This window comes from Muntiacus reevesi, chromosome 1, assembly GCF_963930625.1.
Source record: "Muntiacus reevesi chromosome 1, mMunRee1.1, whole genome shotgun sequence".
Classification (NCBI taxonomy): domain Eukaryota; kingdom Metazoa; phylum Chordata; class Mammalia; order Artiodactyla; family Cervidae; genus Muntiacus; species Muntiacus reevesi.
The window spans coordinates 89,450,355-89,519,808 of NC_089249.1; the positions used below are offsets into that span (position 1 = coordinate 89,450,355).

General features: G+C 43.6%; 1 protein-coding gene across 2 annotated transcripts; it reads right to left on the reverse strand.

Moving 5' to 3' along the window:
* Positions 1 to 25,088: 25,088 nt before the first annotated feature.
* MAB21L3 (mab-21 like 3) lies at positions 25,089 to 50,676 on the reverse strand. Of its 2 annotated transcripts, XM_065906281.1 has the most exons (7): positions 50,653 to 50,676; positions 49,880 to 50,126; positions 40,034 to 40,174; positions 35,495 to 35,786; positions 30,448 to 30,626; positions 29,784 to 29,978; positions 25,089 to 25,340 (listed from the first exon to the last, which is right to left on the reverse strand). In XM_065906281.1, the coding sequence occupies exons 2-7, from the start codon at positions 49,913 to 49,915 to the stop codon at positions 25,107 to 25,109; spliced, it is 1,077 nt and encodes a 358-aa protein (XP_065762353.1). In that variant the 5' UTR covers positions 49,916 to 50,126; positions 50,653 to 50,676; the 3' UTR covers positions 25,089 to 25,106. The 2 variants fall into 2 exon arrangements, with proteins under 2 accessions (XP_065762353.1, XP_065762348.1); XM_065906276.1 differs by lacking the exon at positions 50,653 to 50,676 and having other exon boundaries at positions 49,880 to 50,410.
* Between the last annotated feature and the right edge of the window lie 18,778 nt (positions 50,677 to 69,454).

Here is a 69,454-nt window from a genome sequence, read left to right on the forward strand (position 1 = left end):
ACCTGGAGAGTTCCATGAACAGAAGAGTGTGGTGTGCTACAGTCCATGGGGTCACAAAGAATTGGACATGACTGAGTGAGTTACACTTTCAGTTTTCAGGGTATATGCCCAGTAGTAAGATCGTACGACATGTTCTTTATCCATTCCCCAACTTGAGGGGTTCTTTTTGCCCTACTTTTGGCCGTCCTGCCTCCCTGGGCTCTCAGATATACACGCTTTTGCTTGCAGCTCATCCTAAGCACCTTCATCAAAGGATGGATGGACCATCACCATTTCCTGAACACTCTGGTACTTGGTACCAGGGAACCCCATGGTCACAACACTTTTTGCCTAGATTTCTGTGATGTCCAGGTCTCATACAGATGTCATAAGACAAGGAAGACCACTGTATTTCTGGTGCTTCATGTAGAGGCAGACACATAGTAGGTGCTGACAGCTTTTAAAAATGCCTTCCTATCATTGATAGCACAGTAAGAGTGGTGACCCTGACAGCAACAACCATCACCGCTGTAAGGGCTCATTATGGGCTGGCCCTGTTCTGCATGGTTTGTATGTACTGTCTCATCTAATGCCCTTGGTAGCCCTATGGGACAGGTACTCTTCCCAGCTACATGTTACAGATGAGGAACTGGGGCACAAAAAGTCAAGTACGTTGCTTAAAGTCACGTAGGTCCTATGGGATGGGGCCAGCATCTGTATCTGGAAGGAGTCCAAGCACCTAGCTGTGAGGTCAGACTTCAGCGCCCCTATTTTTCTACTGCAACCCGCTCCCCTCAATTTCTCCAGGCTATTACCTTCCTCTTTCCAGATTCATTTTACCTGCCACATCCTCTTGCAAGGCTCCCCCATCTGTCAGCCCACAGTCCCCAAGGCTGAGCTGGGTGACTCTTGCTTTGTTTCCCTAGCATCATGTAGATGAGTCCATGGCAGTTGCTGTGAAGGCACATTTATTTTTCTCCCACACAGTTCAACAATAATATCCTACCCATCACTCTATCACCACCGCCTGGCAGCATGCTGGATACTTGGTCATTGCTTGTTGAGTGGTGAACATTACCTATAAAGGATCAGAGAGTAAATTAGACTTTGCAGACTACATGCAGACTCTGTTGCTGCCTCTCCTCTTCCTCCTCCCAGTTCTTGAAAAATATGAAAACCATTCTTCTCTTGAGGGCCACACAAAAACAGGCCATGGGGTCAGTTGTACCAATGGTTCACAGCTGGCCAAGTCCCCTGTCATTGGGGAAGATATTTCTAAACAAACAAACAAAAATTACTAGTCAAACTAATTCAATGATTTTTCACGTGAGGGCCATATGGGTATATCAAAATGGCAGGCAGAGGTTGGGTGGATGTGTTTGATTGTCACAACGAGTGGGGAGAGGGGTTAGCCACACTTGGTGTTAACAGGTGCACCCAGGATGCTAAGCATCTGGCAATGCTCAGGGCAGTCCTGGATAACATGTCAGAGACCCACTGAGGCACACAGGTTGGTTGGTTGATGCTTCTTTCTTACTGCTTTCAGTAACATGCAATCATGTTGGGAATTCACTGAAATAAAAGGCATTAGAGAATCACCAGTTCCTTCTCAGATCCAGTTGTTTAGGTGGTACAAATAGGAGAACTGAGACTGTATGCCTTGAGGCAAGGAAGGACCCTCTTGGGTTTTTCTTGGGATCCCTGGCACAACCTTAAGACCTGCTTGTAGCTTCTTGTGGCTTCTAAGGTCTGCCCCAGAGCAGGGTTGGCCCTGGAAGATCACCTGGGGAGTATGAACAGAAGCAGGGATTCATCAAACTGTGTCATAATCAGTCCTGAGCAGGCCAGATCCATCCTTGAGGCCTGTCCCTTGTTGAATTGGGGGCGACGCAAAGCTGTGTGCGGGTGGTTTCATTGAAAGTGGACAACCAAGCCACAAGAAACATGGAGTGGAGAGGCTTGGTTAGGGGTTGATCCAGGAAGCCCAGAGCAGCTTGCAGAACAGCCACCTGACCCCTCTTTATCCCCCACTTCATCTCATCATGGCTTCCCTGGTGGCTCAGATGGTAAGGAATCAGCCTGCAATGCAGGAAACCTGAGTTTGATTCCTGGGTCGGGGAGATCTGGAGAAGGGAACGGCAACCCACTCCAGTATTCTTGCCTGGAGAATCCCAGGCACAGAGGAGCCTGGCAGGCTACAGTCCATGGGGTCAAAAAGAGTTGGACATGACTGATCGAGGAACACTTTCAGTTTCATCACATTATGCATCTGGAGTTTAAGCACATGTTTCGATTTAAGTAACACAGGTAAAATCTCTCATGCTGTCATCATGAAAACTAACCAAATATTAGTCTAAACTTTTACTTAGATGCTAGCAGGCACTTTAGAAAAATGTACCAATAAGTACAAAAGTGTCCAATCTTCTTTTGAAGAGCTTTAATGGTAGTTCTCTAGACCATAGAGACTTAGAATTGGGCATAAGGGTCTAGATTTGGAGACTACTTCTAGCTCTTATTAGCTATGGGTGAGTTCTGTTTTCTTATTTATTTTTGGTTGCTCTGGGTCTTCTTTGGTGTGCCTGGGCTTTCTCTAGTTGTGGTGAGCGAGGGCTACTCTTCCATGCAATGCAGAGGCTTCTCATTGCAGTGGCTTCTCTTGCTGTGAAGCACAGGCTCTAGTCATGCAGTCTTCAGTAGCTGCAGTCCAGGGGTTCAGTATTTGTGATGCACGGGCTTAGATTCATGTGGAGTCTTTCCAGATCAGGGATGAACCCATGTCCCCTACATTGGCAAGCAGATTCTTATCCACTGTACCACCAGGGAAGTCCAACCACGGGTGAGTTCTCCACTCTCTCTCGGAGTCTTCATTTCCCCATTTGTAAAGCCAGAATGATTGACCCCTTCCCATCCTGTTCTCCGGGGGTGATTTTGGTAATGCAAAAGAGATGAGGCGTGTTAAAGCCTTTTATGAACTATAAAGCATCATAAAAAACAGAAAATCCCTCAGGACATCTTGTTTTTGCATAAATCAGAAACTAATTTTCTATAAAAATTCCTTTTACCTTAGAATCACCTCTCTTTAGAACAAACTAGTTTGCTCAAGAAAACAGGTCATACTGACCTTTCATTTGGGGGCCAGACACCAAGGTATCAAGATTAGTTCCAACTTTATAGCATTATACGGAAGTTCCAAGATAGGAATTCATGAAGCATTGGGGTGATTTACTCTGTCACTGATCTATTCATGAAGTTCATATCCATACCTTGCTTCTACACTTGCTCAGCTGTGTAAGATGATTTTTAGATTGCTGTCTTATTGACCTCGTGTCACGGCAACCCCATGAGGTAGGTTTATTACTTCTGTTTTACAGATAAGGAGATTGAGACTAACAGAGTTTAAGTAACTTGCCTACAAAAATTCAGTGAGAAATTATCTATTTTCTTTAAAAAGCTTTTTTTGTAAAATTAAATCTTGTTGTTTTGGGGGGCTGTGCTGTGCAGTATGCGGGATCTTAGTTCCCCTACCAGGCATCAGATCTGTGCCCCTCTGCACTGGAAGCATGGAGTCTTAACCACTGAACTTCCAGGGAAGTCTGTATCTAGTTATTTTCATCTGTGCTAGAAGATATGAAACAAGTGTCCCGTCCTTATTAAATCATCAACACATGTACAATCATTCTTCAGTTAAAAAAAAAAACATGCAAGTGAAAAATAAATTGACGGAAAATATGCAAAGATCAAAATTTCAGAAATTCTGTTTTGGTTTTGTTTTTATGGGCTGAAAGCAGAAACTTCAAATCAGTTTTTCAAGGAAAAATAGGAAAGGAAGTGAAAATAAGCCTGGAAATTTCAGGAAGAATGAAAAAGACTGGTTTATGAAGACTTTAGGCTGTCAGCTCTCACTTTCGCCAGACATCTCTCTTGTTGGTTGACCACTCAGATGTCTTGAAGGAATGGGAGCTGTTTTCACCTCACATTTTCCCCTCTGCTCCTTCAGACAATGAACTGGAGCCCTCGGGCCTGAAGCAGATGTTTTCCTCCCCACTCCTTGTCATTTTGCTCTTCTGTGGCTTCTATGAATCCAGTATTTCCTGGCTTCTGTGGGCTAAGCTAATTTGATTCTCAGTTATAACACGGCAGCATCACTTTATTGTCCTCATTCCCTTACCTCCACGTTCTTGGCTCAATTTCTGACGAAGCTCAAGGACCAACTCTATCTGTGAGGTTGCCGGATGTGAGGGAAGTAGAATACTCTCTTCATCTTCATTTTATTTCTATAATCCCACCTTCACCCCTGCTGGCCAGAAGCATCAATACCCATTTCTCTAAAAGCATTAGGAGCTGTCTCCAACCTTCAGAAGAGCCTCCGTCTAGTGAGTCTAATGAGTCCCCTCCCCACAGGTATGTGAATTAAGCAGGTCAACTGTGAGAACTGGCAGCAGGCTTGGCTGGGCACCGGGAGGAGAGGTGTCCAGAGGGAAGGAGCTACTGCCACTACCAAGCAAAGTTCTGTCCAGCTAGAAATGGCCTACACTAAGACCATCACTTGGAGAAGGAAATGGCAACCTGCTCCAGTATCCTTGCCTGGGAAGTCCCATGGACAAGAGGAGCCTGGTGGGCTACAGTCCATGGGGTTGCAAGAGTTGGACATGACTAAGTGACTAAACCACCACCCACCAGGACCATCACTATAGAAATCCTACCCATTTTCAAGGTCCATCTCACACTCTTTATATACATGGCTTCTCTGAGTCTTCATTGCTGTGCACAGGTTTCCTCTAATTGCGAGGAGCAAGCTTCTCATTTAAGTGACTTCTCTTGTTGTGAAGCATGGACTCTAGGGTGCGCAGGCTCATGAGTTGTGGCACACGGGCTAAGTTGTCCCGAGGCATGTGGAATCTTCCCAGACTAGGAATCGAACCTGTGTCCTCTGTATTGACAGGCAGATTCTTAACCACTGGGCCATCAAGGAAGTCGCCACCTCACACTCTTGACCTTGACCATCTCAGCTGGAAGAGACGTCCATTGCAGTGCTGCTCTGTAAAACATAGAAGAAGCATGTATCACTGACGACCAGTGGTGTATCACTGACTACCACTTATTTGTCAGAGTGATTTGGTTTCCCTCCTAGACAGTCAATTCCCTAAAGGCTAGAATTAAACCTCATGCAGCCTTGGACCCAAAACAGCACCCAGCCTAGTGCCGTGCACACAGGAGGTGCTCAATAAGTTATTGAGTTTTAAAACTAATGGCTTTTTTAGATTTCTGCAATATTCTAGGTGCAATGGTCGTAAAAAGCATATGTGAGAAAATCTCTACACCCTTGGAAATTAAATGAAACACTTAAAAATAATCCTTTATTCAGAGAGGATGTCTCTAGGAAAATTAGAAAATATTTTGAACCAAATGAAAATGAATATCTAACATATCAGAATTTATGGAACTTATAATAGTGCTTAGAGGGAAACTTATGGGATTAAATACTTAGAGTAGAAAAGAAGAAAGGTATGAAATCAATTATCTAAGCTTATACCTTGAGAAACTAAAACAAGAAGAGCAAATCAATCTAAAGCAAGCAGAAGGAAGGAAATAACAAAATAAGACTAGATATCAACAAAGTTGAAAAAAAATAGAGAAAAACAGTGAAACCAAATGATCATTCTCTGAAAAGATCAATAAAATTGATAAACATCTAACTTAAAAAAGAGAGAAGACGCATAATTACAAGCATCAGGAATGTAAGAGAGATATCACTACAGACCCCATAGACATTAAGGAATAAAGCAATTACTATGAACAACTCTACACACACACAAATCTGACAATTTACCTGAAATGGGCCAATTTCTCAGAAACCACAACTATCAATTCAGTCATGATAAAACAGATAGTCTGAACAGTCATATAATGATTAAAGACATTGAATTTATAGTTTTAAAACCAGTTGAAAAAGAAATCTCGGGACTTCCCTGTCAGCCCAGTGGTCAGGACTCTGTGCTTCCATTGCAGAAGGCACTGGTTCCATCCCTGGTTGGGGAGGAAGATCCCACATTCTGCATGGCAAGGTCAAAAAGAAAAAGAGAAAAGAAATTTCCAGACCCAGATGGCTTCCTGGCAAAGTCTAAGGGCAAAAAGAAGAGGAAGAAACACTTCCCTACTTAAATTTGATGAGGACACCATTATTCTGATACTGAAACCAGACAAGGACTTTACAAGAAAAGAAAACTTGAGATCCATATCCCTCATGACCATATATGTAAAAGTCTCAACAAAATATTAGCAACTTGAATCCAGAGATACAAAACAATAAGAGCATGACCAAATGTCCTTCAGTGAGTGGATGAGGCAATGATAGTCTTCTATATTCTCACTGTGGTGATGGGTGCACAAATCTATATATGTATTACAAGTCACAGAAATGTATACACACACACACACACACACACACAAACTAGTCACTTTTACCATATGTTAATTTCTACAATAAAGTTTAAAAACGTGTGTGACGTGTGTATGCTTTGTGATGATAATAACTAGCATTTGTATTATACTTTATTTTATTTAATTTTTTATTGAACATTGTTGAAAATCATGCTGATGGTTCTTTGAAAAGATCAATAAAATTGATAAATGTTGTGCCAATCTCCACTGTACAATAAAGTGGCTCAGTTATACACATATAGACAATCTTTTTTTAACATTCTTTTCCACTTATCTTTTGACAAAAAGTGCTTTCAAACACGTTTCACAAAATCCCCTCAGCTACAATCATATGAGGCATGAATTACTGATCTCATTTTTACAGACAGGGCACCTGAGTCTCAGGTGAAATGTTCTCCTGTGTATTAAGGAGGAGAGTCAAGCTACAGGTCCAGACCCTCAGTGGAAGGTCCCATCAGCCCAGATTCCCACTAGCACCTCCTGGCTCTGTGCTTGTAGCCTTGGATGGGGACGGTGTGAATTCCTTGTCCTCTGATAGAAAGTGAATCCAGGAGCAATGGCTGTGCTCAAGGGCAGTGGCTGCAGGGATTTCCCTGGAGAAGGAGTTGGGAGCTCACAGTGCAGAGAAGCTCTAGTCGCGCTCCCGGTGACAGCAGGTAACTCCACACAGCTGAGAGTTCAGTTCACTGGCAACAGAGGAGCTTTCCACTCTGAATGCCTGCTCTCCATGTGGTTTCTTTTCATCTCATGATTTTCTATTCCACAGTGAGGGAAAGGTATTCTACCATGTCCCAAGGAAGTAGTGGGAGGTGCGAGTGGAGGAGTGAGAATGAAGATTGCCAGAGTATTCCATCCTATTTTTTGTAATCCCCTGCAACTTTGTTAAACTCCTTCTCTGAGAGACCCTCTACTCTCCACCCCCACCCTCCTCCAAGAAGCACATGAGTTAAAGGCAGAGGAGAGAGCAGGACCTGGGGAAGCACACCCACTGGTGTCCTGTTGATGGAGGTGGTCAAGAAGAGTGGGAGATGCGCCGGGAACACACCTATGAGAAACTACTAATGAGCAACTTGTATATATATATATACATATATATATATATATGTATATATATATAGTGTGGGCTATATATAACTATATATATATATATATATATCTCCCCTTGTTCAATTCAATTAGTGTATTAGTATGTATCAAAAGCTTCCCAGGTGGCTCAGTGGTAAAGAATCCTCCTGCCAAGTAGGAGACATGGGTTCAATCTGTGGGTCAGGAAGATCCCCTAGAGAAGGAAATGGCAGCCCACTCCAGTATTCTTCCCTGGAGAATTTCATGGACAGAGGAGTCTAACAGGCTACAGTCCATGGGGTCTCAAAGAGTCAGACACAACTTAGTCAGTAGGTTCCTCCAGAGAATCTTCCCAAACTAGGGATCAAACCCCAGTCTCCTGCGTCTCCTGCATTGCAGGCAGATTCTTTACCCGCTGAGCCATCTAGGGAAGCCCAAACAACAATAATTTATCAAATATCTAGAGAAGTATTTGATACCAAGCAATTGCTTATTTTCCTTCTTCATCAGAGAAGTGGATCTTACTGGCCATTTTTAAAGGACTTAATTTTAAAATGGAATCACAGCTCAAGGTGCTGCAGGAACTTGTGCTAAAATGCGAGAACTGCTCAGGAAACTTTGGACAAGCAAGGGGCCAGTTTATTTCCTAGCGGTTGCCCTACTGGAATTATATTTTGCTGGAGTGATGTTGTGCTTCAGGCTTGATTCTGGCTGCAGCGTCCTGAGGCTGACTCATTCCCTACCAGTCCAACCTCACGGGAATAAGTCTGGCATAGGGGCTGCAGGGATGAGACATTTCTGCAAGGCACAGATGATGTAAAACTGAATCTGAGACCGTGTCGGGAGGGAGCAGGGGGCTAAAGGAGAAGTTTGCAGGGTCCCCATACCCTGTGCTCGGTGAGCAGGGAGCATGGGCAAGCCACTTTTCACATACCAGCACGAGCAATCATAGCAAAGGGGAAAGGATGACTTCAGCTTGTTTCTTCCTGGGAGCGTGAGGCACGGGGACATGCTTTTTAGGAAGCCAGTTGTGTAGCTCCTGTGCTTGAAACACAAATCCTAATGGTGGGAAGAAGCACAACCCTAGGAGGACATATTTTGAGGATGAGTAAGAAAGAATGTGGGCTTCCCTGGTGGCGCAGTGGTAAAGAACTCACCTGCCAATGTGGGAGACACAGGAGATGTGAGTTCAGTCCTGGGGTGGGGAAGATCCCCTGGAAAAGGAAATGACAACCCACTCCAGTATTCTTGTGGGGAAAATTCCATGGACAGAGGAACCTGGCAGACTACAGTCCATGGGGGTCACAAGAGTCAGACATGACTCAGCAACTAAACAACAACAAGAAAGAACCTAATTGCTCCCCAAGCAGCCCGAGATTGTCCTGTGAACCCAGGACCCTTTCTTTCTCAAGAATCAAGAATAGTAGACGTGGAAATACTATTTTAAAAATCCCTATATCCAGAAGCTTTCTTCTTCGGGAGGCAGATAGCCTGCCTTAGTGTTCCCCAAACCAAGCCAGTACAAGGACCTAGAATAATTCTGAATTGATTTCAAGATCATGGGGTGCTTTATTTTAGTTTAGGAAGCAATTTCTCACATACTGTCTTCCGTGTGAGAAGACACATTATTTGGTTTTACAATTCTGTGAGGCAGGTTTTATGATCCCCTTTTGAGGAAACCAAGACTCAGAGAGATTAAGGAACTTGCTCAAAATCTCTCAACAGTCCCGCGGTGAGGCAGGGATGATATCCCGGGTTTACTCAGCGCGTGGAGGAGGAAATGGCAGCCCACTCCAGGATTCTTGCCTGGGAAAATCCAAGGACAGAGGAGCCTGGTGGGCTATAGTCCACGGGGTCGCAAAGTCATGGCGCAAAGCTGAACATGACTGAACAAATAATCAGAGCACAGTATGGGAATTGTTCATGTCCCAGACAACAGAAAGAGTGTGGGGCCAAAGAACAACTGGTTGGGGAAGGGACACTGATTTCGGCTGAAGCACAGGGGGGCACGTGGAGGGGGAATTAGGTTGGGCCGACATGAAGGGACGGACTTCCCTGGTAGCTCAGATGATAAAGACGCTGCCTGTAGGAGACCCAGGTTCAATCCCTGGGTCAGGAAGATCCCCTGGAGAAAGGAATAGCAAACCACTCCAGTATTCTTGCCTGGAGAATTCTATGGACAGAGGAGCCTGGTGGACTACAGTCCATGGGGTCGCAAAGAGTTGGACACAACTAAGAGAGTAACACTCAACCTACATGAAGGGAACCCCAGGTGGCCGTGCTTGTTCACCTGGCCACAGGAAACCATTCAAGTGTCTGTAGTGGGGAGAGTGTTTGCTCAGGGCCAGGGGCTTAGGGCAGTGACCCAGTAGTGACACTTCCTATAGGTGGAGTGGAGAGTGACAGCAGAGGGGCTGTTGAGGGCGTGAGGGGAAGGGGTGAGAGCCCCCGTGATAGATGATAAGGGCTCGAACTGGGCAGAAGTCGTGAGACTATGCAGAAATGGAGCACTTCACATAAGACCAGCCTGTTCAGGTCTCAGCAACCAAAGGAATATGGCGGCTGAAGGACAGCAAGCCTGCAAAGATGGCTTGAGGCCCCCAACTCCCAGGCCAGGAAGAGAAGAGGGGAAGTCAGAGGAGTTGGGCTGTGAAGAAAGGCAGAGGGGAGGGGTGATGTGTCTGCCTGGGGCATCTGAAGGTTGAGAGCCCAGTGGGATGTCTAGTGAAAATGTGCAGCTAACTGTCAGAATGTTAGAGATATGGGTGTGGCCGACAAGCCCTCTAATCACTGAGCCAAAAATAGAGCTGGGACAGAACAGAGCTGGGGGAGCCTTTGACAGCAGCCTGCAGGATTATGGACTACAGAGCGCTGGCCTTGATGGGGATCTTGGAGCCCACTCTTCCTAGGTTCAGAAGGGGCATCTGAAGCCTAGAAGGATTGGGTGACTTGCCCAAGGCCACACAGCCTATTTGCCCTCCCTAATTCTTCCAGGAGGTCAGCGAACTTTTAGGTGACTGAAGTGTTCAAATTCAGCAGCCCCTAGCCTGCATCTCTCTAAGTGTTAAGCTGATTAGGATACTGTGTGTCTGTGCGTGCTTAGCTGCTCAGTCATGTCCAACTCTTTGTGACCCCACAGACTGTGGCCTGCCAGGCTCCTCTGTCCATGGAATTTTCCAGGCAAGAATACAGGAATAGGTTGCCATTTCCTACTCCTGGGGGATCTTCTGGATCTAGGGATCGAACTGGGGGCTCCCGCATTGCAGGCGGATTCTTGACCATCTGAGCCACCAGGGAAGCCCACCTAGAGAATGAACTCTATTGGTAAACTTAGTTGCCACCCAGGTAAGAGCAAGCTCCTAAAAGAATCAGGTGCAGAATGGGTGGTGGCTTGGATTTTATTGGGCTTTTGTTTGTGGCCTGCTTTGTCTCCTAAAGTCTTCTACAGCCAGCACCCCTTCCCCTCTGAGCCACAGCTATAGATGATCCACTTAGTATTCTGAGTCCTGGGTTCATAACCTCTCACTGAGCAAATGTTTTTGGGAGATGGAGGGCAAGGAAGAAAACCACAATTTGTCCTAGACCCCCAATTCCTTTCTCCTTTACTGAAAGGATATGGTTCCAATTACAAACTCCAGGACTTTCAAGAAAAGCAAACGAAAGCCCAACCACATGGCAAAGGTCACCAGGCCTGTGGAGAGAGTGAATGATTAACTCCTGTGAAAGCCAGTTTTGAGGATTTTTTTTTTAATAGTGTTCAAAGGTGCCACTTAGAAAAATTTAGCCTAGGGCAAATGCTAAGTAGGCCTCCTTCTCACATCATGCCATGTTCTCCACCCATCCCCCCTCCCTGAGGACTCTGACCCCTGCCCATGTGAGGAGTGTCCTATGTCCAGAGCAGAGGGTGTGGGTCCCTTCCCGCCAGGCTCCTTTCCCTTGGTTCCTGCAGGTTCACTCTGCTGCAGAGCCAGCAGGAGAGGTCAAGGCTTCCACGTGGAACCCAGGTCCTAGGGTGCTTTGCCCCACGTGTCTCTCAGGTCACCTGCACTGTGAGAATTCCTTAAGCCAAGTGCAAACACATGTCCCTGTTCACCTCCAGTAGGGTGACCTTGGGGGAGTTCTTCTTCTCTCTCAGCTTCCAAATGCTCATCAGCAAAATGAGTTGATGATGCCTACCCACTTCAAAAGGTGGTTGCGGGGATTAAATGAGATAAAGCACTGTGTGCCGTGTCTTTGTGCTCAGTCGTGTCCAACTCTTTGCGACCCCATGGACTGTAGCCCACCAGGCTCCTCTGTCCATGGGGATTCTCCAGGCAAGAATACTGGAGTGGGTTGCCAAATTCCTCCAGGGGATCTTCCCAACCCAGGTATTGAACCTGGGTCTCCAGCATTGCCGGCAGGTTCTTTACCGTCTGAGTCACCAGGGAAACCTGATTAAGCACCCCCCAAACACTGCCCCCACGAGGGACGAGGGACGGCTCAGCACATCTTGGCTTCCTTTCCGATCCTGGAAGGTTCCCCCACCCTCTCCTCAACTCTCCTACCAGGACGCCTCCGGCTTCTACTTCCCCCCTCTCCTTTTCCTTCAGGCATTATCTAACGAAAAGGGCTCCAGGGAGCGCGGCAGCTGTCTCCTCTCCCGAGACCCCTCCAACCTCGCTGGGAAGGCGGCTAAGCGCCCTGCAGCGGCACCCGATGGGTCTGCAGGAGCTGACATCTGTCCTGGGGTGACCATGCCTCCCCTGGTGCAATAAACACTCCCCACTGCAAAGAAGAGTCCAGGGAGGACGGCCCGCCTTGAGGATGGGGACAGCCTTCCTGGGCACTGAGTGAGCTGTGGATGCGGAACCCAGGAGCGGCCGCTGGGAGCGGGTACTGCGCGCTCCCGACAGCCGGCGAGGGCGGAGCGGCGCCGAGGGCCGCAGTGTCCTGGCCTGGCCCCCGCGGCTGGCTGGCTCCGCGCGGGCGGAATTTCCCCAGGGTCGGATCTGCTGCGGCCGGTCCGCGCGAGGAAGCCGCGGGCGCCCCCTGCTGCCCTAAACAGTGCAGCGCCACGGCCCCCGCACCGCAGATCCTCTCCTTTCCATCCCTCCCAGCCCAGCCTGCCGAGGACTCTACCAGACCCGCCTTGCGCAGAGCCGGCTTCCACCCTCTTTCTTGCTCCTTCTCACTCCTTCAAGAGACCGAGTCCTGGCTACCAAGGCCACCAGTCACTAACGGTAGCCCCTGGACACAGTCAAGGACACGGAGCGGTCTTGATGCCCCTCGCATCTCACGCGGTGGGCAAAGAATATCCTGGAAGGAATCAGGAGAGGAAAAGAAAGAGCAAGAGGAGAGGAGGGGCCCGCTGAGCGGCTGTGATGATGGCGAGAAGCACAGAGTTCACCTCCCTGTGACCACCCCCCACCCCTGCCCCACGGCCACCACCAGCGTCCCCAGCTGAGCCTTTTGCTCCCAGGGCAGCCTGGATTGCTTGGCTGGCTGGTCTCCCAGCCCTGAGAGGACAGGCTGGGGCGCTCTCTAGTGAGCACGCACTGTGTTGGGTGCTGGACCCAATACTCTTAGAGCCCTCTGTGCCCTGAAGAGAGAGGTGACAGATCGCATGACCATGAGGGTTCCGCCCGAGGCTGTCCAGGCGTTTTTGTTCATGTACAACCACATTCTCTCTCACAGGAGCCCTCTCACTGGTCTTTTGCACCCGTGTTCAAGGGTGGGTCCTGACAGCACAGTCATCGATTACAAGGTCCAAGTGCAGAAGACAGAAGTTCACAAAAGAAAGTCGCACAGCCAAAAATAAGCTGGTTGAATGAGCGGAAATGAATGACCTAGACTCGGAGACTTTCTGCCAAGCCCACTACTGTTCGTCCCCATGCTTGGCAGGAAGGGAGGGTGAGGGCCTTTCTGACATGCTTTGTTTAAACACAAAATGTATGTGTGTGTGTGTGTGTGTGTGTGTGTGTGTGTGTGTGTGTGCCTTACAGTTCACAAAATGCATGTGTTGAATGCCGACTGAGGAGTAGCGTCTGCAATGAACACACACCCGGATCCCCACTGGCAGAGGCGGGAGGCTGAGATGCCCTGACATGTGGGCCCGCCCCTCTGCAGCATGAGTGAGCATCCTGGATTTGCTGTACCTCTGCTGTGCTACGCAGTGAGAGAGGAGCCAGGCCCTTCCTGGAAAAAAAAAAAAAGACTTTTGGAGCCAGAGGTAATTTCTCTTTCTCTAAAGCTATCTATGTGATTCTTCAACCCCTCAAAATGTTAGTTTGTGGAGGGAAGAGCCTGACTGGAGAGTGAGAAGACTTGAGTTCAAGTCCAGGCCTTGCCAGGAAGTAGATGACTGCTGCTGCTGCTGCTGCTAAGTCGCTTCAGTCGTGTCCAACTCTGTGCGACCCCATGGACGGCAACCCACTAGGCTCCTCTGTCCCTGGGATTCTCCAGGCAAGAATACTGGAATGGGTTGCCATTTCCTTCTCCAATGCATGCATGCATGCCAAGTCGCTTCAGTCGTGTCCAACTCTGTGCGACCCCATGGACAGCAACCCACCAGGCTCCCCTGTCCACAGGATACTCCAGGCAAGAACACTGGAGTAGGTTGCCTATCATGGAGCAAAATCAATTCATCCCTTCATTCATGTAACCAGTATGCACTGAGTACTTGCTATGCACCAGCGCTGTTCTGGGTGCAGGAGATAGAGCAGTGCGGGACCACCTCTCTGTTGGTGCAGTTTATACTCTAAGAGGGGACCAGGCAACCCCCTATGGGAGAGTGAAGCAGGGCAGACTGGAAGGGAGGAGTGGGCGGCAACCACAGGTAGGCAAGGGATTTCTGAGCAGAGGGGCGAACAGGTATAAAGGCCCTGGGGCAGGAAGGAACTTGGTGTGTCTGAAACAAGACGAGAGAAGGGGTGTCCCGTCCCTGGCAGTGGAGGAGAGCAGTAGTGGCCAAGGGCAGAGACAAGAGAGGCAGGTCACGTGGGCCTTGTGAGCTGTGGACGGGAGTTTCAAGTTTTTTCTAAGAGTGAAAGGAAGCTGTTGGGAGGATTAGAGCAGGGGAAACTCAGGTTTGAAGGGCACATGAAAAAGACCACTGTGGCTCTTGCGTGGAGGAGACTCTGGCGGGGTAGCGTGGTGTGGCAAGAGCGGATGGAAGGGACAAGTTAGGAAAGCCCTGCAGAGGTTAGAAAGGAGAGGCGGATGAACCGGCCCAAGGGTGGGGCAGCTTCAGGGGTGTGGGGGAGTCGTACTTGAACTACATTTAGGAAGTAGGCTGCAAAGGATCTGCCGGCGGATTGAAGGTATTGGGTGATTTAAAGAGGCTTCAAGGGTGACTCCTGGATTTCTGGCTGAAGCAAATAGTCAAATAATGATTCTACTTACTGAGGTGAGGGTAGGGTTGAGAGGGGAACTTGAGAATTCCGTTTGGGACATAGTAAATTTGAGCAAATAACTTTTCCTCCTCTCTTTTGGCCTCTGTGTTCTCAACTGTAAAAATGAAGGGGATGCCCCCTCCATCCCCAGGATCTCTCTATGGTCATTAGGGTTATTTTTCTTAATTCTTCCACATTCTCATGTTTTTTAGACCCACTAGTATATTTTTAATTCAGAGAAAAGAAGTGTTAAGAAGATAGAACATGTCAAGACTGGGGTGAAGAGGAGATGGAGACCAATGATACTATTTTATGTAAAGAAGTTAGGGAAGGTCTTCAGGCAGAGGATAAGATTCTAATTCTTTGGAGGGCGAGAAAGAGATAGAGAACAAAAGCAAGTCTCGGTGTCCCACAAGGGGTCCCACCCATTGCTGATGTTTTGACAACCAGCAAAGGGAAATCGGGGTGGAGGGCGAGGGGAGTGAACCAGAGCAGAGTGCATAGGTGAGGAAGAATCAGCAAGTATGACTGGCCATAGTCTGCCTTAAACTTCATTTCCTGTATTTCTTTGGTTTGCTCTTGAGAACTCTCAAGGGCTCCTGAAAGGAAAAGCACTTTAGCCTTTCAATTACAAACCACCTCAAAGTTTGTGATTTGAGCCAAAACAGTCATTCAACCTGTATGAAACTCAGTTTCCTCTCCTGGAAATGTGAAGACCTCTAGTTTCTCTATGAGCTAGAATATTCTGTGATTCTATGGCTTTTAAGGCAAGAAACACATCCAAATGCATGTCAAAGTCCAAGAAACAACTGAATGCTTAATTTTTTTTTTTAAGTTTTGCATTTTCATTCAACACATTATTTATTGGGCACTTGCTATGTACCCAGGGTTGTAAAGATAACAACCTTAAGAATGCAGATCAAAAGTTCCTTCCTTATGGAGCTTTCAATCTGGTGGAAGATAGATGGATAGATACGGTAGTACCCATTGAAATAAAGCAGAGACGGAGGGTAGAACATGTCAAGACTGCGGTGAAGAGGAGATGGAGACCAGTGATACTATTTTATGTAAAGAAATTAGGGAAGGTCTTCAGACAGAGGAAACAGCAAGGACAAAAGTCCTGAGGTGAAGTCACGATTAGAGTGTCCCAGGAAAACAGGGAAGGCAGCTGTGACTGGAGATGAATGTTAGAAAAGGGAAAAGGAGGAGGAGATAGATTCAGGGAGGCAGGGGCTCCAGACCATCCAGGGCCTTTGGATTTTTGTGTGAGTGAGACGGGAAGTGACTGGAAGATTGGGTGCTGAGGACTGACATGGAAGAATAGAGTATCCACTTGAGGAATTTTCTGTAAGAACGATGTGATTCTTCCTGAGCCTAGCCCAGGTGCTCACCTTTGGGGGTAAAGGCAACACTTGTTAGGGTGGAACGGCCTGTGGAAACATCAGGTGAAGGTGGTCTGTAGGAATTCTCTGCAGTTCGCACGGAAGGCTTGGCCGGAGCGATGCACGTGGACACCCTGGGGTGATGGATGGTATTTGGAGCCACAGGAGTGGTCAAGTTGCCTGGGTTGAATGTGGAAAGTCTGAAGAAGAAGACGGCCCAGGACCGAGCCCTCGAGGGAGGGGTGACAACATTTAAGGGTGGGCCGAGGAGGGATCAGAAAGGAGAGTGGGAAGTAGCAGGGGGAGAGGAGAGGCAAGGGCGTCACAGGAACCCAGAGGAGAGTGGTGCGCGGAGGAGAGCTGACTGTGTGAATGTTTCCCGGCGGCTGTACAGGACGGGAACTGGGAAGCGGCATTCGGTTTGTCATGCAGGGTCAAGCAGAGGCCACATCTAGGTTGATGTAATTTTCAGCTCCCTTGGGTTGGGCTAAATGGCCAACAGCATAGCAGATTAGGTGTTCTGGATGACCCCTCCCCTCAACTGAAGGAGCTCAAATGCTGGATTAACCTTTACAAGTGTCTCCCTGAGATAGAATGAAAGCAATAAATCCATAGACCCCCAAAATGAAGTAGAACTAGGAGCCCTGGCAGGTGAGTGAACAAATCTCACTTTTACCCTGAGGGTTTGCTGATCCCTAGAGATCTGGACCTTTCATGGGCAGCTGTGCAACTGTAGGGCCTAATAGTAGGAAGTCTAATAGTATTCTCCTGCATAAATCCAGAGCTCAGAAGGCTATATCCTCAGAATAAAGGTGAACAAGAAATAAATCTGCCATGAAGAAGGCAACGAGCTTGCCTCGACCTTGGCACTGGGTAGAGGGAAATGAATCCTCCCAGGACTGCAACCATAAGCTAGCCTCAAATATTTCTGTCTGAATTCATCCATCTGTTGGCCTTGAAAAATCTCAAGCATTTAAATTTAATTTAAATGGACTTGGGTTGGTAGTACTCTCAGATAACTGGAAGAATTAAAAAGAAATCCTTTCTGGGTACTCCAAACAACTTCAATCCAGACCTCAAACAATTTTCACAGGTAAAGTTTAAAGATAAAATACACAGTTTACCTTAAAAATTTACAAAACACACAAAGAAATAAGCTCTATGTCTGATAATCAGTTTAAAAAAAACTAAACAACCAAAGATTTCAGATATTTGAATTTCAGATGTAGAATATAAAACAATTATGTTTAGTATACTTAAATGAATAGAAAAGAAGCTTAAAAACATGAGCAAGAATACGAGATTTTAAAGAATGAATAGGCAGGCTTGAGAAATAACCAAAAAGGCCTAAATGAAAACTGAAAATGAGAACTCTAACACTAAAAATTTAAGTGGATGGGTTAAAATTAGATTAGATGCAGCTGAAGGAAGAATTAGTTAACTAGATAACAGACTCAAAGAAATTATTCAGAATGCAGGTTTGAGTGATAAAAAGACGCAATTTATAAAAGAAGATGAAAGTCTAGAGGGTAAAATGATAAACTCTATTATGCATTTAAACTGGATTTCCCTTTCAAATGCAATTTAGAGAGGATGGGAAGGAGGCAACTAGCATTTAGTATTAAATGCTGATAATTTTTCAGAAATACTGGAAATAATTCCTCAGATTCAGGAAGTTTAACAAATCCAAACAAAAAGCAAGATGGGCAGAGGAAGGGAAGGGAAGAGAGAGGGAGAGAGAAAAGAAGGAGGAAGAGGAAGAGGCGGAGGGGTTGGGGGAAGGGGTGGGAGAGGAGAAGAAATTCAAAGCAGCCAGAGAGAAAAAGCAAAGTAACACCAAATAGTTTTCGTGATTGACTTGTAAACAGAAACACTAATGCCAGAGAAGAGAGTGGAAAATATCTTCAATGTGCTGAAAAAACTGTGAGATCCTACAGCAAAACACTCAGAAAAACTATCTTTCAAGAATGAAGGCAAATAAGGACAGTTTCAGACAAATAAAAACAGAAAGCTTACTCTTGTGGACTCTCACTATAGCTCACGCCAGAGCATATCATTCAGGCAGAACGAAAGTGATCCTGAATAGGAAGTTTGAAATTCAAGGAGTAGCAAGTACAGATAGGGATAAATATGTCAGTAGAATATAAAATGATAATTATTACTTATATTATTTATAAAAGATTATATTATAAAATTATAATATAGTAAGATGTGGTACAATATAAATATATGAAAGTATATTATATTTATAAATAATAATAAAATATCCATTTTACATGTGTGTGTATGTGTGTGGAGGGGGGCACGGTGGCAAACAGGCTAGAACCAAAATCCTGCCTCAGAGCAGCAGGTACCAGGGAAGGGGGACTGGAAGGAGCCAAGTCTTCTAGATTCCTTGTTAAGAGAGGAGAGGAAAGGTGTTGGCCAACATTTGACTATAGAGTTTAGTCTTTACGTATAGATTTCGTAACCACTAAAAGGACAGAGATAGGGTATGAGCCTTTTAAAGTGATAAGGGGGGAAAGGAATGAAAAAAGCATTAATTTTTTAAAGGCAAGAAGGTAGTGTGGGAGGCAGGGCAAGAAATGGGTCAAATAGACAGAAAGAAAGAAACAAGAGCTAATTACATCCACATACATTATTCAACAGAAAAGACGTAAATGGACTAAGCATTAGAGTTACAGATCTCAACTGTCAGATGGAATTTTTTAGAAAATCAGCCATTTACAGGAGATAGTTATTAACCACACCAGTAACAAAAACATAACTAGGGAACACAATGTATTTTTGAAAATACTACTTTTTAAAATATTCTAAGCACCTCATGAGTCAAAGCAGAAATCATGGTAGAAATTGATAAGTAAATAGAACTGAAAGAAGATGAAAATACAATATACCAAAAGAGATACAAATAGAGTAAAATTTGCTGCTGCTGCTGCTGCTAAGTCACTTCAGTCGTGTCCAACTCTGTGCGACCCCATAGATGGCAGCCCACCAGGCTCTGCCATCCCTGGGATTCTCCAGGCAAGAACACTGGAGTGGGTTGCCATTTCCTTCTCCAATGCATGAAAGTGAAAAGTGAAAGTGAAGTCGCTCAGTCGTATCTGACTCTGTGCGACCCCATGGACTGCAGCCTACCAGGCTCCTCCGTCCATGGGATTTTCCAGGCAAGAGTACTGGAATGGGTTGCCTAGAGTAAAAGTTAAAAGATGGGAAATTATGCACTAGGCAACAGGGAAACAAAATAAAGTGATGTCCCTACATTAATATAAGACAGAATCAATATTTAGGCGAGATATTTACAATAGTTTAAAAAAGATCACTTTCCAATGACAGAATCTTGGATTAACTGGGAAGATGTAAAAATTCTAAATCTGTATGTTCCTAACAATATCATCTCGAAGTATATTAAATAAAAGTTTGACAGAATGATAAGGGGAAATGGAAAAATCCAACTCATAATGGGAGATTTTAAAACAACTCTCTCAGTAAATGTTGGAAAATGCAGCCAAAAAATAGTCTGTGATGTACAGAAAATTTGAGCAGTACGTGATCTAGGTGACATTTCTTGAACATTGCCTGTAAACTTGTACCCCTTCTTTGTATGACACAAAGTAATGAAGAGATGCTAGGCTAAAAAAACTGAACTTGAAGGGTATCAGAGGATTGAGGCCTTTCAGACTTCCCTCTGACTATAATGCAATATAGTTAGAAACCAGTAACAAAAACATAACTAGGGAACACAATATATTTTTGAAAATATTACTTTTTAAAAAATTCTAAGCACCTCATGAGTCAAAGTAGAAATCATGGCAGAAATTGGTAAGTAAATAGAACTGAAAGAAGATAAACATACAATATACCAAAAGATGTGAAATTTCACTAAAATGGTATGAACAGGAAATGTATATAGTTAGAAAAGCAGAAAAGCTGTGGAGCTGAGCAGTAATTTAAGAAGTTATAGAAAGAACATCAGGATAAACCTGAGGAAAGTAGAGGGAAATAAAGACATGAGCAGCAATTAATGAAACAGAAAACAAGTGTATAATGGATAAGCACTCACAACTGATTCTTCGATTAGTCTCTAACAGATTGCCAAGAAAGATGTACACAGATGCATCAGAATTCAAATAGATAATAATAAAATATTATGAACAAGTTTGCCAGTAAATTTGAAAACAAATAAAATGGATAGGTTTCTAATAAAATACAAATTGACAATACCTGCTTAGGAAGACATAGAAAACCTGAATATCCTTTATCCCTTAAGGAAAGAAATTAATAATTTAAAATCTTCTGACCAAAAAAAAAAAAAAAAAAACCAAACCAGAAACACAAGGCCCAGATGGTATGTTAGGGGAGTTTTACCAAACTTTCAATAATAATTTATGCTTAAAATATAAAAGAATAGAAAAAAAAAATAGAGGGCACTTCCTAAATCCAGTAAAAGGTACAACTATCAAATTTTAGAGAATATAGGAGCATATGTCTGTGACCTTAAGAAAGTAGGAATGATTTCTTAAGCAGGACACAAAATGTGCCCCATTATAATGGAGAACGTCACTGAAAATTCACATCCGTTAAAATGAAGAATTTAGATCTGCGTTACCACTTCAGAAGACATATTGACATTACCTCATAAACTGAAACATAATTTATTCCTTGAACCTGAAATTTCACTCTAACATATGTATGGCTAAAAGACTTGAGAGTATCAGAAGACATGTATAAAACTGTGCATAGAAAGAGTTCTAATCACTGAAACTAGGAACAACCCAAAGGCCCAACTGACACATAAAATGACATAATCTCACAGTGGAATATGATACAACAGCTAAAAGGAACAACCATGCCACACGCATCCACACGGGAGTTTCAAAGGCATACTGTGGGCACAGATGCAAATCACAGAAGACTTCATTCAGGATGGTTCCGTTTACATAAAGCTTAAAAACTAAAAAGACAATTGGGATGTACACAGGTCACATTTTGTTGATTCTAAAATATACTTTTTCATATTTTAACCTCTCTAAAATTAGGATGCATCTTATAATTTATGGTGTTTCGTAATTACCCTTAGGAGTAATTTCTCTTTCTTAGACATGAAATAATGATGCATCTCACAATTGGTGAGGACTTAGGTTCAATGAAATATGGTAAAACTAAAGAAAAGCAACAGAACGATGAATGTAAATTTTGGGAGCATGATGACCTATGTCAAGGAGAGAGGGGCCTGAGGAACAGAAGAGGAAACTAGGAGAATTCTAAAGAATTGGCAAAATGTTTTGTTTTCTTACCTAGATATTGAGTATATTGGTATTTGTTTTACTATGATTCCTCAAACAGTTTAGACCTTCATATGTATGATACTTTTCACAATGAAAAAAGTGTGAAGAAGCGAGGAAATGGAGACACATGTATAATTGAGGAAGCTGGAGAGAGAAAGGGGAGAAGAGATGCAGGTGATGATTGGGGGAGGTTGCAGAGGATGCTCCAGGAAACACGTGGGAATGCCATTTCCAAGATGCCAGGAGGCTTCAGCCCATCACACATGGAGATAGCAGGATAGAGATCCTTCCTATACTGCAGCAAGAGTGACAAAAGGAAAAGGTGGGCTTATGGAACATATGGAGTGTTATGGGCATGTTTTCCTTGTGATGATTTTTAATTTCTTAATGAAGGATTTATCTATGGGGTGGCAGTAGTTATCAGGAATGGCAGAGGTGGACAATAGGCATCTAAAATGCTAAACATTTGTTCAAGGGTTACATGCCAGCTTTAGACAAACAGCTTTTTATATCCATTGCTCTCTTTATCCCCCCCTCAAAGTGGTGAGGTATATGTTCTCTTATGATATATTAGTTTCCCAGGGTCACCATAACAAGATACCACTGACTTAAACAGCATAGCTTAAACAACAGAAAATTGTTTTCTCACAATCTGGAGGCTACAAGTCCAAGATCAAGGTGCCAGCATTGCTGGTTTCTCCTGAGGCTGCTCCGCAATTTTCAGGTGGTCATTTGTTTGCACCCCCGTCCACTGTGTCTCTTCTTCTTCTAAGAACATCAGTCTTATTGGATTAGGACCCCACCCTAATAGCCCCTAGTTCTGAAGCCCCTAGTTCTAAGTACAGTTGCATTCTGAGGTATTGGGGGTTAGGGCTTCAACATATGAATTTTGGGGGGACACAATCCAGCCCATAACAATGCCCATAAAGTAATGGAGATTTAGAGAGGCTGAACAGCTTGCCAAGGGCATGCAATTAGTTTCAGAAGTGGGATATGAATGCAAGCAGATCAACTGCAATCTCTGAATGCCAACCATTCCACTAAAAAAATAGTTGGGGGACACCTGAAGAGTGGAGGTGAATGAAAAAGGGCTTCGGGAGAATTAAAAAATACAAAAACAAAAACAAACTGACCTGAAATAAAAGAGTAATATTATGAGATTTCTCAGAGCTGTGTAATCTATCCCAGGAAATGAAATAGATGGACGATCCTTTCATAGCCTCCGTTTCTAAGTTTGAGCTTTAACCAGAAAGACGGTCATTTTTTTGGCCAAAATGGCAGGAAAAGAACAATTCAGCATCAGCTGGAGTCCTCTCCCCTTGGTTCCCTTGTTGCAGACGCCAGTTTAAATTATGGGCTGAGAGGGGTGACACCTGCTGGGCTCTGCGCTGTATGGGTGGGAACCTGGCTCTTTTTACATGCAGTCCCCCACTGCCCTCTGCTGGTCAGTAGTAGGAACACCCGGGAATGTGCACATTGCTGTACTTTCTTAAAAAAAAACAAACCACCCACAAAACTGTAGGGAAAGTTGGGAAGAATCTACTGGAATCAGGCTGTGGAGTATGTCAGTCCCATTCCTTTCAATACACATACATACACTTCAGTTCAATGGCACAATCAATTTTCACTTTTTGGAATTCTGTGACGGTTTTAAAACTTGCATCAGCTGTTTTCATCATTTAAAAAATATATCTGCCACCTTCTCAAAAATGATGTTTCTCGAGAATATGAGAACTCAAATGCAGAATAACCAACAAAATATTGGTTTGCTCATAATTTCATGTTTTTCAAAACTATAAACTAATGGTATGCTTGTTCAATATTTTAAAACCATGATTTCCAATGTGACAGTGCAAGGACCCCACTACTTGCTTACAGCAATTTTGTAAAAATAACTGTATCATTTTCAAACATGACTTTTCTTTTTAAAAAAAATCAGTCATTTATGCTTTTAGAAATTATATATCTGGGGGAAATGTTCTAAGTAATAAGGGAGTCCCTTGAATTGAGAAGCATAACTGAGTTCCAGAAGAAACTGTGAATCCCCCAAGAACTCCTAGAATTCCTTGTCTGTGTGTTTCACAGGATGTGTGGCCTTGATGATCTCAAGAGTACTGGAGTGGATTGCCATTTCCTTCTCCAGGGGATCTTCCCAATCCAGGGATCGAACCCAGGTCTCCCGCATTGCGGGCAGATGCTTTACCATCTGAGCCACCAGGGAAGCTCTTAATGATCTCAGTGAAATTCAAATACGTGGGCTCAAGGGTCTTCAGGGCCCCATCCTAGTGTGGGTCGCCAGACTCCCTTGATACAGTTTCTAGAATGAACATTCAAAATGCAAATCAAGTCATAACACCTTTTGCTTCTGGAGAGGTCAAATGTCACATCTCTGATTTTAGAGTAAAATACAAATTCCTTACCAGCTTTACAAGGCCAAGTGATCTGACTCATGCCAGCCCCTCCAAGTCTGCCCCTGGCCCCCTTTTCTTCCCTTTCAGCTCTTCACATCTCTCTGTGGCTCTATTTCAGTATTCTGTTTATTTCCTTTGGGGCATTTGCAACCATCTGTAATAATCATATTTATTTATCAGGTGTTCATTTCCTGTCTCTACCATTAGGTGTCATCTGCATCAGGTGAGTCCTCATCTATCTTGCTTCACTGCATCCCCAGTACCTAATGAACGTATATTTATCAGTGAACAAGTAAGTAAACCAAGTGAGCAAAGGAAGGAACTGAGAGGGGAATGACACCAAAGTCACTCCCTGCAGATCACAGTACTGAGTTCCTTCCATAAGGAGAAGTCCCACCCCTGACCACAGCATCCGAAGCCAGCACTGGGGTCACTGCACTTTCACCTTTGACTCCATTACTCATCAAAGCCACGCCCCTTCCTTAGAGAACACCAGGGGACCAGGCAGACCCACAAGCCCTCCAGCATGAGGAGAACTGGAGGGCAGAGGGGCAACATAGGCATGCTAACCACCCATCAGATGTAATCATTCAACCCAGTTGTGTTGCTACTGATCCTGAATGCAAACCCCAGCCACTAAAGCAACAATAAAACGTTGTGTTGATCCAGCACCTTCCCCTTGAAAGGGCAGCAGCACAGTCCCGTAGGCTCACAGCCCTGCCCTGGGGGAGGCAAAGAGATAGTCCCATTTAACAAATGGAAAATCACGAGCCTGTGCTCAGTAGGCTGAAGAACCACTCCAGGATGATGCCTGGCCTTTCGGGGGTTCTCATCTATATCCTCCCCATCAGACAATCAGAGCCTGAGTCAGGGAAAATAAATTCAGAACCATCATCAGTTCAGAATCTATGGCTCAGGGAAGCCCGATAAGAGCCGTCCCCAGAAGAGGTAGCTAGTGGGGCAGAAAGGCTTGCTTGGTTGCAGGGAGCATGGACCAGGCATCATGGGGCAGAAGTTTCCCCACTGAAATACTGCTGGGTCGATGTACTTTCCACTGCCATCTGTGGCTTCTCTCCCAGGCAGGATCCTGGCGTTTGACTGAGGAACGATCCACGGAGAGTGAGGTCAAGCTTGAATGAAATGTCCAAGAATGTTCCAGGTCAGGCAGCATCAGGGCAGGCTGATCTGGGGGTCCTTCAGGAAGAAGGCCAATGTCTGGGCCAGGGCGTCCAGCTCGCGTGAACTGGCATGCTGCAGGAGGTTGCTCTTCCGCACGAAGTAATGCTTGAGGAAGTGCTGACTCACGCACTTATGCAGCTTCCTCACCAGGCGCAGGAACCCCCTGCTGAAGACCTGCCAGTCCTTGGGATAGGGATACTTCTCGCAAGTCCAGAAGAGCACCGTCTGCGGAAGCAAGAGGTGGTGTCTGACATCATCCTGGGCCACTGAGGAGGGTGTCTTCAGGAGCATCCCTGAGCTCACGTGGCCTTGGGAGGAGGAGACCGGAGCCCCATGGTTCTAACCGTGGATTCAGGATCCCTAGCCTCCTCCTCCTGGTCTCCCTGCCTCTTTGGTACTTTCTCCTCTGACTTCCTTACCTGTTATCACTTGGCCATCTGAAAGTTATCTCAGTCCACATGAGGGTGAGATGGTTAGATGGTATCACCAACTCAACGGACATGAATTTGAGCAAACTCTGGGAGATAGTGGAAGACAGAGGAGCCTGGCATGCTACAGTCCATAGGGTCATGAAGAGTTGGATATGACTTAGCAACTGAACAAAAACAACAACAGGTCCAAACTAAACTCCTGGGCCTCCGTCATATACCTGGTGTTTATATAGTCTGTTAAATAAATACCACTGTATAATACCACTGTATAAATACCTGGTATTTATTCAGTCTGTTATGCAAGATAGAAACCTAGGAGCCAAGCCCCTCCCTTACCACCTCCTATCGAGTCCTGCCAACCCTCCTGCCTATATATTTCTCAATCCACCCACTTACCTTCATCACTGATATTATCATCCTCTGACACAGCCTGCACCTCTTCTAGTCACCATCCTATCTATTGCCATCCATATTGTAGCCAACGTGATCTTTTTGAAATATCAATCTATGTTTCTTCTTGTCTAAAATACTTCAAAATCTTCCCATTGCTTGTTAATTAAAACATACTATTGTTAGCAAGGTTTGGTTGACAGAGCTTGGTCCCTGCTTTCTTTTCCAGTCTCACCCTGCATTCTCCCCCTCTCTCTCTCCTTCTATGCAGGCTGGCCTCATTTCATGCTCTCTTCTACCACAGGGCCTTGCACAACCCACTTCTGTATGGAGCATTCTTCCTTCCCGACTTGTCCAGGAAACTCATCCCTCAGCTTAGACTTCCCTACGACACTCTCTTCGTCACATTCTTTTCTTCTATTCACCACATTCTTATCACTTCAGTAGCAATGACGACAGTCGTGGTCGTTTTCCCGTGTATTTATGTGTATTACTAGATGGCAAGTGCTTTTTAGGCGGCTCAGTGGTAAAGAACCCACCTGCCAATCAGGAGACGCAGGAGACTGTGGGCTCGATCCCAGGGTGGGAAAGAGCCCCTGGAGAAGGGCATGGCAACCCACTCCAGTACTCTGGCCTGGAAAATCCCATGGGCAGAGGAGCCTGGTGGGCTACAGTCCATGGGGTCACAAAGCGTAGGACATGACTAGTGACTAAACAACAACTGGATGTCAAACTCCATGTGAGTAGAGAACAAGACCTATTTGTATTCACAATGACATTACTAGCATTCAGCAGAGGGACTGGCCCATGAGAGGTAGGTAGTAAACATTTTTTTGACTGAGTGAAATAATGAATTAATGTTTGGGTTTAGATACTGAGTATTTTTAAAATATAGTCTTTACTAAAAAGTAAAAGAGCAGTTTTAGGTTCACAGCAAGATCCTGAGTGTGTTTTGATTTAGAGGACATTGTTTTGAGTAAATGAGTTGGAGATAATTTCATGCTAGTCAAGATAACCTAGATACAAAAACATGTTTTAATTCCTCTTGTAGTTAAGCTTTTATCTTCCTAAGCAAACAGAAGCACTTAAGCCTATTATAAGCAAGCCTCTGTGCCTTTGAGAAGGTTTAAACATAAATAAGCCAATGAAAGATAAGTTCTTTCTTCAGTTGAAATTGCTATGGGGGAGGGACTTCTCTAGTGATCCATTAGTTAAGGTTCCATGCTTCCAGTGCAGGGGGCATGTGTTTGACCCCTGGTCAGGGAATTAACATTCTACATGATGTGAGGCAAGACCAAAACAAAACAAAAAAACAAACCAAAGAAACACGTTAAAAAACCCAATTAAAAAAACATTGTTGGTGGGGGAAACCTCTTTGGGAAGGATGTAACAACCTTCTATGACGTGACTGAGATTGGCACATCCTTCCTGATGCTGTTTTGCAACCCAGTCTCTTCCACTTTCCCCGGACTAAAGCCTTGACAAGGATCCTACACACTCAAGCCATCATCCAGAGTGGTGTTTAATAGCACACTGCCATCAGTCAAGTCCATCCCAGTGTCTGCACATGAGAGAATTCTGCCCTTGGAGCAAGAGTGGAAGACAAGAGGAAAAGGCAGTCAGTACTGTTTCGATTTCTCAACAAACAACCCCACCCCCTTTTAAATGCCCACTCTTAAGAATGTACAATTTTTTTATGCCATGCAGGTGAGCTAGGGAAGACTAAAACAGAAGACATTTAAGGAGTTGCCCTGAAATCCTCTAGATGAGTTAGAAGTCACTGGAATACAAGTAAATCCTGGCTGGAATGCAGCTTTGAGCGCAGTCAAGGGCAGGAAGACCCCTGGTGGCCCTATTCAATCTTCCTAAAACACTCATGCTATTTAAAGTATTTCCATTCAGCCTGATTATGAAGCAATGAAGTCGGTGGTTAGTTAAAAGTATGAGCTTTGATATGAGATAGCCAAGGGTTTCCTTCTCAGCTCCGACTCTTCCTAGCGTGGTCTGTGGAAAGGTATGTAAGAAAGAAGCTAAACCCCCCAAGTGAATTAGACTACCTTCAGAAAATACGCATCCTCGATCCAGGAGAATAGATGTATATTTTTAGGGGGACATGCCTGGGGACACTTTAGGAATGCTGAAACAGAAGAGGAAGGCCTCACTATGTGCAAATGAGATGTTAACAGATTCTCAGGCAGGACAGGGAAAACAGGTTATCAGAAAAGATAGAAAGAAAAGCAAAAAGTAGTGATTCTGCAGGGGGGAAAAGGGGTGAAATGTAAGGTCATTCATAACCATGAGCGGCAAGTATTTACTGAGCAACTACTATGTATGAAGCATTGGGAGAGACACAAAGGGTTTGGTACTAGCTGCCCTTCAATAGCTTGTGTTAGGAGTGAAAGAGTAACACAGGACTAGAAAACAGTCATCCACTGGATGAGACAGGGCACAGACAGAAGCGTGCAGAAGGGCACAGCACACCCCAGGGACTTGCGCTTTCCCATGTAGAAGGTCAGGAAGAAGGGCTGATGCTCTGAGATGGATAACAGCTGGGCTGGGGCTGTGCTGTCTGTAAGAGTCGGATACCTCCACCCTCAGTGTGATGCATATAGTATTACAGGAGCAACCAGTTCACCAAGTGTGGTTGGAACTTTGGGAAAGAGGAGTTGAGAGTGTGATCAAAAGCCATCTCCCCAGGGTGAGCCCCTGATCGCTGAATCCAGGTCAGGTTCTGCTGCCCTGCATCCTCCTAGAGCAATGCTCCTCTCCTTCCCAGTATTCCCCACATGGCACGATTTGACATGCATTTGTAGACTGTTGACCAACATCGGTCTCCCTTGCTAGACCACAAGCTACACAAGAGCAAGACCACGTCGTGCTTGTTCAGCTTGCACCTCCATGTGTAGAGCACACAGCAGGTGCGGGGGGCAGGTGACTGGCCCACGGACATCTCAATAAACATTTGCTGGGTAAATGAATGCGTGAGTGAATGAGTGTATGCATTCATAACTGTCTAATGCTAAATCCTTGCCAGGGACCTCCCTGGTGGTTCAGTGGTAAAGAATCTGCCTGCCAATGCAGGGGACATGGGTTTGATTCCTGATCTGGGAAGATTCCATAGGCCTCAGAGTAACTAAGCCTGAGCACCACAACTACTGAGCCCATGCCCTAGAGCCTCTGCTCCTCAACAAGAGAAGCCACTGCAGCAAGAATAGTCCCAGCTCACCAGAACTAGAGAAACCCACGTGCAGCAACAAAAACCCCTGGCCGTCAAAAATAAATAATTAAAAAAAAAATAAATCCTTGCCAGGTGATTTGCAATCTGGAAGTTCAGGTTTGCTGCCATGTTCGTGGGGTAACCCCAACATTTCCTGGTTTCCTCCTCCGCGCAAAGTGTGTGTGTGTGTGTGTGTGCGCGCAGGCACACGAGTGGCTGCACCTGGGCTAGAGTGGAAACTGAATGCCTGATAACATGAGGGAAAATGTGAATCCACCTGAGGTCTGAGCCCCTCACAAGATCTCACCAGACTGTAGACTTCTCAGGGGTAGAGAATGCATGCTGTAACTCATTTCTGGACCTCAGCAGGGTTTCTGGCACAAAGTGGGCACTTGGGTTGGTTTGTTGAGTGAAATAGTAGGGGAGAGAGGGAGACAGAGAAGGCAAGACAGAGAGGGGGTAAGAGAAGGGGGGAACCGGAAGCGGGAAGGGAGGAGGCGGAAGACAGGAACTCTGGGCAGGGCGGCTGTGGGCCCGCAGCGGGGCTGCGTTTCCACACTCGCAGACGCACACACACCGCAGACAGACCCACCCCGCCCCAGCCCTTCTGCGCTGGGGCCACCCCCTCACCTGCAGGTGGTAGGACGTGATCACAGGCCGTGTCCCCGGACACCAGACGTCCTCCTTCATCTGCCTCAGGGCCTGAAAGCACTTCCGGCGGCAGCCCCCGTTCTCATCCAGCTGCTCCAGCAGCACCTGCTCCGCCCGCAAGAAGCTCAGCTGCCAGTGATAGCTTGAACAGGCCAGCAAGCTGAACCCGAATGACTGGGAGGGAGAGAAACACCGCGGGAAGTGAGAAGGGCGGGGCTGGCCCAGGAGAAAGCCATCTCCGAAGCAGCCCACTAGGGCAGGGGCCCTGGCAGTGGGCAGGCAGCACGGCCCACGTGGGGACACCGAGGGAGCCTCCGGGCCAGCCCCTTGCACGCGGGCAGTTCACGGGGAAGGCTGTGACCACTTTCTCTCGGGCAGTGGTTCTCCGACTTGAGGCTGCCCCAGAATCACCTGGAGGCCTCATGAGAACACAGACTGCTGGGCCCTGCCTCCCGTGTCTCTTCAGCAGGGCCAGAGTGGGACCCAGGAATCTGCATTTGTAACAGGTTCCCAGGTGTCCCTGCAGGTTCTGGGGATCTAGTGAAATCTCAGTTATCCTTCCAAAGCTGGATGGCGGGGAAAGATGCCGTGGGTGGTTAAGCTGAGAGCGCCTCTGGTGAGCCAGGTCCCTGCAGGAAGGTACCTTGATGCACTGCACTGTCTCTGGAGAAGGCCAGCGCTTCAGACACGAAGGCCACTGGGCTTTCTTGGACCAGGTGGTGGGGATGTCCACTGAGGGGGTCAGCTGTAGTTCCACCTGACCCGCAGAGGTTTCCACGACAACTCGAACTACAAGATGGTCAGTTAGCATGCGGACCCTACCTGGTGGTAAATGACAGACAGACAATGAGAAGACAAATAATGGCTCAATACCAGCATTTGAAGAAGGAATTTGTGAGCTGTGGCTTGGACCAGCCCCTTGTAACTGGTGGAGCAACTTTCAGAATTTCATTAGCACCCGCAACGTGGCATGTTTAGGTCAAAGAGTAACACTTTTAGTAAAAGTGTTCATGACTCAGTTGTGTCTGACTCTGCAACCCCATGGACTATAGCCCACCAGGCTCCTCTCTCCATGGAATTCTCCAGGCAAGAATATTGAAGTGGATTGCTGTTCCCTTCTCTGGGCAATCTTCCTGACCCAGGGATTGAACCCACATCTCCTGCATTGCAGGCAGATTCCTTCCCATCTGAGCCACCAGGGAAGCCCATGTTTATGTCAACATGAGACAGTTAGCTAAGTAAATACTGATACAAACATTACTAGGAAATCTCACTGTTGGTGAGGTTTTCTTTTCTCCTTCATCCTCTCCCCCCAAGGTTTTATCGTGCCTTTTCTAAAAAAGCAGTTGACTCTTTCCAGAAGGCTCAACTGAGACATAGAATACAAGGAAAACGAATAGTTTTTGCTACTATAAGATGAAACCCAAGCATTTTTCTATAAAATGTGTCCAACCACATTTAGGATACCCTCAGACCCCTGACTTATTCATTTGCCTTTGGTGGAGTTCAGCTTAACCTGTCTCTTAACCTAATCCCAGTCTCAGGGATGGTATTTGTTCCCACCACCCATTAACTAGCCCAGCTTTGGAGGGATTTATCACCACAAGCCTTGTAATCATAAAATACTTCCAAGTGTGTCATAGCCACTGGCTTAAAGGGTCAAATGGGCAGAAAGAAGCCCTCCTTGTCTTTTCCAACCAAGCAAAGAGAGAGAGAGAAAAGGAATGGGTCTGGGGATGTTTTCCAGTTGGTAGACTAGAATTCATTTCTGTTTCCACTTTCTTTCAAAAGATAAACAGTAGTTTTTTGGTTTGTTTGTTTGCTTGCCTTCATTATAGATAAGGATGAGCCAACTTGAATCGAAATCTATTATTTTGTTTTTCCTTGCTCAAAGAAGGAAATGAAAACTCATTCATTAATTGTGTTAGGTTGTTCAAAAGGAAAACACTCCTCTCCTTGACTGGGGTGTGATAAAGAGCTTATTGTCTGTATCTCATCAGAGTCGCCCAGACAGGAACATGACAACGTCTGGCACTTCAGCATTATTTACTGAAAGCACCTCATCAGCCTGGCCCTGTTTGAATCTCTCATTTGCTCTTTCACTATTAACAGTGTTGAGTACAGAGTGAGGAGGGAAGCAAACGTGTTGGCTCCAGCCTGCCTGGTCCACACCTGGCTTCTGCAGCTCTGCTTATTTGATGTGTGAAATTCAGCCTATTACTTGATCTCTCTGAATCTCAGTTTCTTATTTGTAGAACAGTTAGAAAAATGATCCTAACTCTAACAGGATTGCCAACAGTATTAAATTAAATAATCCATGAAAGCATCCTCCACATTGTAAGAAACCATTCAACATGAACTATCTCCATTACAGAATCTTTCAGAACTATTCTGTCTAGACAAGCAAAAGTACATGCAAATCTTTTGCTTTCTACACAAATGGAGTTTCATATTGTTTAGCAGTTTAGTTTTTCACTTAATGATGTTGCAGGGATGGAAATCAGTCCTGAATATTCATGGGAAGGACTGTTGTTGAAGCTGAAACTCCAGTACTTTGGCCACCTGATGCAAAGAGCTGACTCATTTGAAAAGACCCTGATGCTGGGAAAGATTGAAGGTGGGAGAAGAAGGGGACGACAGAGGATGGGATGGTTGGATGGCATCACCAACTCAATGGACATGAGTTCGAGTAAACTCCGGGAGTTGGTGATAGACAGGGAGGCCTGGTATGCTGCAGTCCATGAGGTCGCAAAGAATCAGACATGACTGAGCGACTGAACTGATGTTGCACGGGAATTTTTCATAACTCTATGTGTATACACACAGACTCCATTCTTTTTTTAATCCTAATTTCTCTCCATTAGTGAGAAATACATGCAAAATGCAAAAGTCAACAAAGTATTTTAAAAGGGAAATTAAAAGGAGGGATTTCCATTAAAGTCATAAATTGGATTGGAGATGTCCAAACCCACGGCCTCTAAGACATAAAAGTTTAAAAACATTATTTGCAAGTAACGAAAGAGACTGCCAGAAAGTAGGAGACGCATATGAAACTAGCAATGAAGCAAGAACATCTATCCAGGAAAGTACTAAGTGGGAGAATTGCTAAAATACCCTGATGGCATTAACCCTTGGTACTTACAGCTTCTGTGTATAGAAACAGCACAGAAAGGCAGAGAGGGGGTCTAATAGGCCAAGGCTAGGTGGTGAGCCTCACAAGCCTGGAGTCAGGAAAAGCTGTATCTTGAGGAACATTACGAACTAAGAGAAATAGACAGGTTTTTCTTGTGGGCTCTGGATAGTTGATTCAATATAAAACACAACAGCAATAAAAAGCAGGATTTCCCTCCTCCCTAGAATTTCAAAGGCATTAGTCACCCTCCTGTGTTTAGGGCCTAAATGTTTCCATCCCCAAATCATCCAGGTAAGGTGGAACTTCTGGGAGTACCAGGAAAAATCAAACATAAGTCTTCTTGGAGAAACATACCCCAGCACACTCATAGAGCGTGAATAATGTCGCCTAGACAGATGATGTGAGTCAGTCCCATATTGACAAACTTTTATTATTTTTAAAAGCTGCATGGTAGTCCACTAGGCAGATGTAGCATAATTTATGCGGCCAATGTTCCTTTGTTAGCCATCAGATGATTTCTGATTACTTACTATTACCAAGCCTATTTTGCTGAATATCTTTGTGCCTATTTCTTTGTGTATCTGTAAGAATGTATTTAGAACTGGAATTGTTGAATTGCCAAGTAAGCACATTACAAATATAAAAACCCTTTTTAAAAAATGGGGGCATCAATTTACACTTCCTAGAATAATGCATGAAAAATGCCTATTTAACCATACTCACCCTGCACTGAACAAAATTGTAGGTTTTCATCTCTCAACCTACCAGGTGTTTTAAATGTACATTTCTTAAAATATATGTTAAATGGGGCAATTTAAAAATTTTACTAGCCTTTTTTTTTCCTGTGAATCATGTTTTTTGGTCAGTATTTCTATTGGTCTGCTCACAGATTTTCTTATTGGTTTATAAATACACTTTTATAATTAAGGAAATTAGCCATTTCCACAGTTTGAAATCCACCATTTTACTCTGTGTGAACAAAACGTGAATGTGGGCCTTCTCTGGTGGTCCAGTGGTAAAGAATCTGCCTCCAAGGCAGAGAACACGAGTTTGATCCCTGGTCCAGGATGATCCTGCATGCTGTGGAACAACTAAGCCCATGTGTCACAACTGCTGAGTCCGAGTGCTGCAACTACTGAATTCCTCATGCTCTAGAGTTGGTGTTCCACAACAAGAGAAGTCACAGCAACTAGAGAGTAGCTCCTGCTTGCCACAACTAGAAAAAAAACCGTGTGCAGCAACAAAGACACAGCACAGCCAAAAATAAATTAATTTCAAAAAAGTATGTGTGTAGGCAGGTGTGCACATATGCTACACTGAACTATAGCTTAGGATTTGGGGGTTGTGAGAAAGCTACAATTAAAAAAGATTCATGCACACCAAAGTTCACTGCAGCATTATTTACAATAGCCAAGACACGGAAGCAATCTAAATGTCCGTCAACAGATGAATGGATAATGCAGATGTATATATATGTCTATGTGTGTATATATACAATGAAATATTAGCCATCCATAAAAAAGAGGTTATTAATATTCTGAATAAAGTCAGAAAGGGAAAGATATGATATCACTTATATGTGAAAAAAAAGTATACAAAACAACTTATTTACAAAACAAAAATAAAACTATAGACATAGAAAAGAAACTTATGGTTACCAAAGATGAAAGGGGCAGACAGAGGGATAAATTATTAGGAGTTTGGGATTAGCATATACACACTAGTATATAAAAAATAGATTAAAAAAATAGATAACCGGGGGGGCACTCTCTGTCCCCCTTCTGATGTCTATGTCAGAAGATTTCTCTGTCCCTTTTCATACTTTAATAAAACTCTGCTACACACACACACAAAAATAAAATAGATAACCAACAGGACCTACTGTATAGTACAGGGAACTATACTCAATATTTTGTAGTACCCTATAAGGGAAAAGAATGTGAAAGAGAAAAGACACATATATATCTATAACTGAACCATATTGCTATACACCTGAAACTAACACAACATTGTAAATCAACTATACGCCCATAAAAAAAGGAAAAAGAAAAGAGTTTGTGGTTGTCAAACATAATTGGTTCCTTACAGCTTCTGGCTTTTGTGTTCTGGTGTAAGTCAGTGCTTCCCCAGCGTGCTGCCCCAGAACACGGGAGGCATGCTGCAGGCAGTTGGAGGGTGTTGTGGTGAAAATGTGCTCATAACAAAGATCTGAGCTTTATGAAGAATTTGCTTGTTCGTGAAAGCACCCAGGTTTTGAAGCTAACATCTTGGAAAGGGTGCACAACCCAAAGACTGCCTCATCTGTGCCAGGGCAGGAATCGACTTAAGGCCACAAACACGTGTTGTGAGCATGAATTCCATTCTGTGTGTCACACCAGGAAAAAAAAAAAGAGCTAATTCATGTAATGGGGATTAGGCAGATGTAAAAAGCACATGATTTTATCCTCAATTTAGGGGTGTGAGCTTCAGGAAGCACCCAAGCAGAGGACACTTTTTTTTTTTTCAGGGCAGGACAGAAATGCCAGACACTTTCCTTGTCCGCTCCCCACTGGCTCACCTGAGAGGCGACAGGTCTCAATTGCGTTTTCGACCAGCTTCCGGAACACCTGGAGGACCTTGGCGGGCACAATGTCTCCCTCGATGTTCACGTCTGCCTCGTGCCACTGCCCGGGGCTCTTCAGGAACTGCTGCACCTCCAGCCACTGCTGCAGGCCCTGCGGGTCCTGCAGGGGACGGGGCAGGCGGGCGCCCTTCAGGCTGTAGTAGCGCCAGCGCTGCTGCCGGGCCTCCCGGTACCCGGCCAGGCCTCTCATCGGGACTGTGACGAGGAACTGGGAGGGAGCCAGGACCTGCAGTCAGGAGAGGGGAGAGTAGGGGCGTCAGTCCGTAGACTCGGGAGGGGACGGAAGCCCCGGGGGAGCCGCCCTGCTGGCCCAGGCCACTCGGTGAACCACTCAACCCTCAGCAATGTGACAAGGAGGACAGAACCGCGCCCACCTGCCCGCCTGTCGGCAGAGGATTCCATCTCTGTTGTGCCACTAGCCCATTGTAACGCTTCGGGCAAAGAAATTAACTCAGTGAGGCCTGGGTTTCATGGATCTGCAAGAAAAAGAGTGAAGTGGACCCAGAACTCTAGAGGCACCCGACGTGTGGGGTGGGGCCGGGGTAGGGGAGAAAAAGCAGGGAGGGGAGCTAGTAGTCACTGCATTCTGCACATACCAAGCACTCCAACGCTTGTGCATTCGCCTGTCTCGTGTTCACAGTCACACACGAGTTGGGCTTTGCTAACATTGACCAAATGAGGAACCTGAGGCTCAGAGGAGTTCCAAGTCTCCCCAGGGACACACAGCCAGTCAGTGGTAGAGCTGGAGCCTGACCTTGGATCTTCTGATTGCTCATTCAGTGGTTAATTTTCTCTCCTGAGCTGGTTCTTGGTCAAGAATGAATGACCTGGGAGGACTTCCCTGGTAGTCCAGTGGCCAAGTCTCTGTGCTCCCAATGCAGGGGGCCCAGGTTCAACCCCTGGCCAGGGAACTAGATCCCTCATATCGTAACTAAGAGCTTGCACGCAACTAAATAACCCACATGCCACAACTAAGACCTGATGCAGTCAAAAAAATAAAAAGAATGAATGACCTGGGATGGGTGAAAGATCTGATAATAAATTAAAGGTGGGAAGGCGTGGAAAGGAGGTGAAACCATTTTGCCAAATGCAGAATTTTTTTTACTTGGACTGATGGTCCACAGACAGTTTTAATGATTAATCCTTACAGAATCACAGAAATGAAAACCTTTTTGTTGGGACAATGTGAGTTACCGAGATGCTTCTAAGTTAAATGGGAAAAAGGTGAACACTAAGAATCTACTTAACTTTAGAACCAGGTAAGCAGCTGTCAAACCAATAGTCCAAGAGATAGAACATGATGGTAAGTGGTGTGGTACCACCAAAGGGAAATGACACTTAACCACATCACACAGCAGCCCACTCCACCCTGTATGTTTCCCCATCACTCAGTTATACACTGCAGGAGCTACCTCCTTTCCATGGAAAGTTCTGACAATGGAACTGGATAACTTTTGCCCAGGGACCTGTTGGTGCGAATTCAGGGGTGAACACTGAAATCAGCAGAAACTGAATCTTCCTCATTCTCAGGGAGCAGTAGTTTGATTCTTGAGATGATTGGTCTGAAATGGAGCAGGAACCTATGGTCCTTGCCCCCCACCCCTGTCCTCTGACTGCCTTTTGTCTGTGGAAAACTTTAGTCAAAGAATAAGTTTAATCAGAGAAGTGAGACCATGTGGAAACAAAGGAAAACAGTCAAAGGAGATAAAATAATAATAATGTAGTCATGAAGCATGGTCAAGGACCTTTAGTTTCTCCTCAGGGGCTGTCGTTAATATTCTGAGCTGTATCCTTGAGATGTCTTACAGATACTGAAACCCCCACCAGCTGGAGAAATTAACTACACAATGACCAGACTATAGGCATGACATAAGCTGCCTCAATTCCGAGAATTGGTATCAAAGTAACAGAAACAAACTGACCCTGCAACTGAAAATTAACTGTACCTAAAACAACCAAGATGATGCTGGTCAGACCACCGATGACCAAGCTGAAGATGACTGTCAGAGGTGACTGTGCTGTTTTTGCAAGTAGCCCCCTCCCTATTTATAAAAGCTCTTGCCCCTGATTGTCAGGTGGGGAGTCGGCCTTTAGAGAGACGTCCTCCCTCCCCCACCAGTTGCGGAATCTGAAATAAACTTTCCTTTCCACCAGTGTGGCCTGTTTATTAGCTTTTGACTAGTGAGCAGCCAGACCCCACAATTCAGTAACAGGTCACATGACTTCTGGTATCCATTGAAATGTGGTAGGATTAAAACAAGGCGGGAGACCTAAACTATGACATTCAAAATCTATACATTTTTTTGAACCCACTTGCCTGTGAATCCAAAAACACAAGTATCATGTTATTAGTCACATAAATGGTGCTTAATACATACTTAACAAATTTGGCCCAAGAGAAAATAAAAGCATATTTATATGCCCCACTGTAACTATTTTTCAAAACTTAATGTATTATATAGGACACGATGTATATAAATGCAAGATGTATTTTAAGTTATGACTTCTAAGTGAGACCACAGCAGGAAATTTCCCCAGATATAGTTCTAGAAAAAGTGACGCTATGTTTCTACTCATAGTCACTGGTCTATATTTGTCCTGTTTAGGTTGGCAGAGTGGTAGAGGTGGGCAGATGATATTCTGACGTCCCAAGATCCAATATAACTTTATAATTAGCATCCTGGGGTAAATTTTCTAAAATCTGATACTGTCCCCAAATCCACAAGTCCCAGAATCTCGTGGGTGGTCCTTGTACCCACCAAACTTGAAATGTACTGGACTGACTTCCCAGGTAGCGCTAGTGCTAAAGAACCTACCTTCCAACGTAGGAGACATAAGAGACTCCGGTTCAATCTATGGGCCAGGAAGATTGCCTGGAAGAGGACATGGCAACCCACCCCAGTATTCTTGCCTGGAGAATCCCATGGACAGAGGGGCCTAGTTGGCTACAGTCCACGGGGTCGCAAAGAGTCGGATACAACTGAAGCAACTTAGCAGAGCAATGGTTTTTCATTCAGGTACTAATTCTTTTGCTCACTCATTCATTCAGCAGAAGCTGAGTATCCACCATGGGCCACCCACCATGCTGGGGACTATGAAGGGAACAAGCAAGAGACATGATCCTTATAAACAAGGAACTTACGGTCTTCTGTGAGAGCTGGGACATGTGTACATGTAAGTTTACTACTTATATTAAAGCTTCCCTCGTAGCTCAACTGGTAAAGAATCCACCTGCAATGTGGGACCTGGGTTTGATCCCTGGGTTGGGAAGATCCCTGGAGAAGGGAATGGCTACCCATTCCAGTATTTTGGCCTGGAGAATTCCATGGACTGTAGAGTCCATGGGGTCGCAAAGAGTTGGACATGACTGAATGACTTTCACTTATATTAAAGTTTAATACAATTGTTTAATTCTTATGTGTCATAAGAAAAATCAAAATATAGGAGCATGGGGGGGCTTCCCTTGTGGCTCAGTGGTAAGAATCCATCTGTCAGTACAGGAGACAGGGGTTTGATTCCTGATCTGGGAAGATCCAAACGCTGTGGAACAGCTAAGCTCTTGGGCCACGACTATTGAGCCGTGCCCTAGAGCCCACATGCCGCAACTACTGAAGCCCTCACTCCCTGGAGCCCCTGCTCCACAAGGGGAGCCATCGCAATGAGAAGCCCTTGCACCGCAACTAGAGAGTAGCCCCTGCTCGCCACAGGTAGGGACAAGCCTGAGCAGCAACGAAGGCCCAGCACAGCCAGAAATACATACAATTTTAAAAAGGGTTCGGGAGAGGGGGATGCACAGGGATTCAGACGATTCAGAGCCTTGTTTCTCTCAACTCTAACAGGGAGCCAACCATAATGCCTCTTCTGCTAGGCCGTGTGCAGGTTTGGGTGCGATCTCTGTGAGCCTAGCTCTGCCCACACTGCAAGGCCTCATGAATGCTGGCTGTCACACAGGGGGCCTGGGGCTCACAGCTCTGTGGGACTCCTCAGTAGGGACCGGGTTGCCAGGCGGCTCCTGCAATCTCTAAGGGCCACCTCTTCCACTTTCTTTCTTCTCTGTCCTGTAGCCCATCAACTATCACTTTCGACTATTTTTCTCATCAATGCCCTGAGTCCTCTCTCTACGCAGTGCCTAGTCTATTACATGGGTGCTTAATAAATGAATGTGTGCTTCACTGAACTTTAATCGGTACACTAGGACTTGCTTTGGGGTCAGAAGCCCTGGGTGGATTCTGACTTCAGGGCCTAAAAGGCTTGATCAAGTCCTTTGACTTCTCCAAGCTTCCATTTCATCATCTGTTAAGTAGGAATGTGGGGCCTCAACTGCGGCAACATCTATGCAATGAGTGTGCAGATGGTAAACACTAGGAAGACTTATTGGTACTCTTAGTGGTGTGGGTGCCTGACACATACTGAGACTACCCACCCATTTCCTGGTTCACTGGGTGGGCACTTAGAGCCAAGTGACCTGCTTACCTTAATGTTCTCATTGTACGTGTCACAGTAAGGGACGGCTTGAAATCGAAAGTCTTGGTAGCTTATTTCTGTGGTCAGGTGATGGACAACTTTCTGCACCTCTTCCACCATCTGCGAAATCCACTGGCGCCTCAAGTCCACCTGCATGTGAAGGGATCACAAAGGTGGTTATACCTGGATCAGGCCCCGGGGAAGGGATGAGACAGGGCTTGGTGATGGGGACCAAAGCAGTCAGCTCAGAAAATCCTGCCTACCCAAGAACTCTAAGAGAGATGAACTCACATCTGATGATACTCACTGGTGCCTCAGTGTTCTCTTCTGAAATAGAATTGCTCAATATTGATCTAGAACCTGCCACATGGTAGATGCCTGTCTAGGTCCTTGGCATGACAGTAGACAAAACAACAGCAAACAAGATAGAGATGCTTGCCCTCTAGTTGAAAATACAGGATACATGTATATATGTCTCTCTCTCTATATATATATATATACACACACAAACACACACATGCTTAATGTAAGATCAGATATTATACGTCCCAAGAAGAACAATAAAATAGGGGAAAGGACTAGAGAATAAAGGGGCTGCCATTTTAGGACCCCCTGGAGAAGGATATGGCAACTCACTCTAGTATTCTTGCCTGGGAAATCCCATGGATGGAGGAGCCTGATGGGCTATAGTCCTATAAGGTCACAAAAGACTCAGATAGGACTCAGCAGCTGAACAACAACAACTTTTTTATTTTATTTTATTTTATTTTTTTACTCTTTGGCCATGCTCTCTGGCATGTTGGATCTCATTCCCTGATCAGAGATCAAATCCGTGCCCCCTGCAATGGAAGTGTACAGTCTTAACCACTGAACCACAAGGAAAGTCCTGGGCTACTAGTTTAGACTGCGTGGGCAGAGAAGGCTTCTGGAAGGAGGTGACATTGGAGTGAGCCCTGATGACAGCTTGGGAAAGCAAATTCCAAGACCCCTAAAGCAGGAGTAAGCTTAGCAAGGGCTCAAGGGCCAGCAAGGGAGCTGCTGTCATTACAGGAAAAGAGGGACAGTGAAGAAGATAAACTTGGAAGGGATGGTGGGGGCCAGGCTAGCCCACAGGGTCTTGTGAACTGTGGTAAGACTCGAAAATGGGATAATAATACCTGCTCTCCAGGTTGGTGAATATGAAATAGTCTAACACATGTGAACATGGGACAGCTTGCTTCCTGTATGTCATCAATAAATGAGGGTTCCCTTCTCCCCTGTGTTCACTTCCTCCTTTGGCTCCTAGACTCATAAGAAAAGGTGTGCAATGATGTTTCTTCTGACTCTGCACAGAAAGTCTCCAAGAACTGGAAGGGACTCTTTGCTACTTTATTTGGGAGGCACCAACAGGCTGACGTATGATAAGCATCTTCCTCACAGATGCTGGGGAGCATGTTTCTTGTCTGACCTTAAATATGATGATCAGGTCTATGTGCATGTGTGCTCAGTTTTCTTTGACTCTTTGCAATCCCATGGACTGTAGCCCGCCAGGTTCCTCCATCCATGGAATTTCCTAGGCAAGAATACTGGAGTGGGTTGACACTTCCTTCTCCAGGAGATCTTCCCGACTCAGGGATCGAACTGGCATCTCTTGCATCTCCTGCATTGGCAGGGTGTTTCTTTACCACTACGCCACCTAAGAAGCCCTGATCAGGCCTATACTAGCTTCTAATTTCATCTTCTTGCCACAAGTAAGAAGTTGTGTCTGACTCTTTTGCAACCCCATGGACTATAGTCTGCCAGGCTCTGCACATTCCACACCTCTCTGTATGTTCTTCTCACGACACTCATCCACAGGAGAAGGGACCAAGGGTAGCTTTCTTGAGCAGCTGTAAACTATCAAGATTCTGCATCTTCCATCACTTCTCGGCCTTTTGGCTAAGATCAAGTGAAGATTCTGCATCTTCCAGAGTAAGCAGAAGAGAGAAGGCAGTCATAGAGAGGGGAAGGTCATTTGCCATGCCAAAAATAAAGGCAAATGCTTGTAGAAGCATAATCAAGGGTCCTTTCCAGTGTAGGACTTCTCTCACATGTTGGGATTCAATTCTGTTAGCCCAGTTTTTGCTGAACATCCACTTCATGCCAAGTTCTGTGCATACAACGTTGTCAAGAGGTTGACAGCAGACCCATAAATTGGAAGTTAAAATTATAGCCATCTAGTCCTAAATACAGGCTTCCCAGGTGGTACAGTGGTAAAGAATCCACCTGCCAATGCAGGAGATGCAAGAGACATTGCTTCAATCCCTGGGTCGGGAAGATCCCAGGAGTAGGAAATGGCAACTCACTCCAGTATTCTTGCCTGGAAATTCCATGGATAGAGGAGCCTGGCAGACTATAGTCCATGGGGTTTCAAAAGAGTCGGACACAACGGAGTGATAGCACACACATGCAGAGTACTAACTATAGGTCTGCACAGGAGCTGTGGGTACAAGGAGAATGGAAGCTGCATCTAGTTTGGAGGCCTTCCTGGAAGCCTGGTGCATCAGAGTTGTAACTTAAAAGGCTGGCAGCAGTTAGCTAGAAAGAGAAGGGCATGAAGATTGTTCTAGAAAGAGAAAACCTAACCTGAGGAGCACAAGCAGAGAGACACAATCATTTCTACTTTGTCAGAGCAGACGTTACCTTGGAGGAGGATGGTGAGGTGGGAGAACAAACAGTGAGAGATCTTGAAAGAAAAGGAAGAAGAATGTAAAAAACAAGGTCAACAGTTAGTGGCTGAATGAGATAAGGTCCCCAGATGTCCATAGAGTTTGGTAACTAGAACCAGAGTGATGTGTTTGGGGAAAACAGTGGGTGTTAAGTCAGGGAGCAGTGGATTTAGAGAGAATGTGAGATGAGTGAGTAAACTCAGAAGCAAGCGACTTCTCTGGGAAGGCTGGCTGGAGAAGGAAAAAACAAGAACAAGGACAGCAACACGTTTATTTCAAAAGGACGCATAGATTCCAACATGTTCAATGCTGAGAGGAAAAAAGCCCGTGGAAAAGGAAGAAGGCAGAGAGCAAAAAACCCCAAGCAAGTGTTCCCTAGCCAGAAGGAGTCATGGAAATCCAGAAACCTGGTGAGGACTGGCCTTGGTGTTTCAGGAGGGATGGAAGATGGGTGCAAATGCAGATAAAGGCACAGAGTTCCTGCCTGATGCCTGTTTTCTTTATAGAGCAAGAGACAAGGCAGTGTGCTGACAGTGAGGTGAGAGGAGGAGGGCAGGGGTCTTCAGGGTAACAGACGTTGGCAGAAGCTTCTCTAACAGATGAAGGGCTATTTGGGTCTCCAAAGGTTTGTGTAAAGTTTCTGGGCTTCCCAGGTGGTGCTAGTGCTAAAGAATCTGCCTGCCAAAGCAGAGGATGTGGGTTTGTTCTCTGGGTTGGGATGATCCTCTGGAAAAGGAAATGGCAATCCACTCCAGTATGGACAGAGGAGACTGGTGGGCTATAGACCATGGGGTTGCAAAGAGTTGGACATGCCTGAGCACTCATGCATGCATGGTAGGTAGGCAAAGTTTCCAGGCAGTAGCAACACTCTGCTGTGGGTCCATGAGGCTGCAGATTACCAGTGGGCTGAGTTGTAAGAGGTTGTCCAGTACCTCTCAACTCTCCAGGGGTAACAGTAGAGAGGTTAAGATTAGAGTTTGCTGGGCTTCCCTGGTGGCTGAGTGGTAAAGAATTTGCCTGCCAATGCAGAAGACTCTAGTTCAATCAATCCCTGATCCAGGAAGATCCCACATGCCACAGAGCAACTAAGTCTGTGCACCACAACTACTGAGCCTACAGTCGAGAGCCTGGAAACCACTACTGACCCCACATGCCTCAAACACTGAAGTCCGTGCACCCAGAGCCTGTGCTCCACGAGAGAAGCCACTGCAATGAGAAGCCCACACACCACAGTGAAGAGTAACCCCTGCAACTGGAGAAAAGCCTGCATAGCAACGAAGACCCGGCACGGTCAAAATAAATAAACAAATAAAAAGAAAGATTAGAGTTTGCTGGCACCATCTGGAGAAGAGAGAGGAAAGGGGTCAGTGGTGGGCCATGTTTTCAAGCCTGGGCAGAGAACGGATGAAGTCAGTTTGGGAGATTAAGGGACGCTGGACAAGTTCACCAGTCAGATGTCTGATGAGGAATAGCAGGAAAAAGTAATACAAGGGCTAACTAGATAGAAAACTGCAGTCAGAATGGTTGGGAAATAGTCATTTCAAATAGCTAAGGTCTCAGAATGTGTTAAGGACTAAGGCTAACTTGCCAGATCTTCCAACTGCATTGATGTGAGTCCACAGAACTTGAATGTTAGTAACATAAGGGTGACTCAAGAGGAAGGCTTCCACAGGTGGCTCAGAGGGGAAAGAATTTTGCCTGCAATGCAGGAGACATAGGAGACGTGGGTTCAATCTATGGATCAGGAAGATCCCCTGGAGGAGGAAATAGCAGCCTACCCCAGTATATATCTGCATACATATTTTGTTTCTCACGTTAATAAACTAATGGAAGATTTATGACCATATTGACACTATTATATAATTTTTAATTGACAAAAACTTGAGAAAAAGTGTGTGTGTGTGTGTGTGTCTGTCTGTCTGTCTGTGCCTCTTGGAAACAGTTCTCCATTGGGAGTCTCTTCTACAAATTATGCCACCATTCAGTAGTAGAATTTTCTCACTGGCGAGGACAAGCTCAGACACTCCTTAGAAGACACCTATAATTTCTCACTCATTATTCCTCTAAACCAGCAGTCCTCAGCCTTTTTGACACGAGGGGCCAGTTTCTTGGAAGACAATTTTTCCACAGACTTGGGGTAGAGAGGGGATGGTTTCAGGATAATTCAAGCACACTACATTTATGGTGCACTTTATTTCTATTATTATTACATCAGCTCCACCTCAGTTCATTAGGCATTAGGTCCCACAGGTGGCAGACCCCTGGTCTAAACCACAACCCAGAAACCCCAGGTTGTTTCCCTTCACTTGTCCTGACATTGACTTAGCAAGGTATAACAAGAAGAGTCTAATTCAGGGTTCAGAAAAGCAGGGAATGGGGCTGGAAGCAGCTTTACAGGGAACAATCTTGGTGAAAGAAGGGGGCTCCACCACAAGTAGAGACCTGTTGCTAGCCCAACCTCAGAATCCCTTCGATGGCTCTCAAACTTCAGGAAGAAAGCTAAGACACCAATTGCAACCTTGATGCAGCCTTGTCATTACATTTATTTCATGGCAAAGCTTTGAAGCAAACTGAAGATGGATCAAAGCTCATTCAGTCCAAACTTTTTTTTCTCTTTGTGCACCACACAGCTTGCGGGATTTCCCTGACCAGGCAGCAGTGAAAGCGCCAAGTCCAAACTACTGAGCTGCCAGGGAATTCCCCTATTCAACCCGAATTTGACCTCGGGTGCCTGTTTAAGTTTCATTCACTTTCTCTGCTGATTAGGTCAATGCACAAAGGTGTGTTTCTCTTTCTAAAGAGAAACTTTTTTTTTCCTAAAGAGAAACTTTTTTTTTTTTTCCTAAAGAGAGCATTGGTGGGTGCGACAGAGCAAAAACAAAAATGAATTATAATAATTTAACCAGGACCAAGATGCTAGATGTATGTGGTTAGATTATCTAGTTCAAGCATGTGTATTATCTATGGTGAAACAGATCACCAGCCCAGGTGGGATGCATGAGACAAGTGCTCGGGCCTGGTGCACTGGGAGGACCCAGAGGAGTCGGGTGGAGAGGGAGACGGGAGGGGGGATCGGGATGGGGAATACGTGTAACTCTATGGCTGATTCATATCAATGTATGACAAAACCCACTGAAATGTAGTGAAGTAATTAGCCTCCAACTAATAAAAAAAAAAAAAAAAGATTATCTAGTTCAACCCCTGCATTGCACTGACTGGAAAATTTATGCTACACTCATTAGCATGCAGATTCAATCACTCTAAGCAGAGTTTACACAGAAGCAGTCCTCAGAGACTGTTGGCACTTTCCAGATTTGGCCATCCACTTTCTGTAGCTCTCCCGCCCTCCAGGGTATGTCTACATGCCCACATGAGTGTCCACCTCCCCAGGTGCAACGTCAGGCCTGTTGTTGTCCCACATCATTTGCTACTATTAATAGCTCAAGTCTGTGAACAATTTACTGTTTCAAATATAAATTATTGCCAATTCAAGTGTATTCCTTAAAATAACATCAATCTGACTCACTTGTATTCCCGTATACTTTCCTGAAGGAGGTAGGGGGTGTAAGAAATAGCGTGACAGGAATGCCACAGGGCTGGCCACACCCATGAGCAAGTGGCCAGTGCAAATGTCATCCACAATGAGTGCCGTTGGTGAAAAAAGGCTGAGAACTTCTTTCTAAACAACAGGAAGTCAGACTTTAAATTCTGGAATTGCCTTAGCTCCAATAATCAGTTTTAAAAAGTGGTGGTGTGGGACTCCCCTGGTGGTCCAGTGATTAAGAATCTGCCTTCTGATGCAGTGGATGTGAGTTCAATTCCTAGTCAGGAAACTAAGATTCCATAAGTTTCAGGGCAATGAAACTCATGTGCCACACCTGGAGAAGCCTGTGCGCCACAACGAACTCTCAGAATAAAAAAACCAAAAAACATAGTGGTGATCATGGGACAGACACTGTTTCTATCTTTCAGGGGTTAATAATTTAAAGGACTGGAGATTTAAATACAGTGATCCATACAGAGAAGACATCACATTCCCTATCTTTTTAGACTAATTCTTCCATGACCCAAATGCTTGGACCCCACAGGATATTTGCAATTCATATATATAGCAGAAGCCAGAATAACAGCAGCCCTGCAGAGGCGAGGCTGGTGAGGCTTTGCGGTGAAAGATACTTTATAAGGCTTAGCTCCTTTGAGGCTTCCCTGGTGGCTCAGACATAAAGAATCTGCCTGCAATGCACGAGACCCAGGTTCGATCCCTGGGTCAGGAAGATCCCTTGGAGGAGGAATTGGCAACCGACTCCAGTATTCTTGCCTGGGAAGTCCCATAGACAAAGGAGTCTGGAGGGCCTCAGTCCATGGAGTCACAGAGTTGGACACATCTGGGTGACTAACACACACACATACACATACAGATCCTAAGAGCCTCTGGATAATCCTTTAAGGTGGACGCTCAGGTAATCCTCATTTTACAGAGGAGAAAACAAGTTCAGAAAGTGTAAGTAATTTACCCAAGGCCTGGGAGTCGGCAAGTCACAGGAATCCATGCCCAGGCCGTGTCCTTGTTCACAACCACTGCACCACTCTGCCTCCCCAAGGACAAGGCGACTGGGAATGGAACCCATGCTAACTGCTTGAATGGGGTTCCCTGAGCTGGAAGTCCTCTCCGCTTGTTAAAACTTGACTCATTAAGCATGTGCTGCTAAGACTTTGTCTTGACTCTGTGAAAAACCTCTTCCATCAGAGCTCACAGTGCTCTCTTCCCCTCCAGGACCCTGTTCAAATCTCTATGTAGCACTTGTGATGATAAACATTTGCCTGTCTGCATGGGGAACGTCCTCCTTTTAGCTTTGGGCTTATGTGCAAAATCTGCAGGTGAGAAAGGGCCACCTTAAAGACACCCAGACACAAAACGTCTCTCACACTGAGCAGGCCACATCCAGATCTGTGTTTTGAGCGCTGTGTTTTGCGCTGTGTGTGTTTATGGTGATATAGAGGGTTTAGCAGAGGAAATGTAATTTGGTACATAACAGAGTAGGTTGAAACCTCAGCACCTTCATTAACTCTGTGACTTTGGATACGTTTAATTCACACAAGCCTCTGCTCCTTTCTATAAAAATGAAGGTCATATGCATGTATCATATGGTTGTTGCTTAAATGACACTGTAGGGCCTCAACCTGCCAGCACCTTTAACACTCATCTCACATTATTTTCAATGAGGCCTGAAGATACTTCTCACTACATACATGCAATGATCCTATGTGCATGTCAAGAGGGAATAAAGATATCCAAGGCACTGCTCTTCCTTCTGGAAACTTATCCAGAATAAAATGATATAGTTAAGTCACCACCAAGATAACAATAGGAAAGGTGTCAGGAGCTAAGATACAATTAAATAAATATTATCAGTGATGATTATGATGGGAAGTCATAGAAAGGCACAAATGCTTTGTGTTGGGGTGTCAGGTTAATCTTTCATGAGAAGGTGGACTCAGAGCTGAGTTTGAAGGATGAGCATGAGCCAGAAAAATGAAAAAGAGGGGGATGTCTCCCTGAGTGGTGGAGGGAGAGCTTCAGCCTGAGACCTTTTCAGGGCACAGTTCTTATAGGACAGGACTGTCAGACCCAACCACCTGTAGGGGCAGAATAGTGGACACAGGCAGGAGAGGGAAGATTGGGGAGAGGGACTGTCAGACTCGGCAGCGTCACAGCCTCCAGTGGGACAGACACTCAACTCCAGTCCACAGCTGCCAGGCAAGAAACTAGGACCTAGTTTCAACACCTGCATTGCACTGACTAGAAAAGTTATGCCACAGATAGTCTGATTTTTTTTTATTATTATTCCAGAGAGGAAGGAAATCTGGATTTCTATGCAAAATCTCACTATTTGGAAATGCCTGTCACAAAATTGAAAAATTTGAAAAATTCTCTGTGGGCCAAAGAAAACACACGCACAGGCTGGAGTCAACACAGAGAGCTTTTGTTTAGAATTTCTGTGATTGAAGATGCAGGGAAGCAGAGGGTAGAAAGATAAAGTATTATTTGAATGCCAGGCTAAAATATTTGAACTTTTTTCTTTCAGAAAACGCAGGACCATGGGGAAATGCCAGGTTACACACTTTCTCCAAAGGGAGAAATCACTTTGTTTGCTATAATTTTTATTATCATAAGTTTTCCCTATTTATCTCTCTTAATGGATTTGGCTAGGAAATCAATTTGATTTGTCACTATAATAATGAATTCTACTTTGTTAACTTATAAAGGCATGAAAACACTAGACTAATCTCTAACTCTTAACATTTTAGTTTAAAGGGTGGTGCTGTCTTAGCAGCTTCATCTGTAAAAAGAAGGGTTTAAATTAGATAATATTTATGGTTTCTTCAAGTTCTAATATCCTAAGAGCCTATGACTCTACAGAGAAGACATTAAATTGATTGTTAATCCATGTGTACTAAAAATATAGTCAATTCATTCAGTTGCTCAGCAGTGTCTGACTTTGCGACCCCATGGACTGTAGCACGCCAGGTTCCCTCTCCATCACCTTTATATTGTAATCTAGCAGTTTTATAGTTTTCAAAAAGCTGTCTTATTTACTCTTTTTCAAAGACCCCCACTAAGATCCTATTATCACTCCCATTTTACAGAGAAAAATCTGAGGCTTAGACAGGTTAAGTGCTTTGCTCATGACCACCCAGACATCAGGCTTCCCAGGTGGCGCTAGTGGTAAAGAACCTGTCTGCCAATACAGGAGACTAAGAGACAGGGTTCCATCCCTGGGTGGGGAAGATCCCCTGGCGGAGGGCATGGCACCCCACTCCAGGATTCTTGCCTGGAGAGTCCCATGGACAGAGGAGCCTGGAGGGCTATAGTCCATGGGGTTGCAGAGTGAGACACCACTGAAGCGATTTAGCACACCTGCACGCACCCAGGCGTCAGTGGGGAGCCGGAGTTCCAGCCAAGCTGTAACTCTGCTCCACATTATATACCCAATGTGCCTCTTGCACTGGAATCTCAAAGACAGGACTGAAATATGGTAAATCCTTGAACACTCTTATGGGTGATGGTCTTGGGGCATTTTCTATGTCTCTGGAAACAGCCTGAAATCCTTTCTGCATCAAGGTTGGTGGGGTAGGAGATGTGGGAGAGACTGGTATTTGTCCTTACCTTATTCAGCAGGCAGTCTTCTAAGCAGCCTTCCATCCGGGATTTCACGGCTTCCTGGTCAATTCTGAGCAGAACGGCAGCGTCTCGGTTTGTCTGTCAGTGGAGACCGCGCTTGTGCGTGGCTTTCCCAGTGATGTTAATCTCTGGGGGCTGAATTTCTCTGGGAATGTGTGTGTGGACCAGAGACTTACCTTCTCAATTCTTCATTCAAGTTCTTATTTCCAAATTGTGAGCATCTGTCTTTTATCTTTGGGGAAATAAAAACCAGAAAAGAATTGAAGAAGGAGAGTTGATGACATTGAACTTGAGTCCAACCTAATTTTACTCTATTCAGCTCTACTGACATATGCTTTGACCAAAGGGCAATTTTCCAGGTTGTATTTTCCACTCAAATACTCAAAACTTCCATTCAAAATAGAAATGCCTGTAGGTGGCTCCTTCCCACCTGTTTATGCTTTTATCCTGACACTAGATGCATCTGTGAGCTCAGTATCTTATATCTCCTTGTTCTAATCCTGTTGACAGTAAATAGTTTCCTTGCTCCCCCATCCAGAAAATCCTGCAGATGAATCTACCTTCTTTACAATAAACAAATAGGAAACTGCCAAACAACCAGCGGCACCCGTCATTATGTCTACAAATAAGTGATCAAGACACAACAATTTGCACGTGGAAACACAAACACACAGGTATGGACACACACAGACACAAACACAGAGGTACACACACACAAGCACACCCAGGGACGGCAGGACAAGAATCCTTCTGCTCACCTGTTGGCCTTCCCCCGCCCCCCGAAAGCTAGCAGTAAAAATACAGTGTAAACAGGTCCCTCAGGAGTTGAGGAAACACTCACATCTGATTTTGCCAGCAAAACCATGTTGGAAAACAGCTCAGGCAGCAAGTTCCCAATCTGGCTGGCTGAGGCTAGTTTTATTACAGAAAAAAAAAAAAAAATCGAAATGGCTTGATCTCTGAACTCGGTAAACATCAGAGTCAGCTATTGGATGATCTAAAGAAATTACAGTGCTTCTGGGCGCTCAGCTCTATTCGGAGCAGTGTTCCAAAGGCGAGTGCCTTTCCAAACCCACCTCTGAGTGCTCAGCAGCCACGCTGGGTGCCTGGGTCACTGGGTTCTGTAACCACAGCATTTGCATGTATTTCCTGAGCTTGGCATCATCTGAAAGCCACACCAGAGCTCGGGCTGCTCGGCAGGTGCTCCACCCACCTCACTAATCCCAGTGTCCTGTCCAGCTTCTACAGCTCACCTCTGGGAACCTGTGTGTGTGCGTGCATGCTAAGTCTATTCAGTCGGGTCCAACTCTTTGTGACCCCATGGACTGTAGCCCACCAGATTCTTCTGTCCAAGGGATTCTCCAGGCATGAATACTGGAGTGGGTTGCCATGCCCTCCTCCAGGGGATCTTCCCAACCCAGGGATGGAACAGTAGTCTCTTAGTCTCCTGTATTGGCAGGCAGTATCTTTACCATTAGGGCCACCTGGGAAGCCCTGGGAGGGAACTGGTATGCTGATATATTAATATTAATAATTAATACATCTGGTAAAGCCACCACTCCTCAATACTGCCTCGATTTTTCATTTTCTTCTATTTGTAATTTTAAATCTCCTGCTTTTGATGGCAAGTGCTCCCAAATATTTCTGAATCTTCTCCCTTTGCCTTCTCTTACCATTGGCTAGTTGCTCCAAACTATCGATTTTTCACAGGAGGAACAAGAGCCTCTCCCTCTGAGCTTCTTGCAATTCTGAGTTCTCTTTCCAATTCATTTTCAACTTCACCAAAGTCATCCTGCTTTTCCCAGGTGTTTTTGCTTTTTCCTTTTGCTGCTTCACTATAATTATTAACATGGAAGTCCCTTTCCTCTGGTGGGGCCTTTCCTACTAGTCTAAGGTTACTCCAGATGCCTGTCATCAGACGCACAAACTTTCATCCTTTTGTGCTTGAGGTGGTCCTACCTACTGTGATTGCTTCAGTCCTACAGCTGCAAGTAGCATTCTTCTTTCACGCTAGGGTCCAGTGACACTGGCCTGAAGTGAGCAGTGAAAGCAATGAACAGGGCCAAGTGAGAAGCTTGGAAGAAGAAGGAGCACGTACAGGGTTGCTTATTAGACTCCAATTTTACCTGGATGTTGTACCCAGGAAATAGAGAGTTACATAAACACAGCCAGTTCCCTGCTTTGTGATATGGTTCCTTACGGGCAAAGGTTCTGAAATACAGGGCAGATCCACAAACACAGACTCTCTGAGAGGTTGGCAAAGACAAGCTTTTTTGATTGATAGAGATCTCTGGCTAATTGGATATGGGATCAGCAAATATTTATTGAACAACAGACTGCCTGAGGCATTGTGCTGTGTCACTGAGAGGGACTCACTGCGGACTCAGATTCTCCTCCTTCTTCAGAAAACAAATATCCTCATTTCCCATGACTCACACCAAATGCAAGAATGAACATGTAGACCAGTGTTGGCTCAATTTCAGATATGAGGACCAAGAAGTCATCCTTCAAAGGCAGTTTAACAAGGTATTCGAACCCTACACCATCAATATGAGAAGCCCTGGGAGGATCATATCACCTGGTTCACCAGCAAAGCTGTTTGCTACAGATTTAGCCTCAGTGGCCAGGACTTTCATACCCAAAAGTGAAAGGGTTGGCTTGATCCAAATCAATCTTAAATATACAAATCTGTTAAAGTTCACCAAGGTTACAAATTCTGACTTATTCTTTCAAAGAGTTCTTTTAATCCTGGGGTGACTCAAACATGACAGCTCAGAGGACCAAATAGAGATAATTGTTTAAGCTGTTAGGAAGCTCCCAACAATGACAGGGACTCTGTCTGTTCTGTCACCTGGGTAGCCCGGTACCTAACACATAACTGACCCTTGATACCTAGTGGTGAATATTTTGTTGCATTAAATGCTAAAGTGACAATTCTAATAAATAAAATAACTCTGAGATGCATAAAACAGCAATGATGACCTGTTACAAAATAGTATATACTCAGTGGTATACTATATACTATATATATACTATATACCTGTTACAAAAAAGTATATACTCAGTGATCCCAGATTGGGCTAGAGGAAGGAAAAGGAAACTGTCTGGGCCTGTGTCCATCTGTCTGTGTGTCCATCCATTTATATATCTGTGCACTGGGATGTCATTCTGACTCTTTCTCATTCAAAAGGCCCAGTGTTGAAAGGCAATCCAGAAACTTATTTTGAACAGAGACCAGCTGTTGATGTAATAAAACTCTCACTATGACTTGGATGATATTGTATTTTCAAGTTAAATAGTAAGGTATTTCCATGTTCATATCTCTCTACCTGGTAAACAGAGTTATATTTTCATCTGAAACTTTTCCTTAAGTCAGGGTGCTACTCCCTTGCCTCTGCTCAAAGTCATACGAGGCTGGCATATCTTTGAGTTGACATCACCAGAAAAACACTGGGAGTGGAGAAAAACTTTAAGAAAGAAGACATTTGGTTTCATTAATTTGTTAACCCATGAAACTAACTGGTTCACCTCAGTTTCTGTGATACCTAAGTGAGGAAGTGGCAGGAAACAGATGACGGGAGAAATTAATTATTCCTAATTCTTGGGTACACAGGGGACTGCTTTTCCTCCGAGCCTCTTTGCTCATGACACATGACAAGTTTGTCTGTTTTTAGTTAAAGGAAACCCAAACAGAAGATAAAGACATAGAGATCAATAGAACAAAATAGAAATTCCAGAAACTGACTCACACAAACATAGTCATTTGATCTTTGATAAAAATGTAAACAGAGTTCAGTGGAGGGAAGATATTTCTTTTCACTAATGTGTGTTTGACCAGTTGGTCATCGATAGGAAAGGAAATAAGCCTTGATATAAAGTTCATACCTTACATAAAGATTAACTCAAAATGGATCATAGGTCTAAATGAAAAGCATAAACTAAATCCTTGTGATCTGGAGTTAGGCCAAGAGTTCTTAGGAATGACACCAAATAGATTATCTATGTAAAAAAAATTGATAAATTAGACTTCATAAATTTCCTTTTGTTCTTCCAAAGATATTGCCATGAGAATGAAGAGACAAGATATGGACTAGAAGGATATATTTGAAAACTACAGACCCAACAAAGGACTTGTATCCACAATATGTAAAGCACTCTCAAATCCAATGATAAGAGAACAACACAACCTAAGAAAAAGTAAAGGACTTGAGTAGACATTTCACAAAGAGGGTATAAAGATGGCAAATAAAAATGTGAAAAAGACAGCGTCATAAAGCATTAGAGAAATGTAAATTAAAAACATGAATAGATACAATTATTTACATACTTATTTGAACAACTAAAATGAAAAAGTGCTGTCAATACCTAATGCTGACAAGTATTTGAAGCAACTGAAACTCTCATACATTTCTGATGGGAATGGAAATTGGTTGGGTAATTTCTTATGAAGTTATAAATACATATTTGACCCCCAGCAATTCCACTCCTAGGTATATATTCTAGAGAAATGAAAACTTGGTTTACACAAAAACATGTACATGAATAGTCACAGCACTGTTATTTGTGTTAGCCAAAATGTGGACCCCACCCCAAAGCTTTTCAAGAGCTGAATTGATCAACTGTGGTACATCTATACCATAGAATAATATACAACAATAAAAAGGAACAAACTATTGATACCCACAACTTGGATCAATCTTAAATACACTGTGCTGAGTGAGAAAATCCAATTTCAAAAAGTTACACACTGTATGATTCCATTAATTTAGCTTCCTGCAATGCAGGAGACCTGGGTTCAATCCCTAGGAAGAGTCTTTGGAAGATCCCTTGGAGAGGGAATGGCTACCCACTCCAGTATTTTTGCCTGGAGAATCCCAATGGACAGAGGAATCTGGCAGGCTACAGTCTATGGGGTGGCAAAGAGTCAGACACGACTGAGCTACTAACACTTTCACTTTTCATTAATTTGGCATTCTCAAAAATTCTTGAAAAAAGATCAGGTTATACTGGTGGAAAACAAATTAGTGTTTGCCAGGGGTTTGAGGTGAGGTGAGGGCATGAGTATCAACAGATGCTATGAGGGAGCTTTTAGGGATGGTCTGTTCTGTGTTCTGATTTTGATGGGGTTTTCATGAATCTGTATATATGTTAAAATCCTAGAACTTTTCAATAGAAAAAAAGTGTTACTATAGATAATTTTTAAAATAAAGAAACCCAAGGATATTGATTATAATGAAAACATAATCAAGTTACTAGGTCCTCATAGATAATATTTTCTGTTATTTTATTGGAAAATATTAGTATTGTGAAATAAAACAGTGTCCTTAAAAAAATCTTTTTAGAGCAATTTTAGGTTCACAAAAAAACTGAGAGAAAGGTAAAGATTTCCCATATATTCCCTCCCCTGACACGTGCATAGCCTCCCTCATTATCAACATCTTCCACCAGAGTGGGACATTTGTCACAGTTGATGAACATTCACTGTCATGTCATTGTCACCCAAGTCCCAGTTTACATTATGGTTGACACTGTTGTACATTTATGGGTTTGGACAAATGTATACATCATTGCAATATTGTACAAAGTATTTTCACTATCTTAAAAATAGTCTGTGTTCTGTCTCTTCATCTCTCCTCCATCACCCTTCCCCTAACTCCTGGTAACTACTCTTTTTTTTTTTTTTTTTTGCTGTCTCCATAGCTTTGCCCTTTCCAGAATGTCATATCAGTTCAGTTCAGTCACTCAGTTGTGTCCAATTCTTTGCGACCCCATGGACTGTAGCATGCCAGGCTTCCCTGTCCATCACCAAATCCCAGAACTTACTCAAACTCATGTCCATCAAGCCAATGATGCCATCCAACCATCTCATCCTCTGTCGCTCCCTTCTCCTCCCGCCTTCAATCTTTCCCAGCATCAGGGTCTTTTCTAAGTGAGTCAGTTCTCCACAACAGGTGGCCAAAGTATTAGAGTTTCAGTTTCAGCATCAGTCCTTCCAATGAATATTCAGGACTGATTTCCTTTAGGATAGACTGGTTGGATCTCCTTGCAGTCCAAGGGACTCTCAAGAGTCTTCTCCAACACCACAGTTCATCAAAAGCATCAACTGTTCGGTGCTCAACTTTTTAATAGTCCAACTCTCACATCCACACATGACTACTGGAAAAAACCATAGCCTTGATTAGATGGACCTTTGTTGGCAAAGTAGTGTCTCTGCTTTTTAATATGCTGTCTAGGTTGGTCATAGCTTTTCTTCCAAGGAGCAAGCATCCTTTAATTTCAGGGCTGAAGTCACCATCTGCAGTGATTTTGGAGGCCCCAAAAATACTCTCTCACTGTTTCCATTGTTTCCTCATCTATTTGTCATGAAGTGTTGGGACCGGATGCCATGATCTTAGTTTTCTGAATGTTGAGTTTTAAGCCAACTTTATCACTCTCCTCTTTCACTGTCATCAAGAGGCTCTTTAGTTCTTCTTTGCTTTCTGCCATAAGGGTGGTATCATCTGTGTATCTGAGGTTATTGATATTTCCCAGTAACTTATTATATAACTGGAGGTTTGTAACTCTTAATTCCCTTCATCTATTTAACTCTCTTCACTTCCCTCTTTTCTGGTAATTGTATCTTGTATTGATGGTGCTGTTGAGTTCAACTATGTCTTTACTGATTTTCTGTTTGCTGGGTCTGTTCATTTCTGATAGAGGGTTATGGATGTCTTCAACTATGATAATGGTGTCATCTATTTCTCCTTGCAATTCTACTGGTTTTTGCCTCATGTAATTTGATACTATGTTGTTAGGTGCATACATGTTAAAAATTGCTCTGTTTTCTTGGAGTATTGACTCCTTTATCATTATGTAATGTCCTTCTTTATCCTTGATAACTTTCCTTGCTTTGAAGTCTGCTCTGTCTGAAATTTATATAATTACCTCTGCTTTCTATGAGTTAGCATGGCTTCCCAGTTGATAAAGAATCTGCCTGCAATATGGGAGACCTGGGTTCAATCCCTGGGTTGGGAAGATTTCCTGGAGAAGGGAAAGGCTACCCACTCCAGTATTCTGGCCTGGAGAATTCCATGGACTGTATTCCATGAGGTCGCAAAGAGTCAGACATGACTGAGTGACTTTCACTTTTGCTTTTCATGGAGTATTTTCTTCATTTATTTCCCCTTTATCTTTATACTGAAAGTGTGTTTCTTACACATAACATATAGTTGGGCCTTCGACCTTAGTTTTTGATCCACTCTGACAATCTGTGGCTTTTAATTGGTGAACTTAGACAATTGACATTCAAAGTGATTATTGATATAGCTGGATTTTATCTATCATGTTTGTGATAGTTTTCTATCTGTTGCTCTTATTCTTTGTAGCTGTTTTGTCTTCCACTCTTTATTTTTGCCTTTGGGGGTTTTAGTTGAGCGTTTTATATGATATCATTTTCTATCCTTTCTTAGAATGTCATTTAGTTAACTTATTTTTAAAAAATTTTCAGTGGTTGATCTAGAGTTTGTAATATATAAGTAACCCAAGTCTGTTCTCAGAGAACACTATACCACTTCACAGATGGTGTGAGTACCTTATAATAACAAAATAATTCTAATTCCTTCCTCTTACTCCTTCCATCCCTTATATTATTGTTATCATTAATTTTATTTATGTATAAGCAAACATAAATGTGTGTATATATAAATTTATTATAGTTAGACACACATGTGTAATATACAGAAATATATATAATCAAATTCATTCTTGCCATTATTATTTTGAACAAACTGTCTTGTTCGATCAATTAATTAAAAAATAATTTTTTATTTTACTTCATATATTCCTTCTACAATGCTCTTCTTTTCTTTATATAGGTGCAAGCTTCTGACTTACTTTCCTACTTTAGAGAACTTCAACATTTCTTACAAGGCAAATCTAATGGCAACATATTCTCTCAATTTTTATTTGTTCAAGAAAGTCTTTCTTTCTCTTTCATTTCTGAAGAATAATTTCATAGGTTACAGAATACTATGTTGGTGGTTTTTATTCTCGCATCACTCTAAATATTTCGCTGCTGCTGCTAGGTCACTTCAGCTGTGTCTGACTCTGTGCGACCCCATAGACCGCAGCCCACCAGGCTCCCCTGTCCCTGGGATTCTCCAGGCAAGAACACTGGAGTGGGTTGCCATTTCCTTCTCCAAATATTTCGCACCACCCTTTTATTACTTGCATCATTTCTAAGAAATCAGATATAATTCTTTTCTTTTGTTTCCTTATGTGCATTTAGTTGCTCAGTCATGTCCGACTCTTTGCAACCCCATGAACTGTAGCCTGTCAGGCTCCTCTGTCCATGGGGATTCTCCAGGCAAGAACACTGGAGTGGGTGGCCATTTCCTTCTCCAATGCATGAAAGTGAAAAATGAAAGTGAAGTCGTTCAGTCGTGTCTGACTCTCAGCGACCCCATAGACTGCAGCCTACCAGGCTTCTCCGTCCATGGGATTTTCCAGGCAAGGGTACTGGAGTGGGGTGCCATTGCCTTCTCCAATGTTTCCTTATAGGTAGGTGTATTTTCTTTCTTTTGATATTTTTTTCCTTATCCTTGATTTTCTGTAATTTGAATATGATATGCCTCAGTGTGGTTTTTATGCACTTACTATTGGTGCACTTATTATGGCACTTGGTATTCTCTGAGTTTCCTGATCTGTGGTTGTGGTATTTACAATTTATTGAGGGGGAATTCCCAGTCATTATTGTTTCAAATATTTATTGTTTCTCCCTTTTCCTTCTGATATACTCATTATGTGTGTTTTACACCTTTTGTAGTTTTCCCACAGTCCTTAAGTGTTTATTTTTTACAGTCTTTGTTGTCTTTATTTTTCAGTTTTGGAGGTTTCTATTGAAATAGCCTCTAGCGCAGAGATTTTTTTTCCCCACAGTCATGTCCAGTCTACTAATAAGTCCATTAATGGCATTTTCATTTCTGTTTCTGTGTTTTTTTTAATCCCTAGCACTTTTTAAAAAAGGATTTCCATCTTTCTGCTTATTAGATGCTATTTTACCCAATAGAACCTTAGCATATTTTTAAAATATGTATTTATACATTTGACTGTGTCAGTCTTAGTTGCAGCAAATGGGATCTAGCTCCCTGACCAGCAATCATGCCCAGGTCCCCTGGTCTTAGCCACTAGACCACCAGGGAACTGCCTTAGAATATTAATCATTGTTGTTTTAAATTCCCTATCTGAAAATTCCAACATCTCTGCCATGTCTGATTTCAAATTGTTTCTTGTCTTTTCTTTTCATATGTTTTTTCACATGTCATTTTTTCTTGTCAGTCATAATGTACTGGGTGTAAGGAACTGATGTAATTGAACCCCTGTCTCTTGCATCTCCAGGACTGGCAGGTCGATTCTTGACCACTGCACCCCGTAATGCAGGGGGCGGAGGGGTGGGGCGGAATTCTAGTCCTGTGATTGTGCTGTGCAGTGCTAAGTCATTCAGTCATGTCCGACTCTTTGCGACCCTATGGACTGCCAGGTAGTCTGCCAGGCTCCTCCACCCATGGAAATCTCCAGGCAAGAATCCTGGAGTGGGTTGCCATGCTTTCCTCCAAGAGATCTTCCCAACTCAGGGATGGAACCCGAGTCTCCTACATTGGCAGGCAGGTTCTTTACCACTAGCGCCACGTAAGAAGCCCAGTCCTATGACTAAAAGATCAGTCTTTTAGCAAGCCTGTGCTTTTGGACCATAGACTTCACTAGTGCTTCTCAGCCTTCCTTTTTTTCTCTCTCCTGACTTGGGACAGGATGGCTGAGTGGGCTGGAGTTGGCTATTCTCCTTCTCTCTTGTAGAAGGCTAGAGGTTACTACTAACTAGAGTTGGGTACTTCCCTTCTCCCAGGCCTAACAATATAGCAGCAGACTAGGTCTTGGTAGACCAGTTTCTGCTGCGCATAGGCCTTGAAAAGAAGAATACATTGATCTGCTGTATTTAAAAATGGTTCCTTTCTTCTCCCTTGCAGGAAGCACAAAAGCTTTTTTCTCCCTCCTGATATTTACTGTGAGGATCTGGTGAACAACCTAGAGGTAAATCTCACAAAATTGTGGCAGCCCCCCATGACCAAGTCCCTGGAGCTTTCTGCACTGAGCTTCCAGCAATCCATCAGCTACAGTGCAGGCTTCTCTGCCTTGGTGCTGGTTCCCTGAAGGTTTCTACATCCAGATCTCTTCTCTATGTCTCCCTGTATTTGCTTGTCTGTCTCTTCAATTTTGGAGACAGTGGCTACCTTGTGTTACCTCCTCTCTTACAAATCCAGAACAGTTGTTGACTTTTCAGTCTGTTCAGCCTTTTGTGTTGTTGTGAGGATCAAATGGTAACTTCCAAGCTCTACGTGTAGAACCAGAGACCAGACATCCAATGGTGTCATTTCGAATTCTCATTATTAAGAGTTCAAATACTGCTAATTATTAAAATGCTAATAATAATTTAAATTTTTTAAATAAGATGGCTAGCAAGTCAGATTTAAATAATTAAATCTAATATGAGTGAAAGATCAGGCAGGTCGTTCTGGATATGTAAATGTGCTATTACTGCTGTGGATAGTGGCCTTTCTGAAAATATATTTTAATAAACAGATAAATTTTTAAGAATTTAAAGGAGATCAAACCAGTCAATCCTAAAGAAAATCAACCCTGAATATTCATTGGAAGGACTGATGCTGAAGTTGAAACTCTAATACTTTGGCCACCTAATGTGAAGAGCCGACCCATTGGAAAAGACCCTGATGCTAAGAAAGGTTGAAGGCAAAAGGAGAAGAGGCAACAGAAGATAAAATGGCTAGCTAGCATCAACAACTTAACGGACATGAGTTTGAGCAAACTCTGGGAGATAATGGAGGACAGAGCCTGGCGTGCTGCAGTCCATGGGGTTGCCAAGAGTTAGACACAACTTAGAGACTAATTAGCAACAACAAATATTTAAGAATATGTCAAAGAAAGAGAAAGTAGAGAAAATATGCAAGAAAATTAATGGTTGTCATTCTGGGATGGTGGGACAATTACAAGCTTATTTCTTTTGGTGAATTGTTTGTATACATTTACTACAATGAGTGTATGCTATTTATAATCAGAAAAAAGGTAAAAATAATACAAATGCTATTTAAAACAAAATGAACTCACTTCTTGGTGCTTCTTTTTATATTTGCTTTCCAGTTTTGCTCACATTGTTTTGCATAATTAGAAAACATCAATCTTATAAATGTTAAAAAGTAGGAAAATACTATCACTCAACTGTAAAGTATATACTTCTATGTTGGCTTTTTTTTCAGTTGTATCATGCTGAGGCAGGAAATAAATAATCAAAAAAAGAAACAAAAATATATGTAGGTCAGAGGCAGTAAGAGAATTGCCATAATGATCCATAAATCATTTCACAGTACACGTCTAACTTTTCAAGGTAGCTACACAATTTCAAGGGGAAGCATATAATATTCACAAGTACACTGGGAAATTTTAAAAGAATCTTCAGACAATACAACCAAACTCATTGCCCTCTTGCTTTGTACAAGTCCTATGCTGGCTGCCCCAAATGCAAAGATCCTATAGATTCCATAAGTTTCTCTCTTAGGTAAACTTAGAGAATGGTGGCCATAGTATAAAGCGTGGTATCACCAGCCCTGTACTGAAGGGTCAAATCCCAGCTGGCCCAGACAGGAACTGCTGTAGGGAAGCATGGGAAGGGAGGCTTAGTGCACACCGAGGAGGTGAGGAATGAGAGGTCGATGGGAGGGGGCATCCTAAGCCAGGAATAACAACTGGGAACAGGCATAGAGAAGCAGCCAGGAAATGTGGTCAAAGCAGCACACCTGAGTTGTGCTGAGTACTCACAGATGCCTGAGTACTTTGGAGAGATTACACAAGATGCTGAATTCAAGCCTAAGGTATTTTGGTTTTCCTTTGTAGGCAATGGAGAGCCTTTGAAGGATTTTGAACATGCACTGATAAGATAGAAATTGTTCTTTCAGTTCAGTTCAGTCACTGAGTCGTGTCTGACTCTCTGCGACCCCATGAATCGCAGCACACCAGGCCTCCCTGTCCATCACCAACTCCCAGAGTTCACCCAAACCCATGTCCATCGAGTCGGTGATGCCATCCAGCCATCTCATCCTCTGTCGTCCCCTTTTCCTCCTGCCCCCAATCCCTCCCAGCATTAGGGTCTTTTCCAATGAGTCAACTCTTCACATGAGGTGGCCAAAGTATTGGAGTTTCAGCTTCAGCATCAGTCCTTCCAATGAACACCCAGGACTGATCTCCTTTAGGATGGACTGGTTGGATCTCCTTGCAGTCCAAGGGACTCTCAAGAGTCTTCTCCAACACCACGGTTCAAAAGCATCAATTCTTCGGCGCTCAGCTTTCTTCACAGTCCAACACTCAAGAGTTGCCATGCCCTCCTCCAGGGGATCTTCCCAACCCAGGAATCGAACCCAGGTCTCCCGCATTGCAGGCAGAATCTTTACCACCTGAGCCACCAGGGAAGAGCAATTGTTCTATAGAGTGATTTATTTTGCACTATGGGGTTATCCATCTCTCTGTAGCCTTGCAGGCATAGATTGTGTCTGATTCACTGTTGTCACCACACTCAAGGCTGATTCTGGCTGCTTCAACACCATGTACAAAGCAGAAAGGGTGCACCTCTGGATAGATTCAGTTCTCCAAGGCCAATACTTGGTGAGCTGACCATACCTGTGTGAAAAAGATCTTCTGGAAGAAGCACCCCTCACATTTTCTGTGGCCTGATGAGTAAATAAGATAATATTATATACACTTTCTCTGCATCTCATTCTCTAACAATACAGAGTGGATATTCCCATCCCCTCACCCTGCCATGTTTACTGCTAAAGACAGAATTCACTGTTTGAACAGTTGGATAATCATGTCATAATTTATTCCACTTCTGTTGGGCATTCCCTTTGTTTTGAGGTTTCTACCTGGAAACAAACAATGTTGCAATTCATTTATACTTTTTGAGAGTATGGTATGGCTTAAATAATGTAAGAAATGTCTTTTCTTCAAAGCTTAGAGACAACTCAGCTGCCAAAGCATTTTGGCTTGATCCTTTACAAAGTGAGAAATCTATTTTTTAACATCTCCCAAGGCTATTGATATGCTTAATTTTTTTTTTTACCTCTTCTAGGGTCAATGTTGACAGTTTATGTTTGAGTCAAAAATCATCCATTGCCTCTAAAATTTCAAGTTTATTGCCACAGACTTATAAATAATCATATTTCTTTATGATTATTTTCATTTTTTTTCACACTAAATTCTTGATATTTCTCCCAAATCTGCTCTTTGTCCAGTTTTATGGAGATCAGAAAAAGAAGCCATCAGCATCATCCCAAATTTAAAGTCATCTTTAAACTTCTATCCTTCACCTCCCACATTCAATCTTCCATTCAGTCCTGTTTGCCTCTAAAATAACTCTTCAGTCCATCCACCCATTCCTCCTGTCTGCCATTGCCATTACTTCGCTAACTTAGCCTTGGGATTCTAATCCAAAGAAATAAGTAATCACATATAAGGATACCAGATACAGGTAATAATAACAATACCATCAGTAATAATAGCCAACATATACGAAACAGATTTTATATGCCAGATACTGTTTAAAATGTTTTACAAATAATAAGCCATTTTATCAATATGGCAACCCAATAAGGTAAATACTATTACTTTCCCCATTTTACAAGTATACTAGAAAATATAAGTGCAAGGATGTTTATCACAATATCATTTATAATAGGGATAAAGAGATTGCCAATCATTGCTGGAATAGTTGAATAAAATGTGACCATCCAATGGAAGCAAACTGAGTGTCCATTAACAGATGAATGGATAAAGAAGATGTGGTGAATATATAAACAGAATACTGCTTAGCCATTAAGAAGAACAAAATTTTGCCATTTGCAGCAACATGGATGGATGTGGAGGGTATGATGCTAAGTGAAACAAGCCAGAGAAATACAAATGGTGTATAATATTACCTATATGTGGAATATAAAAAATACAACAAACTAGTGAATATAGCAAAAAAGAAGAAGGTTCACAAACACAGCAAACAAACCAGTCGTTACCAGTGGGGAGAGGGAAGGAGGAAGGCGCAATATAGGGTTAGGGGAGTAAGAGATACAATCTATTAGGTATAAAATAAGCTACAACTGTAAATGGAGTATGACTTTTAAAAATTGTGAATCACTATATTGTACACCTGTAACTTATATAGTAGTATACAGCAACTATACTTCAGTAAACTTTTTTTAAAAACTAGATCATACATATCATACAATAGTGTGTAACTAAAAGAATGATTTGGATTAGTTCTCAACCCTGGTTATACACAGGATTATCTGAGTAGCTTTTGAAAAATAGCTGCTGGGGTCCCACCCCAAACCAATTAAATCAGTCTCTTGGTGTAAGTTAGGGTGAGAGTCACTGAGTTATATTTGGTAGTTACCTTGGAGGGACGTCCATAACAAATCACCAAAGATTCCAAGAAGGATACATAACATAATGCCATTTTTTAAAAACAAGGACAAAGAGCCTCAATATGAGTGTGTGTATCTATATCTTTATACTACATTTATGTCTAGTGTCTATAGGTACACTATATAGATATAATATATTTACATGTCATATATTACATATAGTATATATAACATAATTTCCCCAGTGGCTCAGCAGTAAAGAATCTACCTGCAATGCAGGAGACCCAGGTTTGATCCCTGGGTTGGGAAGATCCCCTGGAGAAGGGCATGGCAGCCCACTCCAGTATTCTTGCCGGGAGAATCCCATGGACAGAGGAGCCTGGCGGGCTACAGTCCATGGGGTCACAAAGAGTACAAAACGGATGGTCACACACTGCAAGTATATAACATACAGTAACACATGGAAAAGGTGCATATATGTTAACATGAAAAAAATACAGAAATATACACACATTAGGTAAGAAATGGGGTACAAATGGTTCGTAAGTGGGAGACAGAGAGAGGAAGCAGAGGGAAGATAGGAAGAAGATTAAAAAAGAAAAAGAAGCTTACAGTTGCTCTTCACCGTATAAAACAGCATATATTCTCATAGCAATTATCTCAAGGAAGTGAAATTTCAGGTAAGTATTTATAGATCCCTGGGTTAAAAAAAAACATTTTCTAAATGTAAAAAACATTTTCATGGGGTTTCCCCGGTGGTACAGTGGATAGAAATCTGCCTGCCCATCAGGGGACACGCGTTGGATCCCTGGTCTGGGAAGCAACTAAGCCCCTATGCCACAACTACTGAGACTGCACCCTAGAACCCGCAGGCCACAACAAGTGCGGCCCATGTGCACCTAGAGAAGCCACCGCAATGAGACGCCTGCACACCACAAGGAAGAGTAGCCCCCATTATCTGCATCTAGAGAAAGCCCATGTACAGCTTGTGTGCAACTGTACCAGTGCAACCAAAACTAATAAATGAATGAATGAATAAATTATGAAAAAATTGTCATTGTTTATATAATCAGAAAAAAGCTTTTACATTCTTTTTTTTTCCCCCAAGCTGTCTTCTGCTTATGGCTTTAGCACACACAGTGTTCCCTGCTGGAAGAATGCGCCTCTGATCCTCTGCCTGGCTAACTCTTCCTTATCTTTAAGAGCTCAACTTACGTATCAGTTCCTGAGGACTCCTTCCAGTTGGATCAGAATGCGTTCCCTCTGTCACGTTCAATCCTATCCCACTGTCCTTTGCTGTCAGAGCCCTCATCAGAGTTTGAGATGAGATGTGTACGTACAGCACACACATCTGTGGACACAGAGCACGTCTCTTCCCCGCTCTAGAGTGGGAGCTGCAAGCAGTCGGGACCAGCTCTGCTTGGCTCCCAGTGAATTCCCATTCCTTGCCCAGGGTTGGACACACAGAGATCTCACAAAAAAACAAACAACAACCACCTTGGTAAGTGCTTGGATCATTTCTCTGAATTTAGGAACCTTCCACATGTCCCTACTTGCACCTTAATGAGGTTTTGTGCTCCCTGATGTCTGAGACTGTGTCTTCTACCTTTCAGGTGTCTCTTGAGTGCTCTACAGATCTCTGGCTGATTGGATAAGTTGCTAACCCTGGTTTTCCCACGAGTAATAGCATTTTTCCTACCAGAACCACTGCTGCTGTCTCCTCCTGCTGCTCTGGGAGAAAGATAAGTGGAGATAAAGTTCCCAACTACCCCCAGAGGTCTCAGCTCTTTTGAGTATACTTAGATGTTCTTTAGTTGCCAAGACAATTACAAGTCTTTTTTTTATTTTGTAGGTTTTTCCCTTCTTCACTCCCCCCAATGGTGGAGCTTACTCTCTCCTCTTACTATGGACTTCATTACAGCCCCCCAAACACCTATGTTGAATTCCTAATCTCTAGTATCTCAGAATGTGACTATATTTTGAATGAGGGCCTTTAAAGGGGTAATGAAATTAAAATGAAGCCATTTGAGTGGATCTTAATCCAATCTGACTAGTGGCCTTATGAAAAGAGGGATAAACACCAAGGATGCACGTGAACAAAGGAAAGGCCATGTGAGGACAGAGTGAGAAAGTGGCCACCTGCAGACCAAGGACAGCTCTCGAGAAACCAAACCTGCTGCTGACTCCTTGATCTTGGCCTTCTAACCTCTAGGACCATGAGAAGATAAATGTCATTGTTAAGCCACCCAGTCTGCAGTATTTTGTTCCGGCAGCCATGGCAGAGCAGTTTATCCCTGATGAAGAACTCAGTGAGGTCCCGAGGGCTCTCCAGGCCACTGAGAGGCCCCACCCTTTGCTCCCTCCATGATGTCAGTCAACTACTTGCCCCAGGAAGGGCAACAACCTTTCAGCCGGTGTCTTCTGAAGGGTGAGTCTCTTACTTCTCTGGGTCACGTTTCTGCCACTCTCTCCACCTCTACTAGAAGCTGGGGACAGCTTTATCTTTTCTCTGTCCTTAGGACTTTTCAATCCTAGGACCACAGAAAGCTCGCTCTCTGAGATACGTAAAACCACTCGGAGTGCCTGCCAGAGGTTTTGTCACCAAAAGGAACACTCAGACCCCACTCCTCTGCTTCACTAGTCAGAAACCACAATATTTGTTCTTGAAACATGATTAAGGAAATAAAATGACAAGGAAAACACAGCTTTTTACCATATGTTTATGGCAGTTTATAATCTACAATCAATGTTGAGAAAATAAAAATTGGCCTTTTGGGCATATGTTTCTTCAGTAAAAGTGATCAAGGTGAACCCATTCAGAGAAAACAGTAACAAGAATAGAAAAGAACAAATGAAGTTTGATACCTTAACATCAAGGGGTCTTTATTATTAAACATTTTATTTTAAAAAATGGTAGGACCAAGTGCGAAGTGACTGGCACCAACTGAAATAACTCTTTTACATTTTGCTTTATCATATAAACAGTAACATTTTTCTTACTACCAAGTCTCTGTCTCACGATGTAAGCCTCCTTGGGGTCATGGGATAACGGAGTGAACACAGAGACAAGTCTGATTTGCAGAACCACAGGATAGTTTTACTGTCCTCATTTCACACTCCAGCATCAGGAGAGGCAACATGATATTACAAGCCCTCTTCAGAGGAAGGCTATAACAAAGGCCTATTAACAAAGGATATGTAGGTTAAGCCCCCTTCTCCCACACCGCAATGTCTATCCCAGCCACCACCCAATTCATTCTGTCTCATCACCATGACAACCTCCATCAGTCATAAGCAGCCAGAATACTATCAACCAAGAAGTAAAGCATAAGCCTTTATCCTCAGCTGGTGTGGGTTTATTTCAAATAATGATCTTGTTTCTCAGTATAAATTCTTGCCTTATTACAACATCAAGTAGCCAGTCATCAGCACTGGAGAGATACAAGGGCTTCTGGGCTCTTGGTGCCAAAAATTGCTTAGATTCTGATTTCCTTTTCAATATCCAATTAAGGGTAAGACTACATAAATCGTCAGCTTCCCAGCTAAATACAACTATAGCTCAGTCATTAAATGAGACCAAAATGATCTCAAATAAAAGGCAATGCTGAATGATACTAGGCAACAAATTAATCACACACAGGCCTTACCAAAAAGAAAATGAAAGTAATATCATAAAGGCCAACTATGTCTGCAGTTGTTTTAACCTCAGCTTGGGTGCCCAGTGCAGCATAACCCCTTTTGATGAACTATTTCTAGAAGCTTCCTAAACCAAAATATCTGTTAAAAATATTTCAGTTTATTTGAGATGACTCAGTTAAAGATAGAACAATCCATGGCTGTAATTATGAGGGAATTATAATAGCTTTTCTACACAAACTGAGGGCAGATTAATTATTCTTCATATAGTTTGCAACCCTGAACTGAGTAAAAGTCAACACTGCTATGTAAAATGGATAGAAGAACACATAATTGACAAATATATCTGCCATTTGGAGGTCTACTGATAAGTTGGTTTTCATCTCTTGATAAGTGAATTTTGTATTGTCTACTTTAAAGGCTTAAGTACAATCTTTGAGGGTAGATGTGTGCATTTAAATTAAACTGTAGAACACTGAGGACGTGTTTCTTTACATTGAACATGACACCACACTGAAGAGTTCCAAACTCATGGAAGGGAAACAAAAGGGCCTGTTTTAATGATGAGAGAAACGCAGACACTTAATTGTAATACAGGACAATAGTATGTACATCAGTGGTAAGTACAAGCAAGACCATTAACTGTGCTAAAGTAAATAACATCAATATTGCCTGGAAGGTTAAGGAAAAACTAAATGAAGAAGGAATATTTAGATTGAGTCTTGAAAGGTGAAAAGGACCCTATGAGGGAGTTTAAGTAAAATAATCTCTATCTGAAGATGACATTAAAAAAATCATAAGGAATCCACACACACACAAATCTGTTGGTGCTAATAAACAAGTTCAGCAAACTTGAGGGATGTAAGATCAAACTCAGTATACTAAATAGTTAAGTCAGTTTTATTAACATACACTTGGAAATGAACAATGTGAAAATAAAATTAAGAAAATAATTCAACTTATAATAGCATTAAAAAGGAATAAAATATGAGCAAATTTAACAAAAAAGCCTAAGACTTATACACTTAAAATTTAAAAGAAAAACACTGACAGAAATTAAATAAAACTTAAGTAGGCAGAAAAATACTTCATGTTCATTAAATGGAAGACTTACTGTTCCTCAGACAGAAATACTCCCCAAACTGGTCTACAAATTCAGTACAGTCCCTACAAAAAGTCCAGCTATCTTTTGGGGCAGAAACTGACAAACTGATTCTGAAATATATATGCAAATATAAGGGACAAAGAACAGCCAAAGAAATCTTGAAAAATAAGAACAAACTAGGACTTATGTTTTCTGATCTACTTTGAAATAACAATTATTTCTTGGACATGATACCTAAAGCACAAGCAATTAAAGAAATATAAATTAGATTTCATAAAAATTAAAAACTATTGTGTTTTAAAGATCACTATCAAAATGTGAAAAGATAACTCATAGAATGGGAGAATATATTTGCAAATT

Coding starts and splice junctions, on each gene's coding strand:
- MAB21L3 (XM_065906281.1), bottom strand. CDS start 49,915: ATGGAAGGCTGCTTAGAAGACTGCCTGCTGAATAAG. Junction 30,627..35,494: donor TGAGACCTGTCGCCTCTCAG/GTGAGCCAGTGG, acceptor ATTTACCACCAG/GTAGGGTCCGCATGCTAACT. Junction 25,341..29,783: donor TCACGTCCTACCACCTGCAG/GTGAGGGGGTGG, acceptor TTGCTTCCGCAG/ACGGTGCTCTTCTGGACTTG.